General features: G+C 37.6%; 2 protein-coding genes, 1 long non-coding RNA gene and 2 pseudogenes across 4 annotated transcripts; 4 read left to right on the top strand and 1 right to left on the bottom strand.

The window, feature by feature from the left end:
• Window positions 1-8,219: 8,219 nt before the first annotated feature.
• LOC147505565 (increased DNA methylation 1-like) lies at window positions 8,220-20,768 on the top strand (annotated as a pseudogene). Its single transcript, XR_015221079.1, has 9 exons — window positions 8,220-8,374; window positions 9,014-9,997; window positions 11,460-11,582; window positions 15,124-15,203; window positions 17,620-17,863; window positions 18,123-18,209; window positions 18,826-18,925; window positions 19,041-19,242; window positions 20,232-20,768. The product of XR_015221079.1 is annotated as an increased DNA methylation 1-like (transcript).
• An 862-nt stretch (window positions 20,769-21,630) lies between these two features.
• LOC147505566 (uncharacterized) lies at window positions 21,631-29,591 on the bottom strand. Its single transcript, XR_015220626.1, has 3 exons — window positions 29,302-29,591; window positions 27,857-27,925; window positions 21,631-22,078 (listed from the first exon to the last, which is right to left on the bottom strand). It is a non-coding gene; the product is annotated as an uncharacterized LOC147505566 (long non-coding RNA).
• Window positions 29,592-35,658: 6,067 nt separating this feature from the next.
• On the top strand, window positions 35,659-36,489 carry LOC147505567 (uncharacterized). Its single transcript, XM_086605584.1, has one exon. The coding sequence runs from the start codon at window positions 35,659-35,661 to the stop codon at window positions 36,487-36,489; it is 831 nt and encodes a 276-aa protein (XP_086461710.1).
• A 17,708-nt stretch (window positions 36,490-54,197) lies between these two features.
• On the top strand, window positions 54,198-56,910 carry LOC147505568 (zingipain-2-like; annotated as a pseudogene).
• An 8,474-nt stretch (window positions 56,911-65,384) lies between these two features.
• Window positions 65,385-66,800, top strand: LOC147505569 (putative glutathione S-transferase). Its single transcript, XM_086558060.1, has 2 exons — window positions 65,385-65,810; window positions 66,323-66,800. The coding sequence occupies exons 1-2, from the start codon at window positions 65,496-65,498 to the stop codon at window positions 66,674-66,676; spliced, it is 669 nt and encodes a 222-aa protein (XP_086414186.1). The 5' UTR covers window positions 65,385-65,495; the 3' UTR covers window positions 66,677-66,800.
• The last annotated feature ends 5,289 nt before the right edge of the window (window positions 66,801-72,089 follow it).

Below are 72,089 nucleotides of genomic sequence, written 5' to 3' on the forward strand. Positions count from 1 at the left end.
AAAAAAGAATTTCTAGCAGTTGTATATGCCCCGGATAAGTTTAGGTCCTTACCTAGTTGGTTCTTCTACAATAATCTACGACCATGCGGTATTCACGCGTTATCTATTAGCAAAGAAAGATGCCAAAGCGGAGGTTGATCCGATGGATCCTCCTTTTGCAAGAGTTTTACTCTAGAAATTAGAGATAAAAAGGTTGCGAGAACGTGGTCGCATGAGACCATTTATCACGCGACTTCGTTAATGATGTCAATAATGAGTCCGAACCAATCTGCAATTCATTTCGGATGAACATTTGTATTCCATTTTTCATCTCCTTGGTATGCGATATAGTAAACTACCTAGTTACCGAGGAGGTCCCTTCATCTTGGACTCGAACGGACCGAAGAAGTTCTTATCCACTGCGGAAATTTTATTTTGGGATGATCCTACCTCTTTTAAGTATTGTTAGACTAACCGATCGCCCGTTGCATTCCTTTGGGAACATAATGGCGTGTTATCCTTTTGCCATGAACAATCTTGTGGTGGTCATTTCAGTGGTAAGAAAAACTGCAGCCAAGGTCCTACAATGTGGATTTTATTGGCCAACGCTGTTTAAAGATGCACCACGAGCATTGCAAAGCATGCAACCCATTTGTCGGCTAGGGGGACGATTACTCAACGCAATATGATGCCCTTAAATCCAATTTTAATTGTAGAAATTTTTGATGTATGGGGATCGACTTTATGGGTCCTTTTCCAAATAGTCATGGCTTCCTATACATACTAGTAGCTGTTGACTATGTGTCAAAATGGATTGAAGCGTTGGCATGTCGTGTGAATGATCATAAAGCGGTCGTATTTTTAGTAAAGGAACATATTTTCTCTCGATTTGGCGTTCCCAAAGCTATAATTAGTGATGGGGAAAACATTTCGTAATAAAATTTTTGAATCATTAGTAAAGAAATATGGAGTTACTCACAAAGTGGCAACTCCGGTATCATCCTCGACCGATGTGGCCAAGTAGAAGTCTCTAATAGAGATTAAATCAATTTTAGAAAAGAGCGGTTAATCCATCTAGAAAAGACCGGTCTTTTCGATTATCGATGCCTTGTGGGCATATAGAACGACTTTTTAAGACACCTATAGGCATGTCCCCTTACGCCTCATTTTTGGTAAACCTTGTCATCTTCGGTTGAACTTCGAGCATCGCGTGCTCTATGGGCTATCAAAAGCCTAAATTATAATACCGATCGCGGCGGGCAGAAGTTTAAAATTGCGATTAAATGAGCTTGAAGAGATTCGAGTGATGCCTATGATCTCTCGAAATCCTATAAAGCCAACATGAAAAGAGTGCATGATAAGCACATATTAAGAAAAGAATTCAAAATTGGTCAAAAAGTTTTGTTGTACAACTTCGAGATTACACATTTTTCCGGGAAAACTAAAAACTTCGATGGTCCGTCCTTTCTTTGTCTCTATTTGTCAAACCTTATGGGGCTATCTCTTTGAAAAATGAAAACGATGACAGGTAATTTCAAGTAAATGGCCAACTTTTAAACATTATCATGAGTTGCGTTCTCCGTGATGTCGAAAAGACTCTTCTCAAAGATCCAATCTATAAAGACTAAAGATTCGCTGGTGTATTTTTTTCCAGGTGTTTAAAACAAGGAAAGTACACCATTAGGGTAGCCGGGCCCTCTTCTATTTTCTTCTCTAAAAGCTCCTAGAGTGTGTGGTTGCAAGCGCCAGAACCTTAGTCCACAAAAACTCTATTTCAGAACTGAGTATAAATGTCTTCTGTTCATCGAGCAAACGTGCCTTCGGTAAACAATGGGTACCAAAAATTTCCCACCTTCCTTCTCTTCCCTTTTCTATTCTCTTCCTCGCGAACTCATTTCATCATTTGGTGTAAATCTCACCCATCTCGAATAGGTAATGGTCGCAAGATACTTTTTGCTCGAAAAGCGGCGGCTTGAAGGGATGGGGTGGTGTATGAATTGTCAAACACCTTTTCTCGTCTGTGTCTTGATTTACTATCCGATATGAGCGGTATAAGGTATATTATTGTTCGACACCAGCTCGCCAGATAAACTTCGTCGTCGTCCGTTACTCCACGAGGGTGGGATTCGCCTTGAGGATCGACGTTAAAAGACTCACATTCGCCTTGAGGATCGACGTTAAAAGACTCACATTCGTCTTGAGGATCGACGTTAAAAGACTCACATTCGCCTCTTGAGGATCCGACGTTAAAAGACTCCACATGTATATACTGCGTGTATTTTATTTTCACCCTTGCATTGTGCACAAAGAGAGTCGTGATGAACAACACGGATAGTCCGTTCGCTCGCGACACGTGCAATGGATTTCACCAGCCAACCCCTAATAGTTTTCTATTTGATGACCGGTTCGGGGCGGTTTGAGGCTATACCATATGTACTAAGGGTAATATTATTATTAGACCATTGCACATTGGTCAGGATGGTGTACCGCCCTGAACCCTAGGCCCCCAAAACATAAAGGTTAAGCCACGGTCGGCTGGATTAGGTTTCGCCCAGGCCGACATGACAAATTGCCTGATTTTACGTGTAATGATTTTCTTCTTGTAGTTCGGTGTTGTTGTCGTTCTCTTTTGTATAATGACACATACATCTTCCCTTGTACATTGCCGTTCATCTCCACTTGTACATTTGTATATATAAAAATAATAATAATAATAAAAAAATAATAATAAAAAAAAAAGGTTGAAGGTGCCTTCTTCATATTCCAATGGATGACATTTTTAATGCCGATCATTTTAGCATTCGATTCGTTTAATTTGAATTGAAATGAATCAAAATTCGGCTTGAAATTTTGGGACATAAGTTTAAATTTCCGAATTCATTTGGGCTTGGACTAAAAATTAGAACCGACCCCAAATCACGCGGTTCCGGTCACAAAACCCAAATGTTATCTCCATCGTAATTATTAAAAAAGCGGCCGATATCCACAAACGGCCGGATATCCAAAACGGTCGATTTTTGCCTATAAATTCTAGCACTCCTCATCACCCTTCACTCACCTCATTCTCTCACTATCCAAAGCTTAATCTTCACATATTATCTTTTCATTCCAAACAATGGATCCGATCGAGCGATTGGAAAAGGAGCAACGTGAATGGGCTGTCACAGTATTCGTGATAACAGTATTTGTCATTATTCTACTGTCGATCATGCATAACTTCATCCGGAATATCTAGATCTATGTAACCTCCATATCTCTTTCCCTTTGTATTTGTATATTACTATGGTGTGTTAAATAATTCTCAACCATTTGTAATGGTTACGCATTAAATGGAAGAGTATCCTTTTAATAAATTGGGTATATTAGTTGTATTTTTACCTTATTATAAACATAAAATAGTTATCAAAACCATAACAAATAAGAGAAATCAATAACGCAATAAAATAAATCAAACTCAACTTATTGTTTTCAGAGAAGATTGCGCGACGCTTACATGACGCGCTTAACACTTGTCACGACGCAAAATTTCAATTATTCTATCTATCTTCTATTATTGAGGTATGATCATAAATTTTGAAATTACGGAAGGTCTAACTGCCCCGTGAAACTTTCCTCCAATTCTCTATCATTTTAAGACCTCATTAATTGTTTTTGGACACCGACATGAAAAGACATACTATGGATACCCATAGCTGCCGTGACATAATTAGGGATACCAACATCACATGTTTCACTTGTAAGTTGAGATCTAGATGCACTTGACATCCTGATTCACTGCATCCTATATTTGCTATAAATCTCTTCATTTCAGCCATTCTCATTACACAGTTTCTACACTATCCTTCCATCAATTATCCTTCCAAATGGATCAACCAAGAAAGATAGTACCCGAGAAGAACTACTTGAATTTTTTTGATGATGGCCGATTTTCTCCTTTTTATGACAAATTGTAAATTGCCGAGGATGGATGCCTCTTCTATATCATGTACAGCCTATTCCGAGATTTGGTCTTGATGTTCTACCAATTTAGCGGACCTGAAAATGGAAAATTATGTTTCCATGCCTATGGACAACGCTTTGAATTAACTAAGGAAGTTATCTCCGACATACTTCAAATTCCAATGAATGACTCGGGTTCAATCTTTCGTGAGTCCCCATTTAATTTCGGGCCAAAATTACTACGCCACCGTGATCTCATGCAAGTCGGAAATAAAAATCACGTTGTTCTTCAACGCCTCTTTGAAACAAAATCAACGAAGTTGCGTTCCAATCGGGTTGGGACACAAATGTGGTGGGTATCGCCACACCAATCTGAAGTCACCAAGCCTCAATTACACCTACTTTGATTATGCGTAATCAAAGAGATGATTTTTGTATCCATCTACTCTATAGGATTTTATTCTCTTAATTCATATGATAACCAAGACCGACAAAGTATTTGCTCTTTTTCCGATTGTTTTATAAATTATCTTGAAGTGACCGTTAGGAACAACTTATTAATTTGTAATTTTTTAGTCCTTTTGGAATTGTGTTTGATTGCATGTATTGCGCTTTGTAATTTCAGATCACCAATTAATTTGTATATAAAATGTAAAGTGTTAGATTGAACATCATGATTTTTGAAGACGGAAAATACATGCTAGCTTAGCATCATAAGGTATGTGGATTATGGAGAAGGGAACTAATTCCATACTCAAACATGTTAGTATAGTATTCAGATTTTTTGGATGCCGAGTAGTGGTTATTATTATTGGAGGTATTTCCCGTTTATTCATTATAGTATTGTAAGATGGGCCGGATCGACCAAAGCTTCATTGTATTGGGCCTTACCCACCCTCAAAGTGTAGTGATGAAAGCAACAAAGATAGATTTTGCTACATGAACAAAACCATGCATGATCTTTAAGCTTTTGGCACTCTATGCTTCAAACCAATAAGTGGAGTCTCCTCTGCCTTTTGCTTATAAGTGTTATTTATATTTCGCATGATAAACTTACCCGTCAATATCGTAATGCATGTCAAAAGTTATGATACAATTCATTTTCTTCAAAACCCAATCAATAATAAATTCCATAATAGATTGGTGCTTTAGGACGGTTTTAAATGTAATGGTCACAAACAAATTTTAAAGAAGTCCCTAGCTATATATGCATATTACACATGAACAATGTTCACATCACCCAAATTCATACTTTACTAAGAGCATCTCTAGGTGGTGGTAGCATACTCTTCATATTTCAAATAATTTTTTGAAGTTCGTCGCAAATTTTGATAAACTCGTGGTCGCAAATATCATTTGCAAATTTGAATAAGACTACCTACTCATACGACATTACCACTCGCTGCCCCAAGTTGAAAAAACTCGCAACATTCCTAATCAGCCGCACTAAATTTGGGGTGTAAGTAAAAAAAACTCAAGCGACATTAGTAGGCGCGTGCACAAGATTTCATCATGCCAATATGCCGCCAAAGTCAAAACAAAATTAGTGATATTTAACAGTCAAGCCCACATCCGTGAGATTCAAATCTGTCAAATTTGGTAAAACAAGAATGCTTAACTAACAAGCTATAATGCATCAATTTACTACCACTTAGAGTTGGAATCTCTCGGAAAATTATGAAGTATTCCTTCAAATTTGAAGAAATTTAACAGGTTATCACTACCACTTGGAGATGCTCTAACCTTCATATACTTTATAATAAATTTGTTTATAAACCGTACGCAGAACCACTTATCTTGCTAGTTGTATGAAAGGCACATAATGCATCAATCCATTTTAAAACCTTATAATTATTCTCTCTATCTGAACCTCCAATATACTGTATCGTGTTTTTTAGGATTCATGCGGTAGTTGGGCAAATAATTCCAAATAATTATATGGTGTTACCATAGTCATCACTTTTCTCGTCTTCCTCAAATTTTTTAAATTTTATTTTGCTTCCCATCTATATTTGAAAAAAATAACGTTTAATTAACCCTCTTTATAAATCAATCTTCTCTCCTGACATTCTGATCTCTGATTGCGCAATGTACTAGTTTGTAAAACTGTAATAACTTTTACGTTACAACTATTATTATTAGGAAGAGTGTTTGTTGGGAAATAAATATTATTATTATTATTATTTTAATTTTTGAGTTTAAAAACAAAAGAAAAGAAAAAGGCGATGACGCCAAGGGAGTGTGAGGCTACTCCTCATTTTCACATTTGCCACTTCTTCTTCTTCCGCTGCTCAGCCCACAACAAATCCTCAGCTGCAAAACACATCATCAACAAATAACCTTCAAATCCTAATTTTCTTTCCCTTATAATTTCTCGCCGACATTTCCAAGGTCAGTTTTTTTATTTATTATTATCTGTTATCCGTTGGTTTGAAATTTGATTTGATTCAAATGATTTGGTTAAAATTTGGATAGATAGATCCCATTTCATTATTCGTATTATGTTGTGCCAACTCTGATTCACCTCTGCAAATCATTGATTCACTCACTCAACTGTTAATTTGCAAATTTTTGGTTTCTTTTTCCTTTTTGTAATTTTGAGCTCTGTTTGTCTTTGGTATTATTCATGTACTTGTGTTATTATGTAAATGATATATAAAAGTAATGCAGTATATATATATATTTTTATATATTCGTTGCTTTCTCTATTATGATATTGTGTTTTCCCAGATGTGGAACTATTGTGCGTTGGAGCTACTGGATTTCTGATGGAAGGAAAGTTTTTTTAGCACAAGTGGGATTTGAAGGAGATGACAAGAATGTTATTTGGGTGATAAAATCGAGGGTTTACATGATGATGGATTTGAGGGTTCAATTGGGAACGTCGGATCTTGAAGAGATATTTTTATGGAAACGATGCTGGAAGCAATAAGAAAAGATGTCTTGATTTTGGGCCGTGAGGATAACAAGCATGCAAATGTTGTTTTCCAGTTCAAACACAGAGAATTCAGTGAAAGGTTCACGCCTGGAGGATTCTTATAGAGCAGATAATGGTTATCTTAATGGGAAGAAGAATGAAGAAGGAGAAAGTAGAGAGATTGTTAATTCAGGTTTTGCACGAGAAGATTCTTAATAAGGGTCCAAGGAATTTCTCTGGTGTGAGTTGTAAGCATATTAAGTTTTCAGTTGTTGGCCGCTCTGTGCCTGTGGATGAAAAATTGTCTGATTGTTTGCCCAATGAGAAGAAAAAATCTATATCAGTTGAGCTCCTTTGACAAGGTAGCTCCAGGGATGCTTCGCCTAGATTCATCCAATGGCGTCGAAAGTATTGAGATGTAATTTGGTTGAATCTTCCTGTCAGTGTATTGTATCAAGCTTTTTATCTTCCTGAAGCAACATATGAAAGTAGACAGTGGGGAGTCAAACAGTTGTAAAAGTCTCTAAAAGTGAATGCTTAGAATTTCTTAGGACAGATGGAGAGGAAGCTACCGAGTGTATACCTATCGACCCGATTTCTCACAAGGGAATTGTATCAGAAGCTTTTGGTTGACGATGCATGTGCTGCTCATTGTTCTGGAGCCATCAAAGGTGACAATGGAAGCTCGAGGATTCTGTTATTCTGAACACAGATATACTAGATATGACATACAGACCCAACTGCATAGGAGGATCAATCTATAACGCCTTCGTTTCCATCTCAATCAATTATTCATTTCCATGGGCTGGTCTCTTGATAAGCGAAAAAGAAAAACAGAAATTATCAGGAGAATGTTTATATATCACCTAAAGAAGGCTTTTATGAATTGCATAAAGCTTGGAGATCATGTGGTGAAAGTTTGTTTTCGAAGTCCACCTCGCTGAACAAAGAAAGTGGGAAGCAGTGGTCTACAATCGATGAATTGTGGCTTGACATATCAGAGACACTAGCATATATGGAAAGAGAAATGCAGCATGTAGAAGCTTCTCTTGTCTTGGCTCACAATGGACTCTTTTGATCCCTTTGTTACATTAATACTCATTGATAGAAAACTAAGTTCTCTAAGAGATGGAAAACCGTTAAAGCAGTCCCCACTTCATTATTCGATTTGAGGATGAGAAAAGATGTTTTTAGCGGCAAAGCTCAGATCAAGAAAGCGGCGTAAGGGAAATTCTCATTGAAGGATCGGGCGCCTTCTTCTGTAATGGGCAATACACTTTTTTCAGGCAGGGACTCGTGTTCATGGTACTTTCGCTTTGCTAGAAAGATTGCAGAGAAAGAGGCTGATTGTAATCGAATTTAGTTTGCAGTAAGTATCACAAGAATGGTAGTTCTCCCATTTTTGATAACAAGAGGCAGGGACGGGTTGTTTAAAGCTTTGAAAGGCGTATCTATAGGTTTGAGAGAGGAAAGAAGTGTATCTGTAGACACAGAAAGTGATGATGCAATTGGTGAACAGTGTCCGGGAACCTTCAGGGAGTAAGATAAGGACTTCATATCATGGTTCTTTGGAAGGTTGTCCAGCGAAAGTTTCCTTTCCCCAAGAAGATACATACCTCCATGATGTTCCAGTTGCTTATGAAAGTAGAAGATATTGATGTTGAAGGACAGTCAATGTTTTCCCTCGGCAGGATAGCAGTATAACTATTCCAAATGTTGGTGGACAGAAATCTAGGTGTATATAAAGCAAAGTTCTATCAAACTTATTCAAGATATGTCAGTTAATGATTGCGAAAGAAAGTGGTGAAAATTTGGAGCAATTATAGAGTGGGAGGGAAATCAGAGTCCATACGACTCAGATAGCACATCTTCAGATTTGAATTATTCTGCAGGTCATTCACGAAATCTGGTGACAACTTCCAGATATGGAGAAGTTATCACGACAAAGTCAAGATATTTCCAGCTGGAAGGACCACTGCAAAATGTCACCTTGGCCCGAGATTCTGCGGATGTTGCTAAAGTCTCCAACATTGAGATGGAACAAAAATTGCAGCTTTCAGAAATTTTCAGACAAAGAAGACATATAAAAATGCAAGAAAATATCAGAAATCAAACTCACCAAATTATACAGTGAACCTGGGAAGTTGGATCTATCTGTGCCCGACACCATTGAATCAGGAAACTGCCAAGATGTCAAAAATCGTCGACTGTCAAAAAAGGGCATAAATGCTGTGAAGATGATACAATCAACGGTCAAACCTGTGAGAAATCCTTGTCTCTCGCTCTTTACGTCATCATTCCTCTGAGGAGGTCAAAATGTAAGAAGTTTCAGCATGAGGGAAGTAATAATGAAGAATTGGTTTCTATTTCTTCTAATGGAAATATTTATGTGAAATCGAGCTTCCGCAATGCTGCAGCTGAAGTCCCTTTGCATGTGAATAATGAGTGCCTGGACCCTCGTACTTTCAGAAAAATGACCAAGTCAAGAAAACCAGATTTCAACAATGGAAAGAAACGAAAGAGGTTTCCTGGACGCGAGATTGAAGATGATGACCTTTTGATTGCGGCATTTGTAGTAAACAAAAAATTCAGCTCTCCGAGCAAACAGTCTACCCATAAAGCTGGTAAGAAAAAAGGTGTGAAAAGAAGGCACAAGAGTCGAAAAGGCAGTTGCAAGTTGCTCCCAAGAAGTCCTGGGCTAATTGGAAAAGCAGCATACAGATGGGAAGTGGTCCTCCTCGGGAGCAAGAACAGTGTTGTCCTGGTTGGTTGATGTGGGTGTTGTTTACGTGAATGGAAGTTCTCCAGTATCGAGCCCAAAGGATGATGCAGTAGTTAAAGATGGCTGGGTGACAAAAAGATGGAATCCTATGTAAAGTGCTGCAATAAACTTCTTTCTGTGTCTGAGTTCAAGGTTCATGCTGGTTTCAAGTTGTACAGGCCCTGTTCAAACCTTTTCATGGAGTCCGTAGATCAATCACCCTATGCCAGCTTCAGGCATGGTCAGCTGAATACAAGGCCCGAGGAAATGGAAGACAAGAGTTAGAAGCCGGTGAGGCAGATGAGAATGATGATACATGTGGAATATGTGGTGATGGGGGTGAGTTGATATGTTTAGATAATTGCCCGTCTACCTTTCACCAGACTTGCTTGTCTGATAAGGTTAAATCTTTTCACCTAGTTTGTTCCTTTTGAACAATGTTTTGTTTATAAGATGTTCATTTTTTTGTTTTGATCGGTAAAATTTGATTTCATTCATTTCAATATTGAACTCATATACATATACATACTACATAAATGATCGTAGGTAGCAAGAAGCTACTAGATCCTACATATATACCCATACAACCTCAAAGTACAAGAGAGTCCCAATTACAAATAAAAGTCATAGTAATCCACTCCTTGAAAGCTTGAAACGACGTTCATTCTGTTTCTGGTAAAAGATAACAGGACTTTCTTGCTTCAAAAGATCTTATGAAATTCATTTTTCTTGCATAAAGTAGCATTTTTTGATAAATTGATAAACTACAAAAAACTGAAAAACTAGAGAACTTTCCCCGCTTTGAAGAGGTTCTGAGTCATATTGTTATTGTGGAGAAACATGGGCATACTTCCCGAGTTGACCATAAATTTTTCATGTCAACTTAGTTTCATATACATGCTTGACTGATATGGTAAAATCCTAATATTTTTATCAGTCAAAATTTAAAATGTCAAGTAACTGTTTTGGAGCATTAGGCATTGGAAGTGGTCTATGTGGCATATTTGATGAACCTTTGACTACTATTATGGAGCATTTGGGTCGCAAAACTCACGCAATACCTCTTTTGTTGATTTTTCTGTTCATATTATTTTTTGTCAAAGCATTTTGTGTTCAGTTTATTTTATTCTCTGATATGTATTTTACTGACCAGAACCATAAAAACATTATTCCTTGACAAAACATTGTTTTACATGTTTCAGACAATCTTCTTGTGTACCACCGTAAAAAAGTTGATAGTTTTCCACAGTAAAAAGTGTACTCATCACATGAATTATGGGCTGATTTTTGGTGAGATGATCTCCCCAGCATGAAGATCACCCTTTCAAAAGGAGCTCATTTGAGCATGTCTAGCCTTATGGATAGAGTTAAAAATAAGTGTAGACTGATATATAAAACCAAAGGACCAAACTTAATCACCACTATGACAAGTTCAACATATTCAATTTGACTGATCCTTTTCTTGACATGATCTTCATATGTACACTTAGTGTATGTTTATGTTTATGTTTATGTTTATGTGTATGTGTATGTGTATGTGTATGTGTATGTGTATGTGTGGCTGTGTGGGTTGTTACATTCTTACCTTTCACCATGGTTTTGCCTACTTCATCTTCTTTTTCTATAAATGAAAAGACCATCATCAGTATGTGGCTTCTTTTCTAAGCTCTTTAAATTGCGCAACCACATCATATGTAAGAATGCATTTATCATTTATTTGTTTCTCTTGGATTACCTTCATGAAGTTTGTGTTACTTTTTCTTTATTGTACATCTGTTCACAATTATTTATGCTTTTTGTTGAGTAATATAACTTTCTGCATGGTCTTTGATATTGGTTTAAATTTTCAAATTTTGACTTCAGGAGCTCCCTGAAGGAAACTGGTATTGCCCGAGCTGTACTTGTCAGATTTGCAGGGATGTGGTCCGGGAGAAAAGGATTCAAGTACAGCGATCTTATTAAAATGCTCACAGTGCGATGATAAATGTAACTTTTTTCCCCTTTTAGATTGTGGTGATTAAATTAATTATCCAGTTGATTTAATATTGATTGCTTTGTGGATCATTTCTTTGAATAAAAACAAAATCGTCAATGATTCATTGCTATATATTTATCCTCAGGTCAGTACAGTTGAGTACTAAATCTTAAACTGTGGAAAGTAGAACAGAACTTTACATTGTCAAAATTGACTGCTTTAATTTCTCTCCGTTAGTTTTTTCTTTGTATTGCTCTTGTGATTCACTTCACCTTTGTTGTATCGAGTGGGATCTCATCCTACAAAGTTGCCTTCTTAAACATACACATTACTGATCGAGAAAAGGAAAAAAAGGAAAGCTGATAATAGAAAAGATTACCTATTGAGAAAAAGTGGATAAAAAGAAAGTAACTGTATGGACGTGGTTTGGGAGAAAGACGATTCAAGTTCCCCGATCTTACTAAAAGTTTGAAAATGTAATTAACCGTTTTTTTTATTTATTGGCAAGCCTGTTTTAAATGAGATCAGTAACTCTTTGATGCTGGTGGGGTTCGAGCCCCAGACCTCTGGTATCATCACCCAAAGGTTTTACCAACTTTGCTAGTTGGCACCTGCAAGTATTTTTGAGAATTGAGAAGGTTAACTGGTCAAGCATACTTACTTTAAGAGGGGAAAAGAAGAAGGAAAAAAAATATAAAGACAAAGAGGGGGAAAGGAGATCCAACGATCAGGGAACTGAAGGGAATGATAGGATGGCAGTAACAAATTAATGAAAGAAACAACATATCCTTTTTCATTGAAGAGGTCCCTTCACTTCTTTTTGTACTTGAGAGTATGGATCACTTTTTTGTGATTGGCGAGATTATTCATTGATTAAATAGGGTATGAAGATATGATCATCTGGGGTGTATTCTTCCAAAATTGGCATGTTTTTGTAGTACAAACACTATTGAGCTTTAGAAATTAACATTTTTGGCTATTTTACTATTTTCCTAGTGCACGAGAATATCTAGCATTCTAGCAATAATCACAAACTATACTTCCCTGTTCCCTGCTTCCAATTGGATTATGCATATGACAAGTTGATAAGTCTCAATTCATGTCTTATGGTAGATACTTAATAATTTATTCATGCTTACTCCATGAACAGGATTTCAGAGTTATCATGACATCCTCCTCTATACTTGACATCTGAGTTAAACTTTTTGCCACAAGTAACTCTGTTAAAATGTACTCTAGCTACTGAAACCAGTGGTTCCCCCTGGCGTCCTCTTTATTCACATTTTGTATAGAAGTTCTTCCAGATTTCTCGAGAGCTTGCCTCGTTAAGAAAGTTAGTGAGAGAACTGTGTCAATGAATTACATAATAGTTTATTAAAAGCAGTTTCTATCTAATAACATTTTACTGGTCTGCCTTTATGTACATATCTGCTCTATTAGTTCCCTAATGTATTCCTTGATTAAACCAAACATAATTCCTGAGAAGCCAAGTAATTTAGGTCAGATCAAACAATAACATTGATATGTCTAATTAACTTTCTTCGTAATGCTAAATCTTTAAACTTATAATTCTTGCATGTCCAGCCCTTGTTAATTTGTATCTTCTGTTGGATATGGAACTTTAGAATATCGAGTCTTCCCCATTTTGTAAGTAGGACTCTTTATGAAAGTTGACGGACTTTTTTTTTAATTAAATATGGTCTTTGTCTCCTTATCTTACGTACACTTGATACACATTTTCTAATAATAATTTTATTTCCTTTTTAGTAGTATTGCCCTTTATGCTTTTAAATTGTATTTCTAATTAATTGTTCCCCCTTAAAAACTCTTAATTTTCAAACCTAAACTGCATGCATGAGCACCTGATTTTGGAAGTTAGGTTGAAGACCTCGAGCTTATATAGTTCTCTTTGTTGAAAAGTATAAAAGAAAACTTATTACATTTTCTTTTCTCTCTCTCTCTCTTTTTTTTTTTGGTGTTTTGGTGTGGATTAAATTTACTGGTAAGGTAGTGCACGTGTGTTGATTGTTTAGGTTCTCAGGGGAATAAAAGGCATGATGAAAGTAGCTCCGGGTGGGGGGGGGGGGCTGCCTGCTTAATGTTGATTTGCTGGCAACATAGTGCTACTTATGTCTATTTGTAGATATTTATTTGAAATGCATTTTTAGCTTTGCATTCACAATAACTTCTGTGTATTTCTAGAAGTTCTGTTTGCTCCTAACCAATGACATGTTTCTTTGATCTCATTTTTAATATCTTACCCACCCAGTCATTCTCATATATGCAGTTGTAGTAATCATTTCTCTTCTCGGATAATATTCATGCTTTCCCCTTGCACTAAATAAATTTTCCACTCGTGATAAAGGATATGTATCTCGTGCTGGTCAACTACGATGGACTACACTGTTAGAGAATTTGGTATTTTGAATACACAGTTTCCATAAATCATTCCATGGGATTGGTTTTTAGGTAACAACCAACAAGTGGCATCTGTGAAAAGAGTGAAAATTTGTTATGGTGTTTCTGTCTATTTATCTTTCCAGTTGCAATTCATTTCTATGTTGAGCATAAGCTATTTGAGAGTTTATAGTCTATTGGTTTTTTTATTTAAATTTTTAGATCAGCACAAGCATGTATATGCGTTTCAGTCATCTTTTTTGTTCCCTTCTGTTTTGTTTTAAATTATTTTCGGCTATAGTTTTTTCCTTTGCTATGTGATGAACAGGTTAAATCGAACTGTCATTATTTAATAAGGCATTCATATTATTGTTTTGATATTGGAACTTAAGTCATTTTACTTGATAGTAAGTGAAGTTTGGACCTTTGTTTTTTTGGGTTTTGTTTAATGGAGTCAGTTGCTAGTCCTATCCAATTATTCACGATGTTTTTGTTTCTATTTCTAGGATTCAGGTAGTAATAGTTGAAATCGTGGAGTTGAATGTGTTGGTCTTTCCTTGCAGACTTTTCTTCTCTTCTCCTGCAATCCTCGTTTTTTCCTGTTCCGAGCAAATTACATTCCATTGTTGCAATTTTGGATTTGTGAACCTCACTATTGCTAAATAGGTTACTGAATGCACCCATATAGACCTTTCTATCACACGGAGGAAAAAAGTGCCCAGTGGATTCAGAAACTGAATTTCATTCTACTACTGTACTCCTAGCTGATGAGGTGATCAATATTTGACATTAAGAACTTTCCCCAAGTTCCCAAATGGTCGATGAGGTGGTCGGTTTCCAAATGGACCATAAGCACTCCATTTTCAAATAAAAGCTACATCACATTGCAAACAACTAAGCAAATCATTATACAAGTCTTTCATTAGGATGGCAGAAGATTAGATTTTTTTCCCATTGCTGTTTTTCTTTTCAATATCATGTTATAATTGTTTATATAATTACCCTTGGTTGGTGAAGGTTCCATAGATGTAGTCGTGTAGATGATGTGTATAACGTTAATCTATTACGTTTCCTCTCTGTCTACTGCTTTGATAGAAGAAAGTATTATGTTAGTTTGGTAATGCTGTTCCTAATAATTTGTTATTTTTTGAACAGATCACAGCTCTTGCTTCACAAAAGGTGGCTGTTGTAAAGAAGTTTCTGATACTTGGTTTTGTGGAGAAAGTTGTCAGGAGGTATGTTCCAGTATGATTCTTTGTAATATGCTTAAATCATAAGACTGGATTTTTGGTGTAGGTAGAGAAAATTTTGATGTTCGAGCACATATAACCTTGTTGGCTCTCCAATCATACATTTTGTTACATGTGCACCCGGTGGATGCATTCTGAGAAAGATGATTGACAATATCGCCAGACAGCGCACCAAATTTTTGTGTATAAAATATACATATTTAAGGAAGCCGCTGCTTCATTTCGTATAGTGATAATGCTTTCTCTTTCGTAGCTCGATTTTGCATCCCCACACACACACACACACACACACCAATAAAGCCAGCCACTTAGTATCCATGTGAACGAGAAGTACATGTGAACCATGCCTGGCTTCTGGATGATATAAGAGTTATCCTGGAATATTTTAATAAGATACAAAAAGCAGTTGGACATAGATTTATCTTGCGGTGTGTGTTTGTGTTTTTATTGTTGAAATATTTTATATTATTCAAAATGCATATTGTTGTAAAGATCTCATGAATGTTATAGTTGTATGATAATTGATTTTGTGGATTGAAAGCTATTCTATTCCTCAAAATTCACAAGAAAGAGGCAATACTATTAGGGAAGAGTTTGTGACGACATAGCATCATGTTCGTTACATTTTGTTAGGCAATGCATGTTTGGATTGTTGTTGTACAAGGATTTTCGTCCCATAGCATAGTTATTCGTAATTAGTCCAATTTTTGGTTTTAGCTAAAACTTCAGTTCATTGTTTTGTTTTCTTTGTCTCACAATATGTGCAGAGAGCTTTGTTATATTAAGATTGAAAGTCAGTTAATCGTTATGGACAGCTTTGTTATATTAAGATTGAAAAATCAGTTACCATTATATGGACAAGGACAACCTTGATGGGGAAACTACATCATAATGTTCTTTAATTTTACCAACTTTGGGCAAGCCTTTGGGAGGCCCAATGTCTAAGGATCTGTCACCGGGAAATACCAGATTGAAGGGTTTAGGATAATAAAGTTGTAACTATAGAGGAAAAACTCTTCCAACTTTGGGCTGTGAACAATTAGATGATAATTCACCTCCCTAAAGTCCTGAATGGAATTCAAAAGATGTGGGATTAAGCTCCTGGTGTAACCTTCACCACTTTGAGTTAGTTGCCTTTCCAGCTTACACCCTTAGGTATTCCAGTTCCGACTCTTCAAGGACGAGAGATCCTCTGCTAGGATATGATACTGTGACTACCTGATCCACTCTACTGCTGTTACTGTCCCCACTTTGCCCCTCCTGGAGGACTTAGGTTTTCCTCAAAGACCTCAGTACTACGTTACAGATCAGTCTTTACTTGAGGCCTTTCATGGAGCCTAACACTGGGAGTTTGGGACTAACTTCTTGGAGCAACCTTCACCCTTTCACGCTAGGTGCCTTTTCATTGGTTGTGCAGTATTAAGCACTTCACTTTCAACTCTTATCTTTAGGATTTCTACTTTCTCCCAAAACTATGGAAGTTTGAACTCAGGCTTTGAGTAAACAATAAGTATGATGTTTCCACCATACAGAGAATGTGCTTCTTTTGCATATTTACAAGAGAAGCATGTCCATGTAACAGATTTTATTCAGTTTTCTACTTTTTAACATGCTTCTCAGCCTATGTGTAATTCCGTTTACATGGTAAACCATGGGATTGAATGATAGAAATATTTGTATGATTGGTGGAAAGGTCTCACTGGTTCATTTCTAACAAGTAATAATACTGTTTGGCAAAAAATGTCCAAACCACACTAATGTAGCTATAAGGGGTGTTGTTTGTGGTAGAGGAAGAGAATGGACCTTTAATGGCTGCCTACTTATCTAGAGTGTATACTGGAATTAAGTCTCAAAAAGCACGTAGTCTTTGCAGAAAGGGGTGAGGAATATATAAATGTGGAAAAACAGGGTTCCTTGTTGACAATTGAATCCAGTTTCCTTTGTTGATGAGATTTTGTATGAATTATGAAAAGTCTATCTACTATTGAAATAAGAGTTATGGTGCGTGTATGTGGATGGAATTGTGTCTAGGTTAGCAGGGGTGGATCCAAATAAGGGGTGAGGGTACGTGCTAACCCTGGATTTTTGGTAAACAAACATTTACTACTATTGAAAGGTTAGGCCTCCTCAAACTAGGATATTTACCAACTAACAAGAAGGTAAAACTCATTGGTTCATCTTTCGATTCATTCCAGGTCAATTGATTCAAAATTCTTGGGATTGTAAGTATCAGGTGGTGGGGTCAACCCATGGATATCTTCTGTACATGCTGATTTGCACCAAGTAGCAACTCTTGCTTTTTGATGTTTCAAGTTGCTTCGTGTCCACCATTTTGTGACCTTATTATTTGGTTTTATCTTCTATGTTACGCAAAAAGAAAGTGACTATTTGGTACATGCAGGTTTATTCGGTCTTCAGTCTCGTGGTTGGCATTTCAAACCTTATTGCTGATGGCTTTTCATGGGTTCTTCTGAGATGCAACCACGGTGACCCAAAAGTTCACTCTGCTTGCTAAAGATTTGCTCTGACAGCAGATTGCAATTCAAAACTGGCTGTTGCTCTTACTATTATGGAGGAATGCTTTCTTCCAATGGTGGATCCTAGAACCGAATAAACATGATACCACAAGCCTTGTACAATTGGGGGTGAGTGTCCTATATTAGAGTCTGTTCCTTTCTTACTGATATTGATACTCATTCTTTCTCTTGCATGTTGCATCTTCAATATGGTTGTTTGCTGTTTATTTATATTTTTTGCCAGAAAAACAAGTATTTTTTGAAAGAGGGCCTCATACTATTGTACAGTGATGTGTTTCTACTGAATTTTTTATTCCATCGTTATGGTCTTTGTCCTGTACCTTCTTGACTTTGAATGTGAAACTTATTTGTTGTCTGTGATTTTCAGCTCTGCTTTTGCACGTCTGAATTTTCAAGGCTTCTACACTGCAGTTTTGGAAAAGGGGGATGAGCTTATTTCAGTAGCAACTATCAGGTAAGAGTTTATTATGTTGATAAAAGTATTTGTCTTATTATAATGAAGCCTACGCGGTGTTAGTGTATTATTCCAAGGAATTGTACCTTTTATGAACTGTTCTCCTTTCTGGTAAATGGAATGCTTGATTGGCACCTAGGGGTTTGTGTGAGAGGGAGAGGGGGGGGGAGGTGGTGTTTTGTGCCCTTTCACGTATATAAAATTGGGCTTCGTACTTGAATTATCAACAATGTTTTTTCTCCTTAATACTATTTCTTCTTCTAAGGAATGCAAAATCTTGAAGAAGAGAAATGTAATACTATAAGTGTGGTGAACTTACTTTCTACAGTTACCATTAACATTTTGTAGTCATTCCCCAAAAATAAAAATAAAAATGAGAAATCTGAACTTCGGAGTTTGCACACATGAAGTGGTCTTTCATAGGTAAGGTTTTAAGATGGTGGGATTTCGTAAACTATCAAAACTATTTACAGAGGACAACATGAATGACATCATTTTGTCGTTTTTTCTTTTTTACATCATTTAGTTGCTTAAAAGCAGCTTTTCCAGTTTCAATTTCTCAAACTTGATCTCTCAAATATAGAATAAAGATTTGTCTCAATCGTTTCTTATGCAGAGTGCATGGAGTCACAGTTGCAGAGATGCCCCTTGTTGCCACTCGCAGTGAGAATCGCCGCCAGGGAATGTGTAGACGCCTTATAAATGCAATTGAAGAGGTAATTTGAACATTACCTCTCATGTTCAATGATTGATACACACTCCTGCACGCTTATTGCTTACATTTCCTTGTATGTTTATGGCTTTTCTAAGATTCTTATCTTGGCATTGCAGATGTTAATATCATGCAAGGTTGAGAAGCTTGTGGTATCTGCTATTCCGAGTTTAGTTGATACATGGACTTGTGGTTTTGGCTTCACGCCCATGGAAGAGAAAGAGAAAGAGCAATTAAGCAGCATCAATTTTATGACATTCCCCGGAACAGTAACGCTACAAAAGAGCTTATATAAGAAAGAAGTTATGGATATCAAAGCAGGTAGTCCTTTCTGTGGGTTTTCCAGTTCTCTGGTTAATTGTTGCCACTTGCCAGTCACTTCGGTTGGGTATCTACATGTATAAGTTTTTCTTGGTAGTATTATAATATAACAGAAGTAAAAGGAGCGACAGATCATGAAGCTAAAAAGCAAATAAACAAAGCTGCAGCTACTGATCCAAATCGCCCTGCCCTATCCACCACTTATTGCAAACCTCAAACCAATCAGCTTTTATCATGGCTCTACCCTCTTTGCCTCGTCCACCAACTCTGCTTGTTTTCCATATTCAACTCCCTGAAGGCAGGGATCGTTGAAGTAGATCATCGAACTGGATGAAACTTCCTGTAAACCAAGAATGTAGAAGCTTAAGATACCACGTGAGCATCATTGTAACCGAAGGTGTTAGCTGGGCGAAAAAACCAATAGGTTTGGACAACTGTGAGATGGCTTTCCATAGCAATAACCTGTAGTATACACTTCCTGGAGGCGGAAATTGATGCCCTCACAACACAATCCCACACTGGTCAACAAATGGCTCATCCATAATCCCCTTTCCTCGCAGTAAATCTCACCCACCGATTAATCAGAGACAGGAATAAAGAAGAGAAGTGCTTCAGTGTCTTCTTTCATGGTCTCTGTGGTGTATCATTGAGCTCCTTTGCTGAGGGGGGTTTGGTATGATGCTTTTTGGTGTTTAGATCTAACGACTCAAACATTTAAACCATATAAAATTTTCTTCTGATTGATTCTTAAAATTTTCTTCTTCAACAAAATAAAATGAAATATATACGACCTGGAGGACCCTCCAGATATATAGTTGGTCCTATAATTTATAATATTTTTCGTAATCCAGATAGAAAAAGAATGAGGTAGTCAAATTTGCTTCTTCTGTTCAAATTTAAATTTCATTTATTCCAATCGTTTCATTTGGTTTTGTTTAACCTTAAAGGTGCAGCAAGTGTGACATTTAAAAGTTTCTTGCAAAATGCAGGTCCGAGTAATGGTCTGCTCTCAGGATTAGATATATCAGAGGAATATGGTCTTCGTAAGGCTATTCTCAAAGAGTCTGCACTACAATCCAGCAAAAACTGTCGCTTTGTAGAAGTTGGCTCAGAACCTGCAAGTGTGCTTGAATTCAAGAAGCTGCAAATGGGTGAAGAGCAGGGAAGCCTTGTGCACAGATGTCTTGAGAAACCACAGTCCCCGGATTGTCTTTCAACTCTTGAAGTTAGAGAACATGAAAATTTTCGTAATGTTGATCGCTGCAGTCTAAAAGAAGAAACGTTGGATACATGTGATGGGAGTCCTTTTTCAACACAATTGTAGCAAGAGCCCATGTATTGTGCGGGACGTAGATTTTTTATATTAGAGAACTCGTGCAATGCTAGGGAGCGGTCAAAATGTATGGTGCGGCAGGCCTGAAAGGCTTTATCGAGAATAGAAACTATTAACATGATATAATAGAAATTGAAAAGGAACAAGCGTACAATTGTTATATCAAAATAAAAAATACACATTTGTAATTCAAGTTTAGGATGTATTCTGTGTTGTTCAAGGTAGATTCAATGGAAAAAGGGAAAAGGTTTTTGAAGACTATGCGGTCTTTGTTCAGATGAAACTCAATGTTAAATTTGTTGTTTGCTGAGAACATTGAGATCCAACTTCTGACCTGACGACCTTTAAGCCCTGAACTGGATTGCCATATCCCAAGTAGAAAATGCCATTTCTACAGACTAATGTTTAAAACTTTCCGTAATAATTGCAGTAAACTACATTTGGAGATGGAGACTGTGATAGATGGATATACTTGGCAGCAAACTAAAGAGGGATTTGTGATATACTAGGAGATGCGTGCCATAGTTGACTTTTGCAGCAAATCGGTATTATGTTTGGTGTTTTTTTTTGATGAATAAAAGTCCATGGTGTGCTCTATTTGAGCTAAGGTGGAAGAGTGAAGCAAAAACAAGGGTATAAAGACTCAAATCATGTTCTTCTACAGCTAGGATGTATGGTTCAGAGTGACAGAGCATAGTTTTGTGGACTATGTTGCTGAACACTTGAATGGCAGTGGTGCAGCCATTGCAATGATGGTTTTTCTTGTACAACTACCCTCCCTTATTGTAAACTAGTGAATGCCCCTGCGAGTCGGCACTCTAGACACATTGTTTTTGAACAACACTCCAAGAGACCATCTCTATGGTAGTATTGGATCGATGATATAACTATTTCCAACAATTTTATACTTCATAATCATTTCATACACATACTTTGAGCTTAATGATTGCAATTCTATGCATTTCATTTCTCACAAACCAACTCATTACACATACTCTTATACATTCATTAATTCATCACATATCAGAATGAGAATGAGGAAAATAAGGGGAGAGAGTCTTCAATTAAGAGCATCATCATTTTTTTTTTTAAAAAAAATAAAAAAATCCAGCAGAGTCTCCTTTGTATTTTCAACATTTCAAAAACCTAAATCTTGTCATAACCTGAAAATCAAATAATACAATTCTCATAGATCAACCATACCAAAATATATAACTTCATATTTATACATAACACAAATTACTTCTAAAACTAAAAGACAATTCATTAAACATTAAAAAAAACTTTGCATAATTTTTTACCTGGGGCTAATTCTAGTAACGAAAGGAAAAAATAAAATAAAATAAAATAAATACTCCATGCCCACTGATCAAGTTCTTCATTTATCTCATTCTCCCCTCTATGCATACTGTTCACACTATTCTGCTACCATATGGATAAATGCGCCATGGAGCAATGATTGCAATCAGGTTGTTGAAAAATTATGACAATTTAACTTGGTACCTGCAAGCAAACCACATACACATGATTTTTTTAGACTTGATACATTTAGCATATTGTTTACAAAAGAGATGGTTCTCAAAATGAAATAATCTCTATTCTTACTTTTAAGTATCCACGCTATCATAAAAAAAAAAAAAAAAAAACTATCATAAAAACTTACATAGCATATATATGGATACAACATATTCTTTAATTTCTAAACCAATAAAAGTAGCATTCTTTAATTTCTCACTCGCCTTTTCTCATTGGTATCGATGTCCTTAGAGAATAACTTCGGGTATACGACATTTGTGGTACAATTTCTTGCATTAGGTGGAAGAAAAACGGATATTCTTTTGAAGAAGTACATCCGGACATAGCCACATAGAGTTGTCCATAACTGAAAACCGGTGTCCTCAAATCAATGCCAACATATTTCAATCGACCGACCTTGCGACTTATTAATTGTCATGGCATAAGCTAGTCGAACAGGGGATTGTCGCCTTGATAGTTTGAAAGGCAACTCTGAATTTGAGGGAGCCGGAGATATTCTTGGGATGAGTACCGGTTTCCGACTTTCTCTTGATCAAAATTTTGGCTTGAAGGACTTTATCAAGACATTGAAGCACCATAAGTCGTGTCCCATTGCAAAGGCCATCTTTAGGTGCTATATTCCTGAGCAACATTATAGGGCATCCAAGTTTTAACTTGAGATTGAAAGGTGGTAAGCTAGAAGGGTCGAGGGAGTTGCGAAATTCGGTGGGATAGTGAGCCCTACTTGGATTATCAATATCATCTTCAATAATTTTATCTGCAGCCAAATACTCGAGCGCTTCATCAGGGAACAAATTTAGTGCAACCTCATTAATTGCACTCACATCATCATTACGGGCAGCAAGAATACTACGATCAGTTAAGAAAGTTGGAGACGGTGTGTCCATAACATCCAATTGGGGATAGACAGAGAAGATGAGTTCTTGGATATTGGTACACATGCGGATTCCATTCGGCAATTGTACGCATTCTTTGGGATTCAAACCAATCTAAATGAATCAAAGCAAAAATGAATTCATTAGTTTCTAAAATAGTTCGTTTATATATGGAACTAATAGAGAAAAACATTCTAATTAGAAGGCATTAATAGCACACCTCCAACAAAAATCGGGTGAATTCGACATTCTCGGACTCCGCCATTTCAAGCCGCATGTTACGTACCAAGTGCAAAACTTCTAAATAACTCCAAAAGAAAGAGCGTAGTAGTGATGCACCAACAAATTGCTCTCTCGGCCTAACGGTATAATTAGTGTTTGTCGAAAAATCACCACCAAGAACTGTAGTGATACCACCAAATATCTTTTTATTTCAGCAAATATCTTGAAATGTTCTATCCACAGCCTTAACACAGTATCTATGTTACATGGGCACCTCGTCCCAAACAATTAGTTTTGTTTCTTTAAATAGGTCAGCAAGGTCGGAAATGTTTAGCAAAGCCGCAAAAGTGGTATCCATCACATCAATTGGAATCTTAAATGTAGAATGAGCAAGGGTCGTCCACCGCATTAACAATAACAAAGATGCAATTCCCGATGATGCCACCATGATGACAATAAGACCCATGCTGCGGCAGGCCTTTGCAATTGTATTATACAAAAAAGTTTTCCCTGTACTAGCTGCTCCATTCAATAAGAAAAGTTTGCCCTTGTCACCATATACTGAATCAGTCATAGCAGTGTAAGCATGAAGTTGTTCATCATTAAGACGACTCACATCAACTGCACCCTCTTCTCCTATGTCTTCATGCTGAAGTTGGCGTTGCTCCCAAATGAGCCTATTGCCAACAATTTTGCTCCAATCCTCTTTTTGCTTTGGCATGGGCGGGAAATCTTCCAATGTCTTCCCAGATTCTAAAAGGATTTGTTCCACCAGATATAAGCCGTAATCTATTATTTGCTCATCAGTTGGATCTAGGATGCCATGTTTTGTTTGAAGCTAGTGTCCAAGATCATCACATATACTCGATGCAAATTTGCTCCAAAGTAGATCTGGTCGTAACGGATGACACTCTAAAAGAATTACACAAAACAACCTCCGCAGTTGATATCCAATTTTCATTATCGTCGCCTCTTCTAGGCATTGTATCCACTCATTATCAGTTTCTAACAGCCCACGGGCAATACATGCTTCTTTGTATGTGTTGTACACGGTATCACCGACTTTATAAAGATATGCAAAGGATGTAGGCCCTTTTACAACAATAAATAGCAAGCGTAGATAAAATCTCTCCCCGGCATTAGGGCTTGCAAAATACATCCTAACAATGGAAGGTCCCTGAGTCCTAGGAGTCCACTCTTGAGAGTCTTTGTGGAAAACATAGTGTCGTGGAAATTCTTGATAGGCATATGCTCGTGCATCTGGATATTCAGCACAACGCTTAAAGAAAGCTATCAGTGTTGAAGTTTGGTCTCTGGCTTGGGCAAGAATTGTATCCATGGGCTCTTTGCTATTGAAAACAACCCTATGCATGCCTTCCAAATGAAGCGCCAATCGTTGGACACTTGGAAACTCTTTATGCATTGGATTCTGAAATAGATGCCATGCAACTTCTGTTGGTCCAATATACCTTGCATTGATATATTGCTGAATCTCATCATTTGTTCCTGCCGCCACCACTGTTGCTTTGTCATAGCCTTTGTAGATGTACTTCTTAATATATTTAATAGCTTGACACAATGCACAAACTTCAACATTGATATGGCAGTCAAACATTTCAGACATATATGCATTGTAGGGAACAACATCTCCATTATCAACTTTAACCATTTTATTCTTCCTCTTCACAAAATATTTCTTGCCAGTGTTACGCCTTCGGTAAATGGAGTACCCTTTTTTATCCATAATTGTTTCCTCCACAAACTCTTTTGGATAGCCTTTGGTGCATCGACCATTTTCCATACATGAAGCACTCGGATCTCGATCACCACAGGGGCCATGAACCATGCACTTCTTCACTGTTTCAAACAATGCAGGGTGGGTGTCGGGGTCTGGGAATTCAGCACATACAAATTTATCCACTTGCTCACTGTTTCGGATCTTGTCATCATGCGCGAGAAATAAAAGGCAATGCATGTGTGGAAGACCGCGCTTATGAAATTCAATGGTATAGACATATGCAACCACCCGGCCGAAGATATCATTCTTCAAGATTTCTTTCATAATTGCTTTTTGTTTCAACTCGAATACCCGTGCAACTATTTCAGGCTGAAGTGTCGAAGTTTGGTGTTCTTTGAGCGCATCTTTAATTTCCTGTCAATTACGGTTTGTAGTCACCGTAAGAAAATATTTGGGTGCTGATAGTGCCGGGTGATAGCCATTGAATCCTGAAAAATCTCGTACATGTGCTTTGGACTTCCAACATGCGAGGAAGGCAAAATGAACCGTTGGTCAATTTGATCAGGACTTAATCCCTCAAGTGCAACATCTATCAAGCACTTGTACACATCCGAACAGATGGTGTCTTGATTTAGTCTAATGTATCGCAGCCGGTTCTGTTCATATGCAGCCCAAGCATCAACCAAAAATTCATGCAACAATTTACACCCCAGTAAGATGGATGAGTACTCTGTGGGTCGTTCAAACAAACGGTAGGCGTAATACAATAATTAGGTGAGTCTTGCATTGCTTGGAGCATTTCTCTTGACGTCCCACAACTTCAAATCAGGTGACCAACCCAAATCCCCATAAGGAAACAGAAGAACATAATGCAAAGGCAAATAAGCGAGATGACATTCGCTTATCCGTTCCAACTCATGCCCTCCTCTCAAGCGAAGTATAATATCACGCATGGCATCAACCTTACTCCCATCTCCAGGCAATATCACTGCAATCTCATCAGTTGTCGGAAGATTGTACATTCGTCTATCCGAACGCGGATCATAATGTAGATGGACCAGAACATTGTTATTCTCAGAAGCATTTTTAGTTAAAACCTCAAATGCTTGTTTATAGATATCACAAAACTTGTGGGTTTGCAGAAGAGTTTCTTGTACAATTTTCAACACTTCCCTTGACAAATTTGGATTACGATTATGGTGGTGATCCAAAGCAGCTAGGGAATCATAAATATAAAGTTGTGAAAACTTAGGTTCCATCCTTGGATCAGGCAACAATGAACCGATTTGATGCCGCAACTCCCCATGAATAGTGAATGAGGTAGGACCACGTCCATGTAACACACGATCGTTAAATTTGCAACCAAGACTGGTAAAGGCATTACACACGTTGTATTGCCGAATCTGCTCACGGAATAATCTTGCACGTTTATTAGATCCTTCGAATAAAGATTTAAGTGCCGGAGGCAGTGGAGAAAGAAGCGGTAGCTTAACTTTTCCTTGTAAATAGCAAGTTCCAAATAAAGGTCGGTTGCGCCTTGATTTCGATAACTGTTCATCTTTCCAATGAAGGGCCGAACAAAATGGACAAAGAACATCCATCTTTCCCAAAAAGTGACGGCGATTTGGAACTGGAAGTGCATGGCTATGAGAATTAAGAATTTCTTCTTTACTTTCATCAAATCCAGTCATATCATGATCACTGCAAAAATAGACCTATGATATATCACGCTTTACGATATGTTGAAACTTAACATAATAGTGAGAATTTAAGCACTTGACTTACATAGTGTTATCCTCACAACTTTGCATTGTTACATCTTTTGTGAATGAAGGCTGGTTTTCTCTATAAGAGATATCATACATTGATGAAGAAGACCCAACTTCGTACGTTGACCTCGTCTTCTTAAAGGAATCTGCTATGTAATCAGACATAACATCTTTTTCTCTCGTCTGATTTTTGTTGTGCTATAGTCATTTGATCGTGATCTAGAGGCACTTGCATTTCCTTTTCTCTTGAAGGCGTTGTACAATGGATCTCCGATTAGGAGGTGCAATAGATCTTTGGTCGGAGGCACAACAGATAACATATTGGGAACCGCAATAGAACTTCAATTAGGAGGCACAACATATAGCCTAGTGGGAATTGCAGTGGATCTTCGATTAGGAGGCACAACATATAGCCTATTGGGGCAGTAGTAAATTTTTTAGATTAGGAGGCACAACAGATAGCTTATTGGGAGCTGCATTAGATCTTCGATTAGGAGGCACAACATATGGAGAAGGAGTAGATCTTTGATTATGAGGCACAACAGATGGAGAAGGAGTAGATCTTCGATTATGAAGCACATCGATGGAGAAGGAGAAGATCTTCGATTAGGGAGGCACATATACCGATTCGGGGCATAGCATATCTTCGATGGGGAGGCACATATATCGGATTGGGAGGCGTAACAGGATGTCGTGCTATGGAATTGACTGTGTGAATTAACGACTCCTTTCCCCTCTCTTTCATTTCTCCTGTTTGTGGTAATGAAGTCGCGACCTAAGATATGCCCGTTAATATGTTGATATAGTTGTACTCGTAAATAACAGACAATCAATATAATGTTAGATATGTAACTGGACAAATATATATGTGTGTGGGTGTATGTAAATCTATGTAAAAAAAAACCAATTTCGTTTCTCGGGACTATGTTCAAGTGATATTTAAAAGTGGTTATGACACAAATTAAGTGAAATCACATAATAGTATTTCATATTGTTGAAATTTGCTCTTGCACAACATGAATTCGCTCTTTCACCATGATTGCCTAGGAAAGAAATTATGCAGAAAGTTAAATGGTATCATAACTGAAATGATAGATTAATAAGGGGAGTTCTAAGAACAAAAACGGGTGAAATATTATACCTGGAATATTGGTTTAAGGGAGCTCTAACTAACTTCTGTGAAACTCAAGAGAAGCTCATGAATATCCTCCTGAACCAAAAATGGGATTTTAATATCATCAGATGAGTGATTGTCAGCAAAACCACACCAATACAGTCCTTATTGTAAGCTATTGACTCTAATCCTCTCACTTGGAAGTAAAAAATAAAATTCAAATACTACCTAAAATAACATGAAGTAAAACAGTTTGCCAAATATCTAACGGAAGAAGCACCAATATCATACAATACATCATACAATATAAAGCAGTTGTAAATAGGAAAATGGTATATGGAGGTTGCAAAGTTGTCGTGAGAAGAAAAGTGATGGAAGGAGTACTCGGTTAAAGCTTTCCTGTTTCGTTGTTGCAAGGACATGAATGAAAATAAACTCAGATAGTGCAAGTCTACGGGAATCACATACGTAATTTCCCACCATTCACTTAACTCAAGTCTACATTATCAATCGTATCATCATCCTAACCACATGATTTTACACATTATGTAAATCAACAGCATTTACAAAACCGATTTTATATTTTCATTCACCATCTCAAGACTGTTAGTAGTAAAAGTAATGGTAGATATTGAGAAGAAGCGTACCCGAAAAGTTCTTTTAACAAATCAAGCTTGCACCTACATATTTGATGTCATCCTACTGATTCCCAAACACCAAACTCAAGTCCCATCATAATTAATTTGGTTACACATCAAAACCAGGGAGCTAACAGAATTTGTAACTATAGTCCTAAAAGAATGTATTCGGCTCTTGCATATCGACAATGTAGTCTAAATATATCGGATATTTTCTGCCTTTGTTGTTAGCAATTGGCAAAAGCCTATAGATCTATAGAAGACATCAATCTTCTTCTTACGTTATTGCAGAAGCCAATTGTTACCAGCTTTAAGGAATATGATTTAGGAATAGCACCCACCAACAGATATTCTTTGAAATTTGGTACTGTGCTTTCTCAACCTCCCTTACATAATGTTTTAAATTCTCGATGGGCTTCCTTCATGCTCCATAAGTTTGTAGTATGAGCTATGGGATAATATTATCTGTTCCAGAAGAAATTAGTAAACAACATAACAGCTGCACCTCCTAGGCTCCTACATACACTTTCAGAACGCTGGCTATCTTCTCTTGCTACAACCTATACGAATATCGCATTTCGACTTCATGCAGTTAATGGTCTAGAATTTTAGATGTTTAACTTGAAAGTCGAAACCATTAGTGGAGTTGCTGTATCAACAAAGGACCCATCATACATATAGAGAAACAATTAAAAACAACGTAGAATTAAAAGACAACACCCTCACACACACAAAAAAACCAATACACCAACAATGAAATTTAGACAACAACGATGATAATTGAACAACAAAAAAAAAAATTACAACTTTAATTGAGATGGAGATAAAAAGAACCTTTAAGAGATGCAAGTCGACTGAAACTGTAGAAAGGAGGAACCATTAGAATTGGGGTACCAATGTATTTCAGCTGCGGTAGAGAAAGAGATGTTTTTCAGCTACGAATCAAGCCTTCTTTGCTGCACTCAACAGCTGTTGTATTGTCTACGAACTTTGTTGGGTTTTTCGAAGGGTTTTTCAAAGGTTTGGGTTTCTAATTTCACAAGTGGTCCGCACACAACAGTCGTTAGATTTTCTTAAAATAGATCTAGACCGTCCTTTGTTTGTAATTTTGTCCTGTAGTGCTAAAAAAATCCTTAGCTTATTATATAGATGGGGACAAGAGATGAACATTTGGGACTTCAAGCATTACAGGTTGAGTTAAAAATAAAACACAAAAAAATGGAACCGACAGGTTGAGGTTATAACACCCCGTCTTTTATTTTGCTTTTCCTATAATAATAATAATATTAATAATAATAATAGATAATAGACAATAGATAAAATAGAATATGATAAGTGTTAGTGGAAATAGGACTCGTGGTTTATGGGATAAACCTTCTTCCCTATTTCGGGGGTTTTGTTTTTAACAGAAAGAAAACAGAATAGGGTTGGGCAAAACAAAAAAAAATACAAATGGGGTTTTAGAAAAAAAAAAAAAGGAGTTTGGTGAAAGAAGAAAATGAAGGTTTTTCTTGTAATTTACCGATAATCGGAGAATTTCTGGTGAGTAGATATATTATGTTTGATAAAGTTCTCGTTGTTTAATGTAGATTGCATGAGGATAGAATCAATATAATTTTTACTGTTCATATACTGTTCTATAAGTCTGATTATACTGTATACTGTGTAGTGTTAACTACGTATACAATTATGAATAAACGTTTGTCTCGGGAAAAACTTAAAACGAGGGGTGTTAGAATCGATGATGGCAGCTGTAAACAAAAAAAAACAGTGGTCGACTTATGTATTGACCAAGCGCTTTCGCGTTTCGCCAAAGGACCAAAATTTTCATGGTTTGTTATACTGTTGTGCTGTGTGCTGTGCCGTGGGCTGTTTGTTTTGATTTTGTTGATGTCGGGGGTTTAGAATCGGTGATTGGGTTGGGCTGTTGAAGCTGGGAAAAAGCTTGAACAGGTGCTAATGGTGGCCGGCGTTTATAAAGTTTTGAAGTACTGTGTCTACGCATTTTATATGTCGTGATTTTTGCTGTGATGATAATGAACATGTGTTATTAGCCAGTGCCAAATCATTGTTTGATTGGATTCGAATAGACTTTCTATTACAAGGGTTTTGTGTTACTGCTACTGTTGGTCTGAAGGATTTGGTTGGTGGTTGGAAGTGTTTTGTTGTTAGGAGAGGATCTATATAGGTGGTGTGGGGTGCCGGGGAATGATTGGTGGTGGTGGAATCGTGGTATGAGCGCGGTGAAGCTCGGAGCAGCCATTAATGGCGTCGATCGAGATTTTTTCAGTATAACGAAATTGAGAATTTAAGGTATCGGCAGGTTGGGTTTTTTCTAAGGAGTGAAACCGTGGGTTTTAAATTTGAGATAGGTTGGTGGGTTGTGGTGGTCAGCTGGTGGAAGTTTTGGTGAGGAAGGAGATGAACAGTGCCTTCCGATTTGGGCTTGGGCCAAATCGGGGTGGGCTTATATGTTTTACTTTTGGATTTTCAAATTTTGATTTAAGTTAGACTTTGGGCCTTTGACTTTGGGCTTTTGGGTTTGGGGTTGGTTGACTGCTGTTGACCCTTGGCAGGTCGACTTTGACTTTGACCAGAGTTGACTTTTGACTAGGGTTGACTTTGACCAGTTGACCCAAAATTTGACTTTTTCCTAAAATTATGATTCGGTCTATTAGGATAAGTCTATGACTATTAACATGTTTGACCTTAGGCTAAGACTTTTCTAAATATACGTGTATACGTGTATTAAATATTATGTGATATTTCGTTTAATACACAACGTTATTTACACTTTATACATTCGTAAAAATTAATAACGCTGCGAAAAAAAAAAATACGTGAATCAAGGTATTTATGGATTCTCCGAAATAATATATACAATAAATTTCAATAATCGTAAATAAATTTCTGCGACTCTTTTAAACTCTCCACGCCCCAAGTTTTAGACCGAGTATTATGACCGCCGATGTCATATGTTAAAGGGCATTTATTGAGTGTCATAAATGGCCTGCTAATAAGAGCATAGGGTATTCATTGAATGTCGCTAATGAATGACCCGGATATTCATCAAATGTCTTGTGAATAATACCGTTTGTTTTGGCCCTGTAGAAACCAAGGTATTCGGCCTTAGTTACCAGTATTCTTTGATTATCGCGAGTGTTTGGGTTACTTTTGAATACATAGGATATCTACATATGTTATATGCAAGTTCTAACTTTCTTTTCGGGAGGGTAGAACTTAATAACATTTTGTCTTTAGGACGCCGGTCCTACCACTTATACTGATGGCATCATCGGTAAAGTGTAATTCAATTATTTAGATATTAAAAGGAGTTATTAGAATGAGTTAATAAAATGGAAGTTAATAAAATGGAAGTTTTGCTTGGGAAGAAATTATGCTTAGGTTGAGATAGAACCGGCCTGCCTTCCAAGTCGGAATGATTAGGTTATGATAGATTTAAAGTGTTAGTTGGGTAAGTAAAGTTTGAAATGTTTATATGTATTTAGTTCTACTCATACCAAAGAATTCAATTTGTCGACCCATGTTTGCTTTGTTTTGGCTAAGAACGTGGGTGTGTTCTTCGGGAACATAGGTGGAAGGGGAGTGGAACCGCCGGCGTTTGAAAAGAGATTTGACTTGGGAGCGGGGCCATCGAGTTTATTTTTTATTAGGTCTAATCTTTTGGAAGTATGTAATAACGTAGTTTTCTTTTCATAATATGACATGAGAATCACGATGTTGAGGAACAATTATTCTTAGAATGTTATATTGATGATTTTTGGATGGAAGATAGACTTGTATAAAGTAATAAAGAGAAATTTTGGAGATTATTTGTGTTGTTAAGATTCTTTATGATGTGGGTTTTAGGTTTTGATCATGTTGTATTCACCCGTCATAGCTTTAGGTTTTAGACAATTGAACCGAGTGAATGTTTGAGATATTTATATTTCAAATATTCATTTTTTTAATTGTTTAGAAATTGGCCGCGGATGAGGTCGACTTGTTACTTGCACTATGTTCCACAAATTTGACTTTGCTCATTGATGCTAGATATGGTGAGATATGCGATCAACTAAATTTTAATGTGATTGGATTAACCGTCTATAATAGTCTTTCTCATTTTTTAAGGAACCGAAAAAGAGCAAAATAATTTTCTTGTAATCTCTTGCTCTGCACACCCACTGCTATGCCGTTATTTTGTTATTACATTGCATATTCCTGGTACAATAGTGACTTACAGATTGCTGTGGCTATAAAAACTCTTTATCTTTGAGAGAAAAAATATGAGCCGAACAACTTTCTTCCCCCCTCCTCCTTCTCTCTTCCTTTCTTAATCTTTCCACACCTGTTTCTTATTAGTTTTTCCTTTCTTATATCTCTCTCTTGAATCTTCCTCTATTATCTTGGTTCTTTTTAGTTTTGAGATCCCTCCTTTAGGTATGTCTTTCCAAATATGAGTATTCGGATCTTGAATTCATTCCCGATGAATCAAGAGGAGGAGTTACACCGCCTTCATCTTCACCGGAATCTATGTGGAAAATAAACAAGTTCTCAGATGAGATCTGCCTGGACTCCATTAATGATAGGGAGAAAAAACTTTGGGAGAAATCGCTAATTGGTAAGCTTTTTACGTCTAGAAAGTTTGATGAAGTTGATATTAGAAATGAGTTAGTAAAGTCCTGGAACACAAATTCAAAAATCTTGATTACTTTTCTTTCTAAGGGGTTATTCAAATTCTGGTTTGAAGATGAACAGGATATGAGATTTGTTCTTGAAAATGGTCCTTGGTCTGTCCATGGTTTTATTATGTCTCTCAAGCAATGAATTCCTGATAACCCTACAAATAACTATAATTTTCAAGAGTTTAGATTATGGATTTAGATTTTTGGTCTCCCTTTGGAAAGATCTACTTGGGAGAATATTCATAAGATTGGGTCTGCATTAGGTTTAGTGGTGGCTATTGATTCTGTTGGTGGTTCTGATGCTGGGAACTCCTTCTCTCGAGTTCAAGTCATGTATCCTATCAAATGAAGGATGGTAAGTAATGCTAAGGTAAATCTCCATGAAAACAAGTCCATTCAGATTTTCTTCAAATATGAAAAGCTTCTTGTGTTTTGCTATTGTTGTGGGATGATTGGGCATGATTATAAGGAGTGTAAAGATTTTATTAATCATCCTCTGTTTTTTAAAGTTGGTATTAAAAAACCCCCTGTTGCTTTTGTGCTCCCTTTTTCAAATCGGATTAGAGTTTTCTTTTTTGAATTTGGGATTGGTATCTGATCGAGAAAAGTTTTAGATTGGGATCCTAAGGTGGAGAGGATGAATAAATTTGTTCCTATGGATTTTAAGATACAAACAAATAATAGGAAATGTTTTTTGGATCCCTCTGTTGTTCTTTCTTCGGAAGATTCTGGGTGTTATGAGGCAATCCTGATGGAGAAGATGAGGGTAACGGAGGTAAGTGCTTTGCCATCCATTGTTAACGATATTCCCCTCAATATGGATGTTACTGTCTCTAAGGAAACAACTAGTGAAAGGTTGCCACCTGGCATTTCGGTTACTACTGCTCTGACAAAAGAATGTCAAGGGAGTGCTCCTATTCATGAAAAGGCCCAAGCCGAGATTATGACAGTGGCTCTTTGTCCACATTTTAAGGATTGGGCACTCAAGAGTGATTGTATGGATTCGATCCCGGATATGCAGTTTTAGGTTTGGATAATATGGATTCTAGGCTCAACTTCGGACCGATTGGCTAAAAGGGTTTTATGAGGGTTGGAACCTCCTTTTTCATCGGATTTGGATCTTTTGGCTAATGGGCTCTCTAAAGGGTCTGATCTTTCCAATATGGATGTTGGGCCTTCTCAAGATTCTAATCCTCTGCTTTCCAAAGAATGAGGCTATGATTTTTGAACCCTCTCTGGACTTTTCTCCTGCTTTTATGGACTTTGTATTTTCCACCGAGAAGCCCTTTCGAAATCCAAAGCTTGAAACCCAATTTTAAGCCCAAAGATTAGGAAAAGTCCAGTCTCTTTGGCTAAGCCTCGTATTAGTAAGCATGCAAAACCCCTTAATTATGATATTTTGGTTTCTGATTCCTCTCTCCGGCCCCCATCATATGAAAACACATCGGAAATCTAGGCGATATTCTCAAAAGGTTTGGCAACTCTAGGAAGCATGTGGGTTCCAAGAAAATTTCGAGTTGGTGGTTTTGTATTATCTCAAGAATATGAGACGAACAGGTTGCATCTTGGGGACTTCACAAGCATGCACCGATAACTCGAGAAGATATTCACTTTATTCCCCGTAAAAAGAGTGGTATTTCGGTTTCTTCTCATCAGAGTTTAGAAAGTCTAAGAAAATAAAAATGAGTGATATTTCGGTTTCTTCTCAAGGGGAAAATTCTCTGGAAATTGATTCTCGTAATCATACTACCCCTTCTCCTGATCACTCTCCCAGTTCTCCTGAACCCTCTAACAAGGAAAATGATAATGAAATCAAGGAAGTATGTAAGGATGAGGGGAAAAAGATTATGATTAGTTTCAAAAGTAAAAGGAAAGCTGAGGACTTTGATAAGGAAGAAGGTGATGTCAAAGGGAAGAGGCTGAGAACTTAGTATCTCATTGATTGGGATATAGGAGGAAAAAAGATCATGTCAAGCTCCGAGGATGATGGTTCTTTGGGGATTACTCCTACCCCTTCTCCTTCTGACTCAACCAAAAGTCACTCCTTTAGCAAGGATTCTAGTAATCCAAGTACTTTTTCTTATGGTCCAGGTGATTTATACTTTAAGACTTCAAAAAGTTCGATTTTAGTTGACTCGGTTTTAAATGACTCAGAGGATTTTGAGTTTATTGAGTCTAGTTTTAATGGTGCTGGTGATAATGCTAATGGGGCTGTTGGTTCTCAGGGTTCGGGTTCTGCTGGTTTAGGTTCAGATGCTTCAGTTAAATATGGTGTCTCTTCTGGTCATGGAGGATCTTCTGGTTCATATGGTCCATCTGAAGGGGAGTCTGATGGTTTTAATAATTTTTCTGGACACTCAGGTCCTGATTCTTCTAGTTATAAGGGACATAATTTGGATGCTTCAATCTCTCTAGAAGGGTTCGCGGTGATTGACCCATTTCAGTCACCTCTAGAGCCATGATGACAACTGCTTGGAATTGTCGGGGAATCAGTTCGGCCTCGACAATGGTAGCTCTGAAGAACCTGATTTTGGTTTCAGATCCTGATATACTTTGCTTATCTGAAACCAAAGCTACGGAGAAAAAGATGGTCCTAGTTAGTAAGAAGATTAAGTATAGTGGTAAATGTATAGTTCCTTCAGCTGGTCTTAGTGGAGGTTTGGCTGTTTTTTGGAAAGATAATATTCAGCTGGAAATCTTAGGAGCAACACCTAATCATATTACAGGTAAACTCTCTAACTACTTTTCAAATTCTGATTGGTTTTTTTCATTTATATATGGTGAACCTGTTTCTTATAAGAGGAAGATGGTCTGGGATGAGCTACGTGATATGGCCTTGTTCATTCCTGGTCCTTGGATCCTCTTTGGTGATTTTAACTTTATTGCTTCTCCCTTAGAGAAAGTGGGTGGTAATGGTACTCAGTATAAAAGTATGAATGTTTTTAATGACTTTATTGATGACCTTGGTCTTATGGATTTGGGGTTTAAAGGTTCAAGGTTTACTTGGTCTAACAAAAGGTTCTTTGGAGATCATATCCTAGAAAGACTGGACAGAGCACTAGTCACCACAGATTGGCTAGAACTTTTCCCACATTCTCTCATTCAAAATATTTCCATCCCCTCCTCTGATCACTTTACTCTGTCTATAAATCTCAATTATTCTATCCAAAAAACCAAAAAACCTTTTAGATTTTATGAAATGTGGACCAAGGAGTCCTCTTGTAAAGATGTGATAGCTATGGCCTGGGAAGATACTGCTGGGGGAGATTGTTCTGGAACCCCTACTCTGTTTGTTCATAATAGATTGAAAAATACCAGTAAAAAGCTGAGAATATGAAATGCTGAGGTTTTTGGGGATGTTCCTTTCAAGATAAAGTCTGTCAGAAGGGAGATTGATAATATTCTCTCTAAAGATTTGGATGTAGCTGAAAATTATTCCAAGTTCTTATCTCTGCAAGATGATTTGGAGGGTTACTTGATAAGGAAGCAAGCTTCTGGAAGCAGAAATCTACCACAAACTGGGTTAAGGATGCAGGCAGAAATACCAGATTTTTTCATCTATCTATTATAGAAGGAGGAAAAATAGTATTGAAAAGCTCAGGAATGATAATGGGGGATGGGATATAGAAAAAGTGGAGGTTGGGAATAATATCAATGCTTATTTCAAGAATATTTTACTTCAGACGCACCTAATGACAACCCTGAGATCCTAGCCTTATTTGACTCATGTATTACTCCAAATGAAAATATCTTGTTAACTACAGTACCTTCTGATGCTAAAATCTGGGCTTCTATCAAACATGTGGGGGCCCTTAAAGCTCTTGGGCCTGATGGCTTCCAAGGTATCTTTTATCACAAGTATTGGAATACTATTCATCTAGAGATCTCTGAAGCAGTCAAAGCTTTCTTTACTTTTTCTAAATTAGCCCCTTGTTTAAATGAAACGTTCATCACTCTTATTCCCAAGGTTTCAAACCCTGAGCATATTACCAAATTCAGACCCATTAGCCTCTGTAATTTTTCCTACAAGATCATCTCGAAAATCATGGCTACCAGTGAAAAAACCTCTCCTTCACAAGTTCATCTCCCCTCTTCAAAGGGCCTTTGTTAAAGGCAGATCTATTGGGGACAATATTGGGTTGGCAAGTGAAGTCTTATACAACATGAAAAAGATGAAAAAATAGAAGCAAGGCTGGATGGCTATAAAATTGGATATGGCAAAAGCTTTTGATAAGGTTGAGTGGTGTTTTGTGGATCAAATTCTAGGTAAACTTGGTTTTTCTGCCAAATGGAGGAAAATGATCCAACAATGTCTCAGTACTGTCTCTTACAATGTTCTGTTGAATGGTTCCCCCCTTGACAAAGTGTATCCTGAGAGAGGTGTCAAACAAGGAGATCCTTTATTTCCATACCTTTTCATTATTGTTGCTGAAGCTCTCTCTAAGCTAATTGCACAAGCTGAAGATTCTAATAGTATCTCTGGGATCAAGATAAGAAAAAGATCCCCTGGTATCAGCCACCTTTTTTATGCTGATGACTCTATTGTTTTTTGTAAAGCTGATTCAAAGCAATCTGAGTGTATGATGGAGCTTATTAAAACATATTGTGAAGCCTCTGGGCAAGCAGTGAACTTTGATAAGTCAAGAGCTTTTTTTAGTGGGAATGTGTCCATACAAACTCAGAAAAGCATATTGAAGAAATGGAAGATGAGACTCTTTGATGAGAAGGAAGTGTACTTGGGAGTGCCTATCTTGTTGGGGAAAAGAAAAGTGAGGATTTTGAATATCTGATTCAGAAGGTGCAAAGGAAAATAATTGGTTGGAAGGCCAAAGTCCTATCTATTGCAGGCATAACTACTTTTATTAAATCGGTAGCCCAAGCAACGCCTATATATGCTATGAGTACTTATCTCCTCCCATACAAGATCACAGATAAGTTGGATCAGCTAAATAGAAACTTCTGGTGGAATGACTCTGAAGGTTCTCATTCTTATCATATAATCAGTTGGGATAAACTATGTAGGAGCAAATCTAATGGAGGTCTAGGGTTTAGGAAAGCAAAAGATATGAATTAGGCTATGATTAGCAAGCATTGCTGGAGGATGATTAAGAATGAGCTGTCTAAATGGGCTATATTATTCAAGAAAACTTATCCAAAGTGGCAGAGTATGATAGATATGAAGAGTCTTCCAAGGGATACCTCCTACTTCTTTAGATGCATTATTAGAACTTTGAAAGAGATTAAAGAAGGTTTCTTATGGAATATTGGAGCAGGCTCTTCCATTTCTATCTTTAATGATCATTGGCTCACCTTTATGGGTAAACCTATTATTCTCAAGGATTTGCTGGATCCTAGACCATCCCTTCTTGATCTCAAAGTTAACTCCCTTTTTTCCCCTGTTCTCCTATCCTAGAATCAAAATCGATTGGGAGAATTGTTTCCCTTTCAAATCATCCAATCCATCAACATAATTCAGATCAGACCATCAGAATCCCCTGATCATATTATATGGCCAGCTACTAAGAATGGAGAACTCACTGTTAAGTCAGCCTATGTGTTCCTCACCAAGCAAGATAATATATCTTTTTCCTCCTCCTTCAACCCTTTATCTGTGAAAAATCTTTGGAAGCTTCATTTAGATGCTGCTACTTAGCTGTTTATTTGGAAACTTTATATTGGTGGGCTTCCTACAGGGGATGTCCTGCATAAGTTCAAGTTCAAAGGAGACATCACTTGCTCCTTTTGCTAGAAATGTATTGAAACAACTTTCCATGTGTTTTTCTCCTGTACCTGGATTAAGATGATGTGGTATGTTTCTAATGCTATGCTGGATATAAATGCTCACCCAGATTAGGATGTTAAAGAATGGATAAATCAGTTCATTTTCTGGTGTTCCTCCAAGGATGAAGACATTTGCAGAAGAGGATACCTTTGTCTTTATATTCTATATGAACTCTGGCTGGCAAGGAATAAGGCCAGGATGGAATGTAGGCCTATAGAGTTAAAATCCATCTTGAATTTCTCTGATATGAAGAGAGAAAGAACTAGCTCAGCTTTCCTCTCTATAACCTATCATGGATTGCCTTTATCTTTTAATATTAGTTCTTGGTCTCCACCTTCCTCTCCATGGGTTAAAGTTAACTTTGATGCTGCTTTTGACAGATCACATTTTAGTGCGGCTGTTAGGGCTGTTGTTTGAAATGCAGAGGGAGTTATCTTGGGAGCTGCTATTAGAAGATTCTCTGCAAATGATCCAGAGCAGGCTGAGTTGATTGGAGCTAAGGTTGCAAACTTGTTGGCTCTAAGATTGAACCTTTCTTTTGTTATTTTGGAGGGTGATTGTCAAACCCTGATGTCTGCTCTAAAAGCTTGTAATAGTTCTCTTTTAGGGTGGAACTCCTTTGTTGTGTTTCAGCATATCTTTGCTTTAGTTGCAGGTTTAGATAAGTTTGTTTTTTCTTGGGTTAGTCGTACTGGGAATGGTTTGGCTCATGGTCTGGCTTCCTGGGCTTCAAAACATATTCCTGGTAGACACCCTCCTTGTAATCTTGACTCTGTAAACTCTATTTTTAGTCTTTAAATATATAATAGGGGGATGGGTTATCGAAAAAAAAAAAAGATTGCTGTGGCTATACGTTTTATTGTTGTTTAAATAAAACACCTAATATGGAGGATATTGATTGTAAGAAAATGTATTATGGTTTTAAGATTTCGTATAGTTTACCTAATGGAGAATGCTTGCTGTTTCCTAAGGATATTAGGGTTGCATTATTATCTGACTTCTTAAACAAATATGAGCTGTCAAGCACTAAAAAACCAAAAATAAAAAGAAACTTTTGAGAGAAAAACTTGGGTCCATTATTAGTCCATTGCGCTTAGGACTGAACTCGCTCCTAAGGGCTTCACACCACAATATTTTCCTAGATTCACTACACAATCATCTTGGTTTATTCATAGTTGTTTAAAATTTAAATCCAAAATAAAAGAAAACAAATTAGTTTAAAGTTAAATAATAATAAAAGAGTTTCTATAAAATCAATTAATCGTTTGTTCTTTTTATTTTTACTACACACCAAAATAACATAAAATTTCTCCAAATTGCACATTCAATTTCAAAATTAAAAAATGACATGAAAATAAAATAATTTTACATTTTTAAGAACTTTTTACTCATTAACTATTATTATTTTCAATTTTTGCTCATAGTTTATCCCATAAAATTTTAGGTTTAAATACAGAAATATGCAACGTACTTAGGTCCTATTAACACTTGTATTAATATAGAATTTTTTTTCACAAACGTATCAATGTACTATGCCCGATTTCACAAAAATAGCAATCCGTTAAGCTCCGTCAGTTAAGTGATGATGTGTCATTATTTTTTTTTTAATTTTGTTTTATTTGTATTTTCCACTTGGCATGCCACATCAAGATTTTCTACCAACTCAAAGATTTCCACTTCCAAATAAAGCCAACTCAAAGATTTTCGTTTTTTTATTTTTTTTTTTTTTTATATTATATATATTTTTTATTTATAGTTAAGTGACTTAAAATAAATTAATAAATTTATTTTGAATTAATAAATATATAAAAAGAATAAATTAATAATTATATAATAATAAAATAATTATATAAAAAAATAAAAGAATATATAAAATAATATATAATTTTATTTATTATATATATTTGAAAATTATAAAAAAACTATAAATAATAATTAAAAAGATTAAATATAAAAAAATATATATAATAAAAAAATATATTATTTATATATTTATATTTTTATATTTCTTTTTTTTTTATATTATAATTTTTTTTATAATTTATAGTTTTTTTAATAATTTTCAAATATATATAATAAAAAAAAAAATATTTATTTATATATTTCTTTTATTTTTATATATAATTATTTTATTATTATATAATTATTAATTTATTCTTTTTATATATTTATTAATTCAAAATAAATTTATTAAATTTATTTTTAAGTCACTTAACTATAAATAAAAAAATATATAATATAACAAAAATAAAAAAAAAATAAAAAATATATATAATAAAAATAAAATAAAAGAAGTAATATGAAATAGGAAAAAAATATATATATAAATAAATAAAAATATATAAATAATATATTTTTTTTATTATGTATATATATTATAATCTTTTTTTATTATTATTTATAGTTTTTTTTTACAATTTTCAAATATATATAATAAATAAAATAATATATTATTTATATATTTCTTTATTTTTTATATAATTATTTTATTATTATATAATTATTAATTTATTCTTTTTTATATATTTATTAATTCAAAATAAATTTATTAATTTATTTTTAAGTCACTTAACTATAAATAAAAAATAATAATATAAAAAAAAAAGTAATATGAAAAAAAATGAAAATGTTGAGTTGGCAATGCTGAGGTGGAAATGCTGAGTTGGTAGAAAATGCTGATGTGGCATGCCAAGTGGAAAATACAAATAAAACGAAATTGAAAAAATAATGACACATCATCACTTAACTGATGGAGCTTAACGGATTGCTATTTTTGTGAAATCGGGCATAGTACATTGATACGTTTGTGAAAAAAAATTCTATGTTGATACAAGTGTTAATAGGACCTAAGTACGTTGCATATTTATGTATTTAAGCCTTTTTTACTTGAGTATATTAACATTTAGTAATCCATCATTCCATCCCAAATTCAATAAATTTAATTTAAAAATAATTACATCAAGAACCACACAAATATCTATTATCCAAATTTCTAATTTTATTGGATCAATTGTTGTAATTTATATTTCACATCTTCTTATAATATTCAAGTAACCATGGTTAAGGCAAGTTGGTTTTGTAGTGAATCTAGGAAAATCTTGTGGTGTGAAGCCGTTTAGGAGCGAGTTCGGTCCTAAGCACTATGGACCAAAGTTTTTCTCTAACTTTTGTATACATATACAGGGTGGCCTTTTTAATTAATTAAGTAATTATTATTATTATTTTTAGGAAACAAATCATATATTTTGCAATATAAACCGAAGACAAAATCAATATTACTTACATTAGTTGCAGACAACATTGTTTATATATATATATATATATGTAGAGAGAGTTGTCCAAACTCCATCAGGTATACTTGATATACATAATTTAAAACTTCTGACCTAGCCAAAAGCAAGGACAAACAAAGCAGAAAATACAATCTTTGATTTGAGTAAATTATACAGCAAGTTGTGTTAGAGTGTGTGGACCAAAAAAGAGGAATAGTCCCACATTGAACAAGAAAGGAGTTTATCATGGGTTGATAAAGTGGGAAGATCACTAATTAGTACTGAGGTCTTTCCGGATAAAACCCCACACCCATAGCCAAGTTGTGGCCCAAGCCTAATGGGTGGTTAAGTGGGGGACAATATTAGTACTAGTTATCCCATGGGCGCAGAGGCCCAGGCCGGTGGGTGTGCCCAGGTTCTAACAACTGGTATCAAGAGCCGATGGTTCGGCAAGGACAAAAGCACTGATCATGCAGAATCAAAAGACGAAATCATTCGAGCTGGAGCGCCAACTCAGGTGGAGTTGGGGACAAAATCACTGATCATGCAGAATCAAAAGACGTGGAGTTGCTTAACAAAGCGTGCCTGTGCAACTCCACCATGCCTGTGCCTCTTAGATGTTGTGGAGATTCGAGAGGGTGTCCCAGACCCACCAGAGCTTTGGCATTGGATCGTGCTCGAGTGTGGACCAAAAAAGAGGTTCCACATTGAATAAGAAATGAGTTCATCATGGGTTGATAAAGTGGGAAGATCACTAACTAGTACCGAGGCCTTTTCGGATAAAACTCCACACTCATAACCAAGTTGTGGCCCAAGCCCAATGGGTGGTTAAGTGGGGGACAATATTAGTACTAGTTATCCCATAGGCGCAGAGGCCTAGGCCTGGCAGGTGTGCCCAGGCTTTGTTTGGCAGTGTTGATAGAAGTAAAAGCCCAGATTCGCTAAAATGTGTTTTCTATTGATGAGAGAGAAAATAATAATAATAATAAAAACATGTAAAGAATGCTCTCTCTCTCTCTCTCTCTCTCTCTCTCTTTAAGGGGAATCCTAGTAATGGAACCATGAACCTTATGTATTTTCTCTCTCCCCGCCTTATTTATTTCCTCTCATTAAAACCTTTTTTTCTCTCCAAAAAGTGGTGTTTAAATTTTCGCATTATTCATCAAATTGGAATTTTCTTTTTTTTGGGGATGTTTTTTTTGTATAAATCAATTGGAAAGAGAATTGATCTTAGTACAATTGAAAAGGAAAAATAAATGAAAATGAAAAAAAAAAAGAAATAAGAAAAAAAAAAGATTTGAAGAATTCTTTGAAAGAATAGGTGTTTATGTATTCAATATTTAATTATAGTATTTTTTTTCCTTTTATTTGTTTATGAGTTTTATTTTTTTTAAGTTTTTATTTTAAAATTTTGTTTATGATTTTTTTTTTTTTTTTTTTTTTTTTTTTTTTTTTTTTTTTTTTTTTATGATATAAAAAATGAGTATATAGGTGTGAATGTCAACCAAATAGTAGCGAAGTAAAACATGTGACAGGACAAGGAGCAGACACACAAGTAGTTCATCTCATGACTTGTATCACCTAATCATAGTTAAGTAATACAATATCTCTTGAACCCAAACAGAGCCGAAAGGAAAGGAAAGTGGGAAGATCACTAACTAGTTCCGATGGTTCGGCCGGGACAAAGACACTGATCATATAGAATCAAGAGACGAAATCAAGCGAAGGCCGCAACTCAGGTGGAGTTTCTTAACGAAGCGTGCTCGTTATGCCTCTTGGATGCAGGGACAAAAGCACTGATAATGTAGAATCAAGAGACGAAATCAAACGAAGGCTACAACTCAGGTGGAGTTGCTTAACGAAGCATGCTCATTATACTAAAGATTGGTCCCTCTTGGATGTTGTGGAGATTCGAGAATCTAACAACATGGAATGATATTTGAGGTGGAGTAGGCTCTGGAGTTGAGAAAAAGCCACCTCCCTCACCCTCTTATACTAAAGATTGGTGCCTCTTGGATGTTGTGGAGATTCGAGAATCTAACTACATGGAATGATGTTTGAGGTGGAGTAGGCTCTGGAGTTGAGAAAAAACCACCTCCCTCACCCTCAAGAGGCCCAGACACACCAGAGTTTTGGCAGAGGAATAGTCCCACATTGAAGAGTTCATCATGGGTTGATAAAGTGGGAAAATTACTAACTAGTACCGGGGTCTTTTCGGATAAAACCCCACACCCATAGCCAAGTTGTGGCCCAAGCCCAATAGGTGGTTAAGTGGGGGACAATATGGATACTAGTTATCCCATGGGCATGGAGGCCTGACAGGTGTGCCCATGTCCTTACATGCTGCAATCCATTGAGGCATTCAATTCATGACTGGTGGCGCTACTGATTTTCAAAAACCTGGTGCATGGCCGGTGCACCTTAGCTCAGTCAGCTGCCGGAGTTTGCTTTCAATTTGATCAACTTTGTCTTCTTTTCCAAATGCCTCACGTACAATACCATGGAGCTTCGGTGTAGTGCCAATGTTGTACAACACCATTACACTAAGCAAATGCTGAACGAGACCAAGTTTACCTTGCTTACATGATTCAGTGAGGACTAATTCATAGCTAGTTGCGAAGAGGAATGGTTTCTGCTGACCCCTCTGTGTCATTCTTTCCAAAATCTCCCCTGCCTCCTCAATCATATTCTTGTTAATCAGTCGACTGAATAATGAGTTCACCAATGCCAAAACTTGCATTGGTTCCAAAGCAGTCTTTAAAACCAAATGACTGAACCATTTCAAAACATCACGGATCCTTTCTTGTTTGAAATAGGCATCGAAAAAGATCGTATAAGTGGTAACATCTGCATACTCTAACTTACTACACATCTCGTCGACTAATTCGTCAGCTTGGCTACCATTCCAGTATCAAAAAGTTTTCCAATTATGTTGTTATGCACTACAACATCCATAAAAGTGGTCTCCAATTGCCACACATTGGCGCGGCTCTGTTGATGTTGAATACTGAAAGAGCCTCTGAAACCTTCCCGGCTTCCCCACTCCAAACCAATGGTTTACCATAATATTAAATGGATGGCTATCGAATGTGCAGAAAGGTCTATCTTGGTTAAAAATGGAGTTGAAAAGAGTGTTAGCTTCTACAGTCTTACCATGCTTTAAATTAATAACACATTTAATAGCTCATTGTAAACTGGCGAGAGCATTACCAATTGACAGTCGAGAAGACTTTTACACAACTCCATTGCTTCAATTCTTTCTCCATGTTGTGGTTGAAGTAGTATTCCATGCATGAACGTCTTTCACACACTGATGATCACCATGATTGTCAATAAACTCATGGAAGAGCTCATTGGCGCTTTCAAGGTCATCTGATTCAAGGAAGCCAGAGATGAGGTTGGCGTAGACTAAAGCGCAATTAATATTACTATCACGGGCACGCATTTGGTGGAGGAGGTCCATTACATCGGAGAGTCGATTGGCAGAAACTAGACCTTTGCTAAGAAGGGTGTAGGTGTGATCGTAAGGGATGATATCTTGGGATGAGAGGCCTAAAACGTAGTTGTAGGGTTGCAGAGATTTATCCACGTGCCCGGCATCGCCAATGAGCCTTGATGACGAGATTGTAGATGCCAATGCTTGCTTCGTTCCTTTTAGTTTTATTGCTGTAGAAGAAGTCAAAAAGTGTGACCACAACTTCACAACGACCCGCAAGGAACATGGACCTTATGAGCTGTGGTTGTAACAAGTGGGGACGATGTTGGAGATGGTCACTGCGTCACGGGCAATGTTGGAAGCAGTGTCGAGAACGCCGATGTTAATTATGGTCATTGTAGATGTTGGTTATTTTGGGACTATGACCTGATGATCTGTTGGATAGGAAATGGCTGCACTCTTCTTGGGATAAGAGTTGCCTATGTATCAAGTTTGGTAAACTTGAATCAAGTCTTACGTAGTTCATCTCTCTCTATTTGTATATGTGTGTCTGAACCGTTATGGATTGCAGATCCACCTTGTATGTTATCTTGATGATTTGCCATTACTTTGATGTTACAAAGTAAATGACTCCTTGATTGTTGTGTTAACTGAGCTTCAGGATTGCGCTAGTTGATATCCTTCCATGAATGGCTGTAACTTCTGTTGGCGACGACCTGGGTGCTTTGGGTCATTGGTACGATCTGATGTTGCGGGACGAGCTGAAGTAAGAAGTCTTGTCTTGTGGACACGTGCTCTGTAGTGTAGAACGGAGGGTACTTACACAGCCCCCTTTACTTTTTATTTGTTCTTGGGACAGCTGTTGCGTGGAACAAGAACGGTTTAAAAGGTAAAGTTTTAAAAGCACGTGTCTGACAGCTGTTTTGTTTTGAATTTAGGTTTTGAGGAATGTGCGGGAACTGTTGGGCTGGATTCGTGGGCCCGGACGGCGATTTGTGGCGAGTAATGATTTAAGTTTTGGGAACACGAAATGTTTTGATTGTCTCGAGGTGTTTGGTAGTTGAGGGGTTTTTGACTTGTAGAAGATTTTTGTTTGTTCACTTTTCGACCAAAGGGAAAAAAATAGTCTAGAGTGAAAGAGAAAGAAAGAAGAAAAACTTCTCGTCCTTCTTGAATCAGGTTTGTCTTTCCACTTTAAAAATTTGAGCTTTCTTTCTTTCCTTGATTATGTCATGTCTATGACTAGTGATAGTGTAAGTGGTGAGGTTGAAGTTGGTAAATGGAGAGAGAGAACTGTAAGTGAAGAAAGTGAGGAGAGGGTTCGTAGTGGTGATGAGGCTTCGTCGTCTTCCTCGTTGGAGACGGTGGATAAGAGGAAGCCTAAGTCGGTGAATTGTTATGCCGCTTTGAGAAAGGAGTTTGGTTGGGTGAAATCCGATCTGTCTATGTACGATCTGGCTGGGGAGAAGAATTTGTATACTAAAGACTACATTCCTTGGGGTGGAGGAGTAGTTGTTTGTTATGGGCAGATGAAGGCTGGGATGAGGCTACCATTTTCCCGTCTTACTGTGGAGGTTTTGAACTTTTTGGGAAAAGCCCCTTGTCAGCTCGTGGGGAACAGTTGGAGGATTCTCCATGTGTTGGACCTGTTGAATGACAGGGGTTACAATACCTGTTTAAACGATGTAATGGAGCACTTTGTTGTGAGGAAGTCGGGTGCTGTGAACTTTAGTTTTCATGTTTATAAGGGGAAATCTTCTGTTATTATGGGGGTGAGTAAGGAGGACTGGGGGCGTAAGCCTATGTTGGCTGTAGGTAGATATTGCCCTCACGGTTTGGAGATTGATAAATGTGTTGTACAACCTCGTGGTAGGTCATTGGCTGTAGGTCGTAATGTGTGTGTTGTAATTTATAATCTAGACGTTCTGATTTATTTGGTTTGTTTTTATAGAGATTACAATCCGCGATCGTACGAAGAACGATGTCATTGAAAGGTTTGCTTGTTTGAGTTTGGAGGATAAGCAGGCTTTGTTGGGGGAGGTTGCGCACTACTTTAAGAGGCGTGGAGGGAAGAAAATCAACCGTAAGAGGCTGGAGCAAAAGGCTAGGGCTCGCAAAGTAGTGGTTGAACTTTCTGATTCTAGCTCGGAATCTGCCATGGAGAGGGAAAGTCACAAGAAAGCACCTGTTTCTGAAGTGAAACGGAGTGGAGGTGCTGGTGACAGCCGTTCTGGTGGAGCCAGGAAGTCTGGTGGGGTCGTTGAACACCGTTATGGAGCGGTGAGGGTGGCTGGAGGGGTGACGCCTTCCAGATGTCCTAAGTTGGGTGACACAAATCGTTTGCTAACTCAACGTTCTGAGTTGGGTGATGCAAATCGTTTGGCACCCCAACGCTCGAAATTTGGGGTGGAGGCTCTGCGTCGTCCCTAACTTCTCCCTCCGGTGATGTAGATGGATTACGCATCTAACTGCTTCTCCTCTAGAGATGCGGGTGCTGGAAGTGCTGGTGGTGCTGCAGGTGGCAGTGCTTGTGGGGAGGGTGATGCTCCCACTTCGTTCCGGAAGACTAATCTGAAAAGGCGTTTTGAAGTGGTTGAGTCGGAGGGGGCTAAGAAGGACCGTACTGAGGCTGAAGACCGACCTGGCTCTGTTGAAGGTCGTTCATCTTCGGGTTGGGCTCCTCTGAAGAGGATGAACTTGATTGATTTGGCTAATGATGCTAGGTTGGTTGAGTCCCATGGAAAGGAGAAAGTTGGTAAGGCTGAGCCTGTTGTTGAGTAGGGCAAGGGGTCAGAAAGTACAGACCCAAGTAAGAAGAGTGACAATGATGTCCTTGATATACTGGTTACGTATGAGGACCCCTATAGTCTGCTGCCAAAGTTTGTTGTGAATGGTGACTGTAGCTTCAACTTTCCTTTGGTTGGTGGGGCATTGTTGGAGAGTATTGCGCTTTCCGGGGATAGGAGCAAGCTGGATGGTAAGGGTTTGGATGTGAACTTTGTGGAGATGGAACGGTCGTTGTGCTTTGTGAGTATTCTTCCATTCTGAGCTTGCTCCTTTTTGGTCTTGTTGATTTTGATATCTTATAATGTCTACATTTGTTGTCTTGTTTGTTAGGTTCTAGCGATGTATCGGAAGCTGAAGGATATGACATCTATCTCTAACCGCTACAAGAAGGAGTTGGATGTCAGCAAGCAGACTTATAGCAGACTGGTGGCTGAACAACAGGTGGAGAGAACGGAGGTTGCAGGGCTGAGGGATCAAGTGCAACAACTTGGTGGTAAAGTGGCTCTGTTGGAACCCGCTCTGGATTTCGTAAAGTTGGAGGTTCAGCAATGGGTTGATGAGTGTAAGAGGTCGCTCCGTTCTTTGAGCCGAGATCGCTTTACAAATCCTTGGTGGATACGGTGGAGAGTGGCGATGTGTACGTGCTATTAGATGATTATCTTGAGGCATTGGACGAGTATGATTGCCTTAAGATGTCTATTGAAAGTGGGGCAACAATGCATTGCGGATCTTTGAAATAATAGATGCTAATAGACCATCTGATCTGCCATCTGACCTAGTCGTTGTGCCACTGGTTGCTCCAGCTGTTCCTTCTGTTGTTTATGAAGTTGTTATTGATCAGGCTACCAGTTCTGGTGTTGTAGAAGGCATTGATCTGGACCCTTTGAATGTGGATACTCTCTTTGTGTGAATTGATTCTGAACGTCTTGTGCTTGTCTTTAGGTTGGGAGGTCTTTGAATGTCTTGTTCTTGTTTTGTTCTTGGGTTGGGGGGTCTTTGAGTAATACTTAAACAACTTTTGTTCTTGATACAGATACAATATTATTTTTTGATCGGGATACTCAGGTTGTTTTCCTGGGATAACTTAGGGGCCTTGGTATCTAACCGATTTTGTATTGAAGTAGAAATATTTAAATTACTTACTTGTTGAGGTTGGTTTGAAGTATGCATATGATTGCTTTTGTTACTACTGATTTGTTGTTTGACAACCTGTGCTGCATAGTACTAGTCCTAATGTACTGCTTGATTTTGCTAGGTCATCTTTAAGGTACAGGTCGTAGAGCGTTTGAGTACAACCTGATGTCTTTGCGTAGTTGGCACCTAGGCTTCGTCTTGTGTCAGGTATACGCCCTGATTCGTTCCTTTTGGGGGAACTCCTGATTGATATAATTAGCCTTTGAGTGGCCATTATATTTGAGTCTGCCTTAAACCCTTTGTGAGGTCGTAAGTTGACTTAGGGTCCTTTTGGGGGTCCCCTAGATTGAATTTGTCTGATAATTGGCCTTTGAGTGGCAATTACAGTTGAACCATACCAAACCCTGGCGTTGGTGTTAGGTTGGTTTAGGGTCCTTTTGGGGGACCTTGATTTGAATTGATTGGAATTAACCATTGTGTGGTTGTTGTTGTTGAGTCGTTCTGAACTCCGTCTTTGGTATCCGACCTGACGTTGTGATGTCCTAGGTCGGGTTGCGTAGTGTGAAATGCTAGGTGCTTATGCAATGCTAAAATGATAGCTGCACTCAAAATATTGATGAGATCTCATTCATATTGACTGATGTACTTGGAGGAAAGAAAGAAAGAAAAACTTATTGATAAAAGCGCTTGAGGAGAGATATATTCCAAGGTCGGGGAAGCTTATCACCAAGCTGGGTTTTGATCCAATATGCGCCATTTCCAACGACTTTGTCTACAATGTAGGGGCCCTCTCATGTTGGGTCGAGCTTGGCTGGTGCTAAAGTCTTTTTGAGGACTAGGTCGCTAGCTTGGAAAGATCTTGGGACGACCTTCTTGTTGTAAGAACGTTGGATTGTTTGGTGATATCGAGCTTGGGATATTGCGGCAGTTTCTCTGCGTTCTTCTAGGAGATCAACTTCTTTTGCCAGGATGTTGTCATTGACTCCTGATTCAACAATGTCAGAACGTGTAGTTGTGATTGTGAGTTCTGATGGTATCATTGCTTCCATTCCGAAGGAAAGTGTGTAAGGAGATTCATTTGTACTGGATCTAGCTGTTGTTTTGTATGCCCATAGAATGTTTTCTAGTTGCTATGGCCATTTGTTTTTCTTGCTCTCCAGCTTCTTTTGGAGGTTTTCTTTGATGGCCTTGTTGGTGGCCTCTGCTTGGCCATTGCTTTGTGCATATCTAGGTGTAGAAAATGCTTGAGTGATGTGCTATTTTTGTAGAAAATCCTTGACTTGAGTGCTAGCAAATTGCGTTCCGTTGTCCATGACTAGGGTGTGGGGTAGACCAAATCTAGTGATGATATTAGTCCAGATGAAGTTGATTACGTTGACTTCCTTGACTTGGACTAGTGGGATTGCTTCAACCCACTTGGTGAAGTAATCTGTGGTTGCTAGGACGTATTTGAACCCTGATTTCTTTTGCGGGATGAATGGTCCCATGATGTCTAGCCCCCACATGTGGAACGACCATGGGTTGGCTATGTTGATCGATTCCCTTGCTGGACTTAAGTGATTGTGGCCAAAAGTTTGACATTGGAGGCATTTAAGAACGTACCTTTTTGCCTCGATATGCATGCCTGGCCAATAATGTCCTTGGGCGATTGCTTTGTGTGCCAGTGATCTTGCTCCTGCGTGGTTGCCACATTCACCTTTGTGGATTTCGTGAAAAATAAGTTGTCCCTCCTTTGGAGTTGTGCACCTTAGGAGGGGTCCTCCAACAGATTTGCGGAACAGTCTTCCTTTGATAATTGTGTATCTTGGGGCTCGGAGTTGTATTGCACGGGCATGCTTTGTTTCTGATAGGACCTCACCATGTAAAATGAACTTAAGGAATGAGCCCATCCAAGATTGATTGATTTCTTCTTTAGATGTGGGCTGGAAATCTGTGAGGTTGTTGATATTTTCTTTCTGGTAAGAAGGTCGTTCCAGAATGTCGATGTAGACTGTGGTCAGACATGCCTCTTGTGTTTTGGAGGCTAGGAAGGCCAAGCTGTCTGCATGTTTATTGTCTTATCGAGGAATATGGTCTAAGGAGAATGTCTTGAATAAGCTGATTATGTCATAAACGACTTGAGCATACTTTGCCATGTTTGCTCCGTTCGTGACATATTCTTTGATGATCTGCTTGACAATTAGCTGGGAATCGCTGTAAGCTTTAAGTTTTGAGACTTGTAGTTGCTGTGCCATTCGGAGGCTTGTGATCAATGCTTCGTATTCTACTTCGTTGTTGGACGTTGCGAAATCGATTTTGATTGATTTCTATAGCTGGGTTCCCTCTGGTGAAGTTAATACAACCCCCAGTCCACTACCACTGCTATTGCATGCGCCATCTACGTGGAGGTGCCATGTGTTTGGGGTGGCTTGTTGATGGAGTGAAGTGATTGGCTCAAGTTCCTAGTTGATGTCTTCGACGGGGAAATCTGCCAAGAAATCAGCAACGACCTGGCCTTTGCGAGACGTTCTGGGAACGAACTCGACGTGATGTTCTCCGAGTTCTTCAGCCCATTTGGCCATACGGGCTGTCTTGTTGTTAGAACTTAATACCTGTTTGATGGGTACATCTGTGATGACCTTAATGCTGTGAGATTGGAAGTAAGGTCGAAACTTCCGAGCTGAGTAAAGTAAAGAAAGCATTGCTTTCTCCATCGGAGAGTAGTGCTTTTCTGCTTCTGCCAACGTTTTGCTGGTGAAGTAGACCGGCTTTTCGATTCCATCGTGCTCGCGAAAGAGAACTGAGCTGATTGCGAAGTCGGTAGTTGCAAGGTACATCCCTAGTGTTTCTCCTTCTTCTGGTTTGAACAGGACGAGTGGAGTTGATAAATAGGCTTTTAGGTCGGTGAAGGCTTTGTGGCACTCGTTTGTCCAAGTAAAAGTTGCTCCTTTTTTGAGTATTTGTAGGAATGGTCTGCATTTGTCAGATGCTCTTGAGATGAATCTGTTGAGGGCTGAAACCATGCCAGATAACTTGTAGATTTGTTGCTTTGTGGTTGGTTCTGGCATTTCAAGGAGAGCTCGTATCTATTCTGGGTTTGCTTCAATGAGTCTTTGTGAGACGAGGTAACCAAAGAATTTCCCTGAGGCTACTCCAAATATGCATTTGGCTGGGTTGAGCTTCATCTTATTTTGACAGCGTTCAAAGGCTTCTTGTAGGTGGGAGATGTGATCACTTGCCTTTTCGCTTTTGACCACCATGTTGTCTATGTAGACCTCCATAGTGTCTCCTAGCAAGTCTTTGAACATTTTTGTGACAAGTCTTTGGTAGGTTGCTCCTGCGTTCTTCAAGCCGAAAGGTCGGACGTTATAGCAAAACGTATCTTGCTCGGCTATGAAGGATGTATTTTCCTGATCTTCTTCTGCAAGTGGTATTTGGTTGTACCCACTGTAGGCGTCCATGAATGACAAAAGCTCATGGCCGCACGTTTGATCTACCAATATGTCGATTCTTGGTAGGGGGAAGCTGTCCTTTGGGCAGTGCTTGTTGACGTTGGTGAAATCTATGCAGAGTCGTACTTGACCGTTCTTCTTTAGAACGGCTACTATGTTAGCAAGCCAGGTCGGGTACTTGACTTCTCTGATGAATTCCACGTTTTTGAGCTTTTCTATCTCTTCGTTGATGGCTTTTTGAAACTTGAGTGCTAGCTTCCTAGGTCGTTGTTTGATAGGCTTGATGGTTGGATCTACATTTAACTTGTGGCAAGCGACCTGAGGGTCGATTCCTGGCATATCGATATACGACCAAGCAAAAACATCTTTATTGAGAGAGAAATTTGACAAGTTGCCCCTTGAGCTTGGGGTTTAAGTCAGCCCCTACATATACAAATTTTAGGTCATTAGTTGTGCCCAAATTGACATTTTCTCTGGTTCTATTTGAGCTTGTTTTCCTTTAAGCTTTTCTGATGCCGCTGCTGGAGGGCTGGATGTTTGGGGATCCTGCCTCTTTGGGACATTCTTGGCTTCGACGACCTGAGGCTTGGGTGAGGTCGTAGTGCTGACCTGATTACATCGGTGAGCCTCTAGTTGGTTGCTTCTGAGCTCCATGATGCCTCTGGGACCAGGGTATCGTAGGACCTGGTGTAGGGTTGATGGAATTGCTTGGATTTTATGAATCCAACGGCGTCCTAGAATGGCGTGTAGGGCGACTTGACATCGATCACACTGAAGCGTGTTGAAGTTTTGATCATGTCCGCTTTTTCGCCAATAGAGACTGGTAGGATTACATCTCCGATGGCATCTGTACGATCTCCGTTGAATCCATAGAGCGGTGCATTAGACTCTATCATCACTGAGTCCGGTAGGTGCATGTCCTTGTATGTTTGATAGAATAGTATGTCGCATGAGCTCCCTGGATCGATGAGGACTCTTTTAACTGTCCAACCGTTGATTTTGACATGCACTACCAAAGCATCATTGTGAGGTAGGCATAACTTGTCTAAATCCTCTTCCGTGAATGAAATTGTCGTTGTCTTTTTGTGAGAGGTGGGGTTGATCATCTCGGCTTTGTGTGAGAGGTGGTAGATTTCTTGGATTGCTCCCACTCTTCTGCACTTCTCCCGACCTGAGGTTTTGTCGTTTGAGGTGTCTGTAATCATGTTGATTACTTTGTCCTCATCTTGGTCGGAGGAGTGCTATCTCATGTTGTGCCTTGACCGACCTGGAGACTTAGATTGTCGAGTTGATCTACTCCTGCCTCTGTTTCTGTTGTTGGCGTCGTTCATTGCTGCGGTTCCTGCTTCTGTGGCGTTTGGCATCCAGCTTGTGCCTCAGATCGCTTTCTGGCAAGAACTCTTTTAATTTGCCTTCCTCCACTAGGTCTTGGAGGTAGTGTTTGAGGCTCCAGCAATCATTGGTGTCGTGGTGGTGGAGTTTGTGGAAATGGCAATATGGACGCTCTGGTATGACTATCACCTTGTTGATGTTTGGTTTGAAGTACGGCGCTGTATATATCTTCTTCAGGATTTAACTTGGCGTCCTGGAGAAATTGGAGAATTCCCTCTTTGTGTATGAAGGTTTGTTGGCGTTGGATCTCTTGTTGTTGTTGTTGTTGTTGTTGTTGTTGCTGTTTGAATATTGCTTGCTTTCCTTGTGGTCTGGCTCGTAACTGCAAGGACTTTTTTTCCTTTGTGCTTGGCCATCCACTCTTCGTACTTGATGTATTTGTCGACTCTGTGATACAGGTCGGCTAAGGTGTCTGGCTTGTTGCGCATGAGGGACCCTGCTAGGTCGGAGTCTTCCAAGAGGGCGTTTGTGAACGCAGAAATTGCAAAACCGTCGCTAAGTCCTGACTCCAGCGAGAGTAGGTCCTTCTTAAAACGTCCTAGAAAGGCTCGGATCTTTTCGCCATGAGCTTGCTTGAGCTGGAATAGGGAGTCCAGGTCGACGCGCTTCTTTCTGTTATAGACAAACTCGCTCTGACGTTTCACAAAGTCATCAAAGTTGTTAATCGAATCTGAGGGGAGTGTAAAACCGTCTATTGCTCGATCCTTTAAACTAGCCGGAAAAAGTTTGCACTTCGTAGTCGTAGTCAAGATGGTCAGATAGTGCTAGGATTTGGTTTGGGCGAAGCTCACGTGCTCACCTGGGCAAGAGGTACCGTTGTACAACACGAACTTTGGTTAAATGAACTCTGAAGGAGGTTGTTTGTCTCTGATATCTTGGATGAATGGTGATGCTTTGTATGTCTCCAGCATCTTCTGAGCAATCTGGATTGCACTGGCTCTTTTGCTTGACTTCTCTAGTTTTTGCGCGAAGTTTTCTAAACGCTGATTGGTGGTGTTTGCTAGGGCTGCAACAGTGTTGTGCTCCCCTGCTTCTGTGGTGCCATTGTTAGTGTTAGAGTTGGCATTCTCTCGCATTGTCTGGTTTTCTTGTTGCAAAGTGATGAAGGCTTCTTGGAGTGTCTTCATCCGTGCGCGCCAATGCTTGTAGGTTGGGCTCCATTGTGGTTTTTGTCCCGGCCGTGGGCTTGAGAAAAGAGTGGTTGTTTTTTTATTAAGGAAACGAACCGGCAGACGGCGCTAATGTAGATGTTGGTTATTTTGGGACTACGACCTGATGATCTGTTGGATAGGAAATGGCTGCACTCTTCTTGGGATAAGAGTTGCCTACGTATCAAGTTTCTTGGGGTAAACTTGAATCAAGCCTTACGTAGTTCATCTCTTTCTATTTGTAGATGTGTGTCTGAACCATTATGGATTGCAGATCCACCTTGTATGCTATCTTGATGATTTGTCATTACTCTGATGTTACAAAGTAAATGACTCCTTGATTGTTGCGTTGACTGAGCTTCAGGATTGCGCTAGTTGATATCCTTCCATGAATGGTCAGAATCGCCGCGGCGACACGGGTCTTTGGGTCGTTGGTAGGATCTGATGTTGCGGGATGAGCTAAAATAAGACGTCCTGCCTTGTGGACATGTGCTCTATATTGTAAAACGAAGGGTACTTACAGTCATGATGAGTTTGTTGAGATCGACCCAGGGCCTCAAGGTTTACGGATCTATTGCAGGGTCCGAGGTTTAACATGTTTATTCTCATGCACAAAGGAAAGTAGTAGTTGTCTTCTTCTATTTCTACTACTACTACTTTTACATCAACAATATATGGGGGGCGCCTGCCTGACCTTCATTTTGTGCTTCAGTCAGGGGCATGCGCCCTCATACTCTAACAATAATGTTCACGTAACTAGCTTGAAATCCATCGACTACATTCATTTATTTTCTTCTTGAATGTAGGAAGTTGTTGGGCATTCTCTGCAGTGGTAACAACAGGTAAATTAATATCTCTAACTGAGCAAGAGCTTCTGGATTGTGACAACACAGGTGAGAACTGGGCCTGCTTGGGTGGTTACATGGATGCTGCTTTTAAGTTCATTCAGCACAATAGAGGCCTCGTATTTGATGTTGACTACCCATCCAAGGGAATAAATGGTACATGTGAAGTCAATGAAACAACCATGTACGGTGCAAAGATTAAAAGTTATGAAAATGTTTGTACCAACGAGAACTCATTATTAAAAGCCGTAGGCAACCAAACTATTTTCGTTGCCATTGATTGTGGTGGAGACTTCCGATTCTATTCAAGCGGTGTTTTTGAAGGAAATTGTAGCGTTAACGACTTTAACCATGTTGTTACTGTTGTTGGCTATGGAACAAGTGACGAAGGTACTAACTACTACGTATTGGCTTGTGAAGAATTCATGGGATACTGATTGGGGCGACCAAGGATACATTAAGATGAAGAGGGATGTTGATGACAAAGAAGGTTTGTGTGGTCTTGCTATGATGGCCTCATACCCTATTTGATTGAAAAAGTTGAAATCAAGATACACCTGATATAGCACCCTGAAGTGGTTGATATTGGGTACTTGGGATGGGATGGAAATGGCAATTACATCAATGCATGTAAACCATCAATGTATATATATATATAGGGTCAGGCTGCGTTGACATCTTATTTTGACATCCACAACTTACACAATGAACTATAAGGGCTTATTTTATAGGAATATGTTCTCCATACAATAGAGATCATCTCCACAAAATATCAAGACATTTGAACATGTTTAATCTTGTCAAAAATTGTGTTTAAGTTCAATATTTATTTAACTGTCCACAATTTTAGCACTATTTTTAATAAAACTAGATATATCCAATTGAGACGAGGTTTTGGTGGAGATTCTATCCATAGTAGGAAGATCTTCTCTACCAAAAATCAGCCCTTATTCATTGTGTAAGTTGTGGATGTCAAAATAAGGTGTCAAAATAAGATGTCAACGTATATAGTAGGCAAATAGTTAAGGAAGTTACATTAAATTTGGACATTTTACATTTATTCATATGACCTTACAAAGCTAATTGTGCATACTATGCAAAATCATGCACAAAGTTCTTCACATGGGAATTTTCAACTGCACAATGTTATTTGAGCTGGAAGGACTTATGTCTGATAATCCTAATTGTTAACCACCAATCTACACTAAACCTAAAATTTCATAATTTGATTTAAACAACACTAGGGAATGTGAAGATTTGCACTTGAGAATAAAAACGAGGCAAAACAAACCTCAACCGTGTCTAAAGCCCATATTTTGCACAAATCTGGGATCTTGAGGAAGCGATAATAAAATCTTCCTAGCCATGTTAGTGGACAATTCTCCCAACGTGAAATGGGATTCCGCAAAACAAAAAGAATCAAATCTAAAGTGGCAAATAAGATTAATCAATTGGATCTGTTTCAGCAAGATTTGCCAAAACACACCAGTTGAGGGTTGGAAGTAATGTTTTTTGGAGATGGTGAAGGAGATGGTGGTTGGGGAAAGATGAGACTGGACTTTGGTTTTGAAGTTGCCTACGTACCCAAAGATATTGCTTGGGATCAAGTCTCGATGAGTAGTTCTGGAAAAATGACGAAGGTTGGATTTTATAGGTAGGATTGGTGATAGTTACTTCCTCGTTCTCCAATATTCCAATCGTGGGATGAAGTTGGAGAACAGGCGGGAGAACTGTCAACTCGTGGGATGAAGTTGGAGAATTGGTGGGAGAACTGTCAACTCGTGGGATGAAGTTGGAGAACTGGCGGGAGAACTGTCCACTCGTGGGATGAAGTTGGTGAAAGTTGTTTGACTCGCAAAACATGTGCGCAATTGATATTGATTTTATGTGTAGGTATGTAGGCTTTGAGCATGGGCTCTGAGTGTGGGCTTTTTTGTAGATAAGCTCTGAGCATGGGTTCTGAGCGTAGATTTGTATTGATTTGGGCTTTTATTGGGTCACATTTGTGGAGGCCGGAATATCGCCCTCTCTTTGTTACATGGGCAAGACCCATGTGGCAAAGAAGTAATAATGATTGAATTGATCAGAAAAATGAAAGTGGCGGAAAATATCTTGAAGAGTTTTACATGAAATCGATAAATGATGGTATTTTGGTAAATAAGGGAGGAATTGGAATTGGGCTTTGATAATGGGCTCTATTATATTTAAAGTGGCTAAAAGAGGTTCTCACCAGCGGCTACTCAACTGTGGCAAAGGTTTTTAGGTAGGTGTTACTCAAATTGGGTTGGATATTGGCAATTTTTGAATTTTGTTTATTTCGATAGAGAAGGATTGGCAAAAGTGGATTGGCGCGCGATGTGAACGACATTTATGGGTTCGGCTGCGAACGGCAATTTCAAAGGATCGGCGCTCATTTAGTGGCAATTAAATGCACAATGGTTCAAAGGGATCATCAGTTCAAAGCTTTGGAATCCAGTTTGTATTAAAGCCAAGTTTCAAACTGATTTGTATATAAAGTCTAATAATACTTTAGGCAGGTAATTGAAGTTAAAATGGAAAAGGAATAACCATTAGGGGCGGCAAGAATTTCAGGTTTGATTGGCATAAGGATCGGCATCAAACTATGGAGGATCGGCATATTGATCGACATATTCGCTCACGTTCTTCTGCTTCAGACAATTGCGATGCCATAGATACAAGGGTGTTGGAGGAAATAGCAAGCATATTTTCAAGTGCAAAGATCCTAGAGTTTCTTGCACCTGGAGACATTGTTTGAGGGCAATCACTTAATCTTTTTGTTTAAGTGTTTCTGCTTATTTCTTTAGCTTTTCCACTTCCTAAGCCATGACAGCTCTCGCATTCATCTGTTTCTCATATTCGGAACGGACTTCATGCACCCTTACCATGACTTCAAGTTCATGCTCAATAGCCTGCATTATGAACCTCTTTCGGCTTTTGTTAGCCAAAACTGGGATTAAAGGGCATCTTCCTGTATGGTTATCTTCTATGCCTACATCGACCCTAGATTTATCTAGCAATGGTTTATCAGGTAAACTACCAAATTGGATTGGAAACATGACCAACCTTTATATATTTTCTCAACTTATCCAACAATGGCTTTCACTTTGTTCTTCCTCCAGATTTCAGGAACCTCTCACTCTATGACCAACCTTTCTTTTCTCAACTTATCTAACAATGCAACCGATGCGATTGGGTTCTATGGGATCGGCAAAGCGAGCGCTGAAGTTATGGGATCGGCAATGCGATGATGCGAGCAACATTATGGGATCGGCAATGCAATGATGCGGCATTTATGGGATTGCGATCGACAACTCGAGCGGCAATTCTTTCCAGCGGTAATTCAAAGATTCGGCATCGGTGGTTCAAGGGATCAGCAAAAGTGATCGGCATTTCATATAATCGGCAGTTCATAGGGTTGGCAATTTCTATGATCGGCAATCGCATTTCATAGGATCGGCAGTTCAAGAGGTCGACAATTCGTAGGATGGGCAGTTCAAAAGTATTGGAAGTTCAAAGAGTGGGCAATTTAAGGAAAACATTGGATCGGCAGTTCAAAGATTCCTTTTCAAAAAACTGGTCGACAACTTGATTGCAAATATACCTTCTCAAAAAACTGGTCGCTTAAATGGTTGATCTGCAAGTTCATTTGTTTGAGTAATTGAAATGGATTGACAAGCTGATTGGTTTAACAGACAGTTATAAAACTGATCGACAACAGTTATAAAACTGATCGGCAAGATCAATCACAAATTCAATCACCAACCTTAAACATATTGGTAATTTGATAGGCAATGAAATTGGTGTGATAGGTAATTAAAAACAAATAAATTGGTAGGAAAATAATATATTGGCTAGATATACTACTTGAGGAATTTGTATAAGTTTGGTCAAACTTATTTTGTAAGAAGACCAAAGGTGATCGGCTTAAATTGCACTATTCGAAATAGATCGAATAGATTAAAATATAAGAGGTTGGCAAAAAGATATAAGGGTCAGTTTTTAAAAGACAATGACAGTTTGGTAAAATGAGATATTAGATGACATGATCGGCAATTTAGAAGTTGGGACTTGGGTAGGCAAAAATCAAAATTGGGTTATATAAATTCTAATGGGCTGCTAAAAGAATTGGGAGGGCTAAATGGCTAATGACTATTTAGATGGGATGGGTCGGCATTTGAAGTGGCTTTTGCTAAGTTTTAAAGAAATAAATGATCAGGATAGCCAAAATAGCTAGATTGAAGGATTGGTTTTTGCTGGATACAGAAAATCGGCAAACTGGACAAATCGGATGGATAGAACTAACCCACATGCCCAGCACAAAAAAAACCTCCGAAGTCAATTCTGATTGGTGTATTGCATTAAAATAATAAGTTAAATTCTCTCTCCTCTCTCTCCTCTCTCCTCACTAGCCAATCACAGCTGACTTCTGAAGTCTTTTTTTGTGTTGCTCCATGTGTGATAGTTGCGCCCAAATCGGATCGGCAAAAAGAGAGGTTGGTCTGCTAGACTGTTCACATTCCATGGAGATTGGTTATCAAAAAGGGATAACTCGGGTAGTAAAGTCAGGAGTTGTGTTATATACTCAATTTTGATTGTATTGTTATCGCCAAATTTGATTGTTTGACCGACAATTATTTAAAAAAAGAATTGATTGGTTTTGAGTGCAATGATTGGCAATTTGATAGAATTTTTAGTTTGATCAGTATGGCTGATCGGTTTAGGTGAGCAACAGTTATTCGAATGATCAGCAAGTTCAATGGTAAGTTCGAACTTTGCACAGATCGGTAATTGATAAGTTATTTAATTCGACAGGCAATTGAATTGGTTTGATAGGTAATTAAAATGAAAGAAATTGGTAGTTCGTTGGGTATTCAAATCAATATGGATTAATAAATAAAACTTCCAACAGATTAAAAAAGGGTCGGGTGCTCAATTTTGAATATTGAAAAATATTTCGAAAATGGTAGCCAATCAAAGATCTCTTATCAAAAGAAGTGATTTTAATTTTTTGTGACCGAACCAACAAGGGTTGGTCAAAAAAATATTTTGGATCGATCAAAAGAAAAAGTTTTCAAAACAATTAATTTTTCCAACGAAGATATCTTTCTAAGCTAACAGGAAGATCTAATTTTTAAAGAGACCCAAACTCAAAATTAATTTGAATTATAAGTTTTCGAAACTCAAAATCCCATGTAGTGTAAAGATAGTGCAATGAAACTTGGGTGTTGTCGCCCCTATAATGTACTGATAACGTAATTAAATCTGGGGTGTTGCCACCCCCATAATATAATGATAACGTAATGAAATTTGGGGTGTTGTCGCCCCCAAAGTGTAATGATAACATACTGAAATTTGGGATGTCGCCGCCCCCATAGTGTAATGATAATATAATGAAATTTGGGGTGTCGCCACCCCCATATTGTAATGATAATGAAAGTTGAGGTGACGCCTTCAGATTGTAACGATTATATATTGAAAGTTGGGGTGACGCTGCCCTCATAGTGTAATGACAACATAATAAAATTTGGAGTGTCGCCGCCCCCATAGTGTAATGATAACATAATGAAATTTGGGGTATCGCCGCCCCCATATTGTAATGATAATGAAAGTTGAGGTGACGCCCCCATATTGTAACGATTATATATTGAAAGTTGGGGTGACGCTGCCCCCAAAGTGTAATGATAACATAATGAAATTTGGGGTGTTGCCTCCCCATATTGTAATAATAACATAATGAAATTCATAGTACAATGATTAAAATATTTTAAATGAAATGCTATATATGAATGCTAATTTAAATGTATGCATGTATGAATAATAGATAAATTAAAAATGTAAAATGATATTTAAGATGCCCCTATGTATATATGGTCTTTCATTTTGACTATGTGAGACTTTGTCTTGCTTTTGTAATAAAGTGAATGTCGTCATTCCTTATAAATTGCAATATTTTTTGCAATGAATCAATATGACTTTGAGGTAGAAGAATTGTAAGTATCATCATTCTGTGAGTAGTGGTAAAACACTTCTTGTTGTATGGCTGATCCATTCTTTATTTAGGCTATAAATAGAAGAATATCGATATCATCATATTGGACTGATCAGCATGTCGATGAGCCATAGGCTTGGCATGCTATCAATTGTGCGAGTTCCTTGAACGAGATCAATCATTTCTTGTTGTATACCAATCCATTATTCGGTGAGGCTATAGACAGAAGAATATCGACATCATCATATTGGACTGGTCAACATGTCGATGAGCCATAAACTTAGACGACCACTGTGCCATGATGAGGTCAATCAATTCAACTATACGCCGATCCATTCTTCAATGAGCCAACAAATAGAAGGCTATCGACATCATCATATATATGGACGAATCAGCATGTCGATGAGCCCTAAGGTTTGGGCTACTATCGATTGTGCGAGTTCCATGACGAGGTCAATCACTTCTAGCTCCGATCCTTTCTTTAGTGAGGCAACTAATAGAAGGCTATCGACATCATCATATAGACAGATCATCATGTCGATGAGCCCTAAGGTTTTGGGATACTATCAACTATGCGAGTTCCATTATAAAGTCAACCACTTCTTGTTGCATGTCAATTTCTCGTAGTTACTGAAGTTTCATCTCTATCATCGAGCTACTCAAAATGATTGATATGCTCAATATTAGATCCTGATCTACTCAATATAAGAAGATCATAATAAAAATGAGATCTAATCAATATTCTTTTTGCTTGCCGACCAATTAACTTGAATTGAATAAGCTTTTTCAAAGTAAAATTTGTTGGAGTGCCAAAATTGAATTTTCAATTAAGACAATTTTTTTCTTGCCAACCATTTGGACCGGCCAAAGTGAAAACCAATTTTAGATTGACAATTTTTTTTTGGTTAAGGTAGGCAAAATCAAATATTGCAAATTGGCAATGAAGAGGACCGAGCCAACTATGGAGATCGGTTATTTTGTATATAGGGTGAGCATCTAGAAAAATATGGATGGAAGGTTGGAATCCAATCACTCTTTTCATGGTCCTATGTAGGTGAGTCACCTTATACAAAGCTACTACCGTCAATTGACATGTTATGAGGAGCATGCCTTAGTCAACTAGAATGCTCAAAGGTTGGAACTACTATTTGCAAAGAGACCCTCCAGAGACGTTGAACTACTAATGCATGGTAACTGAAATTGGCATCCTGGCAATAGACTGCATGTCGACCCTCCATTTGTGGTCTGTCATGCCTACATGCTATAGTGGTCCGGAAGTCCAGATAATTTTTTCTAGGAGAGAACCGACCTCTTAATGTTTTTCGGCTATGATCGGCTAGCTACACCAATATTATTGTTTTTCATATCTTCGATGAGTCCAGATAATTTTTTCTAGAAGAGAACCAACCTCTTATAGCCTTTCGGCTATGATCTGCTACACCAACATTATTTTTCTTCATATCTTCGATGAGTCCAGATAATTTTTTCTAGGAGAGAGCCGACCTCTTATAGCCTTTCGGCTATGATCGGCTACACCAATATTACTTTTCTTCATATCTTCGATGAGTCCAGAAAATTTCTTCTAGGAGAGAGCCGACCTCTTATAGCCTTTCGGCTATGATCGGCTACACCAACATTATTTTTCTTCATATCTTCGATAAGTCCAGATAATTTTTTCTAGGAGAGAGCCGACCTCTTATAGCCTTTCGGCTATGATCAACTACACCAACATTATTTTTCTTCATATCTTCAATGAGTTGTCAACCACTCCGTTGAGTGATTGGCTGCAAAGTTAACGTGCAAAGTTAGCAGAAGATTTACTTTACGTTTAGACTCGTTATCTTTTGTGAGTTGGCGATCCCTCACAGGGTGGTCGGCATCAAGGTCGGTAGAGAAGTTTGTGGATTCGCTTACGATTACACTGGAAAGTGTTGGCTTTTGGCATTACACATTCAGTTTGCGTGAAGCCTTTCATAAGCGACTCGCACGGTTTCTCTTGGTGCGTGAGTTTGTGCTTGGAGTCTTTGACATAAATGCTTCAGAGTTCAAACGATCCCAAACACTTTTTGTCGTGGACCCTGAATCATCTTCTTGCAGTTGACGCAGCTGTTTCTTAAGTTTTTTATTCTTGCCCTCCAATTGTCGGAGACGACGGTCAACTTGAGTTGTTGGATCGGCTACATGAATACCCACTCTATCAGTCGCAGATGGCCGAGGACCATCAAACTTGGAAAGTGAATTCCCAGCATAAGGTGAGTGCAGAACTTATGCGGCAAGAGAAAAACTTTCACCGTATCATGTTTTTCGAGAAGCCATTGACGTAACTTTTGTTTTGTGGTTGAGGGTAGGAGCACAGACGGCGCCAAATATGTTTCAACAAGATTTGCCAAAACACATCATTTGAGGGTTGGAAGTAATGTTTTTTGGAGATGGTGGTTGGGGAAAGATGAGACTGGACTTCAGTTTTGAAGTTGCCTACGTACCCAAAGATATTGCTTGGGATCAAGTCTCGATGCGTAATTCTGGAAAAATGATGAAGGTTGGATTTTATAGGTAGGATTGGTGATAGTTACTTCCTCGTTCTCCAATATTCCAATCGTGGGATAAAATTGGAGAACAGGCGGGAGAACTGTCAACTCATGGGATGAAGTTGGAGAACTGGCGGAAGAACTGTCTACTCGTGGGATGAAGTTGGTGAAAGTTGTTTCACTCGCAAAACATGTGCGCAATTGATATTGATTTTACGTGTAGGTATGTATGCTTTGAGCATGGGCTCTGAGCGTGGGCTTTTTTGTAGATAATCTCTGAGCATGGGCTCTGAGCGTGGATTTGTATTGATTTGGGCTTTTATTGGGTCACATTTGTGGAGGCCAGAACAGGATCAATTAAAAAACATGAGTTGGTAGATAAGGTAGATTACTATAATAAGTTCAACTAATCTCTTGACATCATTACTTACGAAACAAATGGATTTTCTTTTTAATAAATGTACCCCTTGGAAGACTCCTATATGGAAAACATGATAACAATAAAATAAACAGAAGTTATATATCAATAAAGAGCATAGGAATGCAATAGTCTGATCAGTTGATAATAACTGATAGCTATGGAGAAACAAGAAGTGAAGCTTTTAGGTTCATCAATTAGTCCATTTGTGAGAAGAATTGAATGGGCTCTAAAGCTTAAAGGAATTGAATATGAATACTCGGAAGAAAATCTACAAAACAAGAGTGATTTGTTTCTAGAGAGTAATCCAGTTTATAAGAAGGTCCCAGTCCTTATTCATGGTGGGAAACCGATCTGTGAATCACTTGTTATACTAGAGTACATTGATGAAATATGGCCACAGAATCGGCTATTGCCTGAAGATCCATATGAGAAAGCTATAGTGCGTTTTTGGGCTAACTATGCTGAGGACAAGGTAATTTAGCTTTCTTAGTTCTAGATTAATTCTTATTGTGCTAGTAGCTAGAAAGCCTAGAACTGTAGAACAATCATATCGATCCAGATCTTACATTCATACTGGCTATCCGAGTTTATAAACTGGCGCTTTCATATTTTCAAGAAAATAACTCAATAATATAAGGTTCCATTTTTCTCGCCGTTTTGCATTCTTATTTCAAGAGTGTCATCGATATGAGTATATGACATTAGTTCAAAGTTTCAAACAGTACTGTATAATAAATAGTTTCTTAACTGCTTTACTTCACCCTGTGTAAACAAATAGATCTGCTATCACTTGTGAGAAATAATATCATGAGTAATACCTATTACCAGAATCTTGTTGGCTTATGCTTTTGGACTGATATTAATATGACATATATTCCTATTTAATACACGCATTTCATATTTTCATGTCTCCATTTTAGATTTTTTTATTATTTTTTTTTAATATATATCATCTGATTTATCCTTTTTTTCCCGCAAAAACAGTTAATGCAAGGTATTCGCAATGTATTGATGTCAGAAGGAGAAGAACAAGCAAAAGGGGTGAAACAAGTTACCGCAGCATTACACATCATCGACGCTGAGATGAAAAGCATAACGAAGTTTTTTGGAGGAGAAACCATTGGTTATTTGGACATTGTTCTGGGGTTGACTGTTCTTTGGTTAGAAGTTGTAGATGAAGTTTCATCTGAAAGCAAGATGTTTGATCTTCAGAGCTTTCCTTCCTACAGCAAATGGATGGAAGCAGTCAAGGACTTACCCCTAATCAAAGACAATTTACCAGCTAAGGATATACTGTTTGTTTATTTACAAAATCTCCGCAAATTTGTATTAGCTTAGAAAGCCCAAAAATGAGCGAAAATCTTGCGTAAGGATTCGACTTTTTGGCTCATCTAGTGGGGGTAATACTAGTTAACCCATTGTAGAATACTTAATTGAAATGCAAATTAAAATTGAAAGTTAAGGAAGGCATAAAAATTTGAAATAAATCGCCAAGCAAAGAAAAACTTACGAAATTGAAGAATCTGACAAAAATTAAAATTAAAATCATGCATCAATGTTATGGGCGAATCAAAGGCTTTTATGGGAAAAGATTGTTCACAATGTATACGAAGAATCAATTTGAATACCTTACCAGGCAATCACTATTATTTTAAGGGTCCCCAAAATGATTAACTCCCCACTCCAATCTCTACGTTCAATTCCTTCAAATGAATCTCAAGTCTTTGTCTCCTTTGAAACACAACAATCAACAATGCTACAAAAACTCAAAAATGGTAGTTCAAAGCAACAAATGCAAGGTAGTTCAAATGCCTATTTAAGTAGGGTTTGAAGTTTCTTAGTGAAACTTCAAGTGTTCAAATCGTCCTATAGCAGTATCGAAATAGAGATATAACTGTTGACCAAGTATGCATTGTGAACGGTCTGTTGAACTACCCGGTGTAATGTCTACTCAAACTCTTATGCATCCAAGCTACATTATGAAGTCATCTATATAGAAACTCTTGCCAATTAACACTTGTATTCCTTAAAGATTTCTCCATTGGTAACTTGGCAAGAGTAATGCCTTGTGTTAGCTCCAACATTAAGAGTTGCTCTAGAAATTTAAACACATTAACATAAGTACTCACAAAATCTCCTAAATGGAAAAGTAATGGTACAACACGAAACTCATTGTCTGGTTCCAGTGCCATCATGCTAGTACAACTTTAAAGCTCACATTTAATCCTAATCTTTCTGTTAGCTACCGTGAAGAACAAATTACATTGACGGTGGTACCAAGTATTGACAACACCAAGGTGGAATGACAACACGCTACTACTGTGTTGCATCCCATAAGTTGACATATAACACACCTTACATCCCTCATAGCCGCGAAAGTCGACATTGTGACATCCAAATTAGTTAGAGGGATTATTTGGTTAGCTTTAACAACCTAGTACACAAAGGGGTATTTAGACTTTGGTCCTAACCATAGTTGGTTTATTAGGGTTTGGTCCAACAAAGCTTGAATATTAGGGTTTAGTTCTAGTTTTGGTTGTTGACTGTCAGTCAACTGAGTTGAATGTGGTCAATCTATTTGTATTTTTGAAATGATAATAATACCTCTCGCGTGTTGATCAGCTCCCAAATATGCGTTTTATTACCCTTACATTATTACATTACAACCCTTCTTACGCATAATGAAAACACAACTCATAGCTTTTAATACCTTTTTCAAGTTACAGAGCAATTCAGACCACTTATCATAAAAACTACATTTTAGGGCCAAAAGGAGCCTTATTAATGTTTAAGACTCAAAGTTGCTATGAAAAAATTCAAAGTCAAAGTCAAAAGTCAAAAATTCAAAACCAGAGAACTTAAAATCACGTCCTTAACTCAGAAGACTAGAGATGGATGACTTTGCTACAAAAGAAGATTTGCTAAAAAACCTAGCTCAAGAAGATATGAAAAAACAAAAGCAAAAGCAAAAACATAAACATAAAGCAACATAGTGAAATGTCTTGATTGTAGAGGGAGAAGGCAAATCAGTCTTTGGCAAAAGGTGTAGCATAAATTCTAAAAAGTAGGAGGAGAGAAGGCACCTATACTTAATTTATAGTCATGTAGGAGTAGTGTAATATTTATTTTCAAGTCATTTTACATTCTAGTCTTTTTCACCGTTCTTCAATTCAAGTATTTTTCTTTTTCTTTTTGTTCTTCAATCTTCAATCAAAGTTGTTTCAATACAAGTTCATATTCAAGTTGTCATTAAATCTTCAACACAAGTTTGTTCATTCAATACAAAGTTTTTTCTTCATTCAAGTTAGTCAAGTTTCAATACAAGTTTGTGTCATTAAAAAACAAGTCATGAGTTTTAAGTTTACTACCTTCCCACCTTTATAAAACTCCCATAAATCCATCTCTAAACAATCTATGGTAAACCTCATCAAAATCTTTTGAATTTACCACACAATACTCATAACCATCATGGATTGAAAGAACATGGATTCTTGGTTGAGCTCTAAGGAGGGAAGCACCATTTTACCATTTTTATTTCTTGTTTTTAATTTTTTTCGTCATTTCATTTCATTTATTTTTTTCAATATTGATCTGTTTTGTTTCAAATCCAGGTACGTAGTTTAAACTATTGGAAAGAAGCTGGACTTGCTGACGGAAGTCGACGCAACTTCGCCGGAACCGGTGGGCGGCCGCCCGACCACCAATGCGCGACCGCCCAGCCACTTCCAGACACTTTACTACCGCTTTTTCATAGTTTGATCCAATTTGTTTTGTGGTTGCAACTACAGATCTGGATTTTTTTAATAGAGTAGTATAAATAAGTGAACTTTGTTGTGTGTTGTGATAGATAAAAAGAAAGAAAAAAAAATGAAAAAAAAAACAAAAATATCAAAAAAATTAATTAATGTTAGTTATGTTATATTAGAATGAGTTGATCACTTGGTTGAAGTTATGCAACTTACCAAGTGATCTTTCTAAAAACAATAGTTTTGCTACTATTTCTAATGTTATCAATACTTAATTCTAATATACTCTTATAACACAATCTATAGCATAGATTAGTCACGAGGTCATTCCACTCTTGCTTCTCAAACACTTAATGAATAAACATAGAAAATAACTAATAACTAATGATGAGAGTAATATGCTAGGAAAACTGTAAATTATTATATTAAAACAGTGAATTAAATTGATGAGAGAAGGATATAGAGAAGGTTAATCCACCACGCAATTCGATTGACTATTAGTTTAGTCATCGAATCGCTTTTCTTGATCCCTAGTAAAACCAAGTCATCTCTGATCATAACTTCAGATTAGCACCCCCACAAATCTCTTTGATGGGGTTTCTAATCTCTAGTTCAACTCTTATGATTTTTATCTCTAAACAATCATAAAAATCAAACTTGAAACATTATACAAAATAATAACTATACTAATTAGCTATCAGTCTCACGTGGCTTCATTAACTCCCTCCAATGGAGGTTTAGCCTTGTGTCATCGGATTGAACCTAACCAAACAATAGAATAACGACATAATAAATAAATGAATTGAATTTAGCTAAAGCTTTTATTGAAAGGTATTAATGGAGGTTACAAACCCTAACTTAAACTAAACTATACTAAACAAAAAGAAGAGAGAGAACCCCTAATTACCACTAAACTAATGGAGGAGTAGCTTAGTTAGGTTTAGCCTTAATTCTCTTTATATAGGAGAGGATTAGGGTTATATTTTCGTGCATGGGCTTCGAGGCTAGACTTTGGGCCTCTAATGTGAGCCAAAAGTCCATTAGGTTAAGTCTAAAAGGGACAATTCTATTGGAAATGACTTCAGTGCCCTTTTACTCTACTTTTACAACTTTTATTGGGGTAATACTGGGTCCATTGGAAATCTTATTTCGAGCCGGTCGTTTTGACATAAAGTAGGCCCAATTCCGAGGTTTGAGTCCAAAGATACGCCCTTTTGAAGTTTTGATGGTTTTTTATTTTTTTTTCTACCCGAATTGACTTTGACTTTCTAGTTTTGACTGGGCTTGAAAAAAAAATTTCTTCTTGATTCTTGGGCTTTAAACATAGAACTTTTCTAGCAATTATCTTGACTCGTTCTCCATGCAAAAATGGCGTCTTTAAGCACATAAACAACTTCAAGACTTGAAATATACAAAAACACGTAAACAGTACTAACTCTTATTTATTATAAACATAATTGGCCTAAATATAATACTATTAAGGGAATTAAACTACACTTTTGGGTGCTTATCACACCACCCCCAAACAACATTTTGCTTGTCTTCAAGCAAAGATGAGAAATAAAAACAGATCAATGGCAAAAAATGTGGTTCTAACTAATCTCGTTTCGTAGAGTGCAATTGCATTGACCATATGCAATAAGGCCTTAAACCACTAGGAGTTCACTAGTGGATGAGTTATAGTCTTGTGAGAGTTTTCCAGAGAAGATACTCATAAACTTCATTTATACTACAATGACTAAGAAATAAAAGTAATTGTACCCTAATTTTATCTCAGATATCCATACATCTCACTAGCATTTAAACAAAGATCATCAATCTAACTCCTAAATTAATACATGCGTAATAATCAAATCATCTTAAGATAAACATCTATACAATGAACTATGCTATGAAATGCAATAGAAAATCCGTTTCTAAAACTTTTGGGTAGCGTGCCTAAGTAGGTTCTCACAAGGAATGTGCCAAGACACATAACACTCTGATTTTCCACTCAAGTTTGCTAACTCCAGTGTGCAGTGGGCACACATTTTCTCACAATCTCAATGAGAATCTAATGAAGCCGAGGTCGATCAAACACATCTACCACTTACTTTAACACCAACCTATTCCTAATTGAGCTAGAGGTCTTTATTAGGTGATACGGGGCGTAGGTGTTGGTTAAAGAAAGAAGGAAATGGATAATAAAAAAGACAAGAGTCTGAGATAATAGGGTCTTCAAAATATGTAACTAGAGAAAACCTTGTTCTTACTTTGCTTATACACTTTGTTTTCATCCTTAGCCCTTTTGTTTTGGCTTTTAACTCCTTTGATTCTGTTTTTGGAGTTCTAAGTTTTTATTTTTTTTCTATCTTTTTTTTCTTTGGATGGAAAATTTATTTTATTTTCTTTTTCTATTTGAAACAACTAACTAATTTTTGTTTACACAAGTTTTTCTCTTATCTTTTCTTCACTCATCCTATTTCTCAAGCTTATCCAGATAAGTAGGCTAATTTTATTTTTTATTTTGTTTTATTGGGTAAAGGATTTGTGGTTGGTGAAAAGGCTAATGAAAGGGCTCAGTGGGGCGACTAGCGGAAAATATACTTAGGTCAGAATTTCTGGCTATATCGATCCAAAGAGGGCCTAAATTCTCGCTTAGAATATGGTATGGTGATAAAACGAGTGGATGTATGATTTCTCTACTCGGAATTTATTTCTCCCTTGTGTCATCACTCAGATATTTCACTCATATGAGGATTTTGGCTAGATGCTTACAGGATATGGATTAAGTACTCTAACCTAGGTTTCAGAAAAATATTGCCAAGTACAATCATAGATGCTCATGCAAGATGTTCATAAAAAGATACAATGATTATTATCTACATATTAATTTTAGTTTCAAAAATTAAATCCTAATTCAAGTATTACGTGAGATTTCTAAATTAATATCATTATGGAGAAGGGAACAATACCATTACTAAGTGCATAATATAAACTATTTTTTATGATTTTAACATTTTTAT

The sequence above is a fragment of the Coptis chinensis genome, chromosome 4 (genome assembly GCF_015680905.1).
Source record: "Coptis chinensis isolate HL-2020 chromosome 4, ASM1568090v1, whole genome shotgun sequence".
In the NCBI taxonomy this organism is placed as follows: Eukaryota; Viridiplantae; Streptophyta; class Magnoliopsida; order Ranunculales; family Ranunculaceae; genus Coptis; species Coptis chinensis.

Coding starts and splice junctions, on each gene's coding strand:
- LOC147505569 (XM_086558060.1), top strand. CDS start 65,496: ATGGAGAAACAAGAAGTGAAGCTTTTAGGTTCATCAATTAGTCCATTT. Junction 65,811..66,322: donor CTAACTATGCTGAGGACAAG/GTAATTTAGCTT, acceptor CCGCAAAAACAG/TTAATGCAAGGTATTCGCAA.
- LOC147505567 (XM_086605584.1), top strand. CDS start 35,659: ATGGTAGCTCTGAAGAACCTGATTTTGGTTTCAGATCCTGATATACTT.